Source organism: Xyrauchen texanus, chromosome 10 (genome assembly GCF_025860055.1).
Source record: "Xyrauchen texanus isolate HMW12.3.18 chromosome 10, RBS_HiC_50CHRs, whole genome shotgun sequence".
Taxonomy (NCBI): domain Eukaryota; kingdom Metazoa; phylum Chordata; class Actinopteri; order Cypriniformes; family Catostomidae; genus Xyrauchen; species Xyrauchen texanus.
Genome location: NC_068285.1, coordinates 16,403,438 through 16,467,107, shown reverse-complemented (window position 1 = coordinate 16,467,107; position 63,670 = coordinate 16,403,438). Strand labels below are relative to the sequence as shown.

Here is a 63,670-nt window from a genome sequence, read left to right as displayed (position 1 = left end):
TCCCACAGGAGTACATTTTTCCTCAACTTGTGTAAGGACATGTTTGTGTCATTATTGCTGCTTCAAAAAGCCATTTGACTGGTTCAAATGTCACTCATGATATGTGACACAGGATATTTGACAGTGCGTGTAATGCTGCCTCAGTGCAATGATTCGTATAAGATTTATATACAGATTTTACTTTGTCCTTGACTGGAGATATTGACAATGCATGTTATTTTTATCACACATGTCTTGGGTTTCCCCACCAGGGCTCTAAAAATAGATGAAAACAAAAAAGAGGAAGGGAGAAGCAGTTTAGTGGGGAGTGGGAGGGAGAAAGAGGAGAGAGAAGGATGAGCAAATGAAAGACTAGCCCAGTCCTCTCTCTGTAGCCTTTCTAGCACTTGAGTGGATCAATTCATGAAGACTCTTGGCATGGGAGAGGGTCTCAATCTTGGGACCACCATAAAGGGATCTCATTATTTCATACATTCACACTTAAATAAATAGTTATTCTTGACAAAAACCGTTGGGTCGCTGTTGTCTGGATTAATTTATCGCATTTGTCTTTGTTTTTTGCACCATGGCCAGTCAATTAGAGCGGATAGCAAAGCGTAAAATAAGAGCACTTCAGTTTACCTGATGAATTATTAACTTCGAAATCCATTTTTCACATATGTTATTGATTCTGACAGACCTGACAGGAAATGAAATGTCTTCAATTTAAACAGAGAAAAGACTGTGAGTGTGTGTGATTTGTTTGTGCATGTTGTGCATGTATCTCATTAATTTCCACTCTGCAGACTTTAAGTTTTTACCTTACGCAGCCTCTGTCAAACACTCTCAAGATTGCAAACAGACACACACATATAAACACTACACATCAGCAGTGTGCATGCAGGTTCGGAGTCAAGGGCCCCAGGCTGTGTGCATTGCAGCACCTTGAACTACACATACGCACACATATTATATACACATTTTCTATATTTTATAAAGGTTTTTCACATACAGACATATAAAGGTTGAGGCCACACTTTTATACAACACACACACATAGACATGCATACACACTGCGGTGTTATGAACATTAAGAGACCATTGCAAATGTATCAGTTTCTCTGGATTTAATATTTATAGGCATGTGTTTGAGTAAAATTAAAATTTTAGTTTTATTCTATAAAGTACTGATAACATTTCTGCCAAGATCCAAATAAAAATATTGTCATTTGGAGCATTTATTTGCAGAAAATTACAACTGGTCAAAATAACAAAAAAGATGCAGTATTTTCAGACCTCAAATAATACAAAGAAAACAAGTTCACATTAATTTCTAAAAAAAAACAATAGTAATGTTTTAACTAAGGAAGAGTTCAGAAATCAATATTTGGTGGATTAATCCTGTTTTTCAATCACAGCTTTCATGCACCCTGTCATGCTCTCTACCAGTCTTTCACATTGCTGTTGGGTGAATTTATGCCACTCCTGACACAAAAATTCAAGCAGCTCTGCTTTGCTTGATGACTTGTGGACATCCATCTTCCTCTTGATCATATTCCAGAGGATTTCTATGGGGTTCAGGTCTGGAGATATAGCCGGCCATGACAGGGTCATCACAGATCATCCACCTGGTCATCTAATGGTTAGACGGAGACCTGGATAGGCCTACAAGCCACAGTGTCTCGCACCCACTGTGAAATTTGGTGGAGGATCAGTGATGAGATCATCGGTGGTGCTTCGGCAATGCTGGAATCGGGCAGATTCATCTTTATGAAGGATGCATGAATCAAGCCACGTACAAGGTTTTCCTGGAAGAAAACTTACATCCTTCTGCTCTGACAATGTTCCTCAACTCTGAGGATTGGTTTTTCCAGCAGGACAATTCTCCATGCTACACAGCAGATCAATCAAGGTGTGGATGAGCACCAGATCAAGACCCTGTTATGGCCAGCCCAATCTTCAGACCTGAACCCCATTGAAAACCTCTGGAATGTGATCGAGAGGAAGACGGATGGCCACAAGACATCAAGCCGAGCTGCTTGAATGTTTGCTCCAGGAGTGGCATAAATTCACCCAACAGCAATGTGAAAGACTGGTAGAGAGCATGACAGGGTGCATGAAAGCTGTGATTGAAAAACAGGATTAATCCACCAAATATTGATTTCTGAACTCTTTCTAAGTTAAAATATTAGTTTTGTGTTGTCTAAAAATAAATGTGAACTTGTTTAATTGCATTATTTGAGGTCTGAAAACGCTGCATCTTATTTGTTATTTTGACCAGTTATAATGTTCTGCAAATAAATGCTCCAAATAATAATATTTTTATTTGGAATTTGGGAGAAATGTTGTCAGTATTTATATAATAAAACAAAAATGTCCATTTTACTCAAACACAGTAAATCAGTAAATACAGAGAAACTGATAATTTTGCAGTGGCCTTTTCTCTAGAGCTGTATATATACAGATATATGGATACACTGGATTTTGTTTTGTTTTTGGCACCATTCGAGAGTAAATTCTAGAGACTGTTGACGCAGTCAACGAAAATCCCAGGAGATCAGCAATTACAAAAATACTCAAACCAGCCCGTCTGGCACCAACAATCATCCATGCGATTAATCTAATCAGCCAATCGTGTGGCAGCAGTGCATAAAATCATGCAGATACGGGTCAAGAGCTTCAGGTAATGTTAATATCAACCATCAGAACAGTTCCGAAAATGCATCAGAATCTTTCCTAGATTTTATGCCTGATATTTTTCCTCATACTTTCTGTTTTCTTCACGTCTCTACAATCAGACTGCAAAGATAATTGTTCCCTCTAGACTACATGTGTAAAATAGATTTCTTTAGCACTAATTGTATTGTCAATGAAAATACATTTTAATGATAACTTGGAGAGAAAAAATGTGTGTTTGTGTACTTAACCTCAAGTTGCTCTGGGGGAATGTCACTGTAGTAGGCCAACTGTAAATCGCTTTAAATAAAACATCTTCTACATGACAGCTTGCTATTTTATTTCTTACTAAATATAAATCTGAAACTGATCTTAATATTTAACATTGCCTATATAGCCTAAAATTATATATATATATATATATATATATATATATATATATATATATATATATATATATATATATAACAGATGGAAAAATAATCATAGGTAAACTGTGGATGATAAGAAAATATGAAACTTAATATATAACGATGCAAACATGGAAAAAGTCACCTTCATTGAGGAATTCCTGGAATGTCAGATGCCGGGGTGGACTGGCCGTCGGGAGCACTGGGCATTATCCAACATGCCCGTGTAGACCCCATTACAGAGTGAATATTCTAATAACTCTGTAAGTTAAAGCCAATAAAACAAATTTATTTAGAAAAACTAAAATGACTTGAATTTTGAAATTACTATCATATTTCTCTGTATGCTCATTTACTCTGTACCTCACATGGACCTCAATATTTGACATGCAAATCACAATAATGGTGACAACCAAAGACAACATATTGAGGATAAGATGAGCGCTGAATAATCACAAAATGACAAATAATAGCAAGTTACAACAAATACAATAACAGCAGCATATATAAAAGCTGCAAACAGTAAAGCTATGAGCAGTACATTGACATGTGTTCAATGTGTTCATTCTGCAGGGAGCTGAAGCACAGCTTGCTGAATAATGCCTTTAAATAAAATCAGCACCTAAAATGTCACAGCACCTAAAATAATCACTTTCCATTGTACTTTCATATACATATTAACCTAACATCTGTAAGTTGGGAAATGTTATTTGTTTGGGCTATAAAGTGCTTATTTTAGTGCTTTTTTTCTAAAAAAGTCAACTCATCACATTTACAGTGGTTTTATATGCTTTAAAGTTATGACAATGTTTGCACTGTTGTTGTCACAACAGTCAATAAAATAGTTTTTCTGCAACACAAACATTTTAAATTGAGTGGGATAATGAAATCAATGAGCCGGTGTGGTGTGTTGCTTGCTGGAATTGGTGGGCCACTCTGGGCCACTCTAGGCCACTTTATAGTCCCAGTCCGCCCCTGGTCAGATGAAGAGATCACTTCGAAAATACGTAAGCATGTACGCATTTTAGAGTTGAAGGACACATGTTTGCTGTTCATGGTGCAGCAAACTCATTTCACGTATTTTAAATGTTAAATGTATGACTCATATGCCTTAAAGTACGCCGACATATGCAGAACTAAAACTAACTCTGACCTTATTGAGTCTCATCAACATCAAACTATCTGAGTGAAAGTCTCTCGTGTTTCTCAAACTGTCATCCCAGTACATCCCAGTACATCCCATTATTATGCCAATTCTCCGCATTGCTGAAAGAAGCAAAAGAGTGAGAGAGGGGAGTATTTTAGGGAGGGCGAAATACTAGAGAGAGAGAGGAGGAACACGCGTGTGTGTGTGTGTGTGTGTGTGTGTGTGTGTGTGTGTGTGTGTGTGTGTGTGTGTGTGTGTGTTAAAGAGCGAGAGAGAGAGAGAGAGAGAGAGAGAGAGAGAGAGAGAGAGAGAGAGAGAGGAGAGAGAGAGAGAGCAAAACTGCTAGATCTGTCCAGGTTTCCGGGCGGTCGCTTATTCCTCTCGTCGCTTGTGCACCGCTGACTTGGGTCGCGTGGTGGAGGGTGAGTGCTCGCGCCTTCGTTCTTATTGCACGTTAGCGTAGCTGTATGAGTGGCGCGTGATTAGACAACATAGTTTTAACATCGTTACGGTGTTTTCAAGTCACGTATCCGAGTATGTTTCGCTAAGACGAGGGATTTGGTAATTACATATCACATTATATTACTTGCGAGTTGTATTTCGGCGGCGGAACACATAACATAGTAAAACGGTTAATTGTATTTACATTTTATCGGAACATTTAGCGAAAAGAATGTACGTTGGGTGCTGTCAGTCACCGACTGTAGTTGCTGGACTTGTGTGTGTCATGTATGTTGGAGAAATATCTTTCTACATTTCTCTAGTGATCATTTAGTGGATCCCTAGTGGCTCGCTACGAGCCAAGAGTGTACTGCGGTCGAGGGGATTTGAGAAGAGGAAGACACGCGCTGTGTAACAGATAGCGAGAGTGTATGGGGATAAAGTGACGCGCAGAATGGCCCATTTATAATATGCATAATTCTGATTCTGCCTTGACTCACGTATGTATATTTTTCTCTTCCTCGTAGCCATTGCTAGAATGCAGATATCAGTGTGAGCTTTATAAATGGTGCTGTACGTCTAACTGTTAACTGAGCTGAAATCATGAATGTGCACATGTGAATGCAGGTGCGTGTGCGTGTGTCATTGAGAGCACGCTGGTGTGCGACTGTCCTTTGAGATATTTTGGGCCAAGGTCTTTCCCCAAACCCAATTTTCTCTCTCTCTCTCTCTCTCTCTCTCTCTCTCTCTCTCTCTCTCTCTCTCTCTCTCTCTCTCTCTCTCTCTCTCTCTCTCTCTCTCTCTCATTCTGTTCCTCGAAATACCATCCTTCGCTAAGCATACATATTCTCTTTTTTCCTCTTATCATTTCCACCTAAACTTTTTCCACTTGCCAGTTGGCCTAACCTATTGACAGGATAACAAATTGCTTTCCCAATTGAAAAGTACACCCCCCTGAGCTTTTGCTCCTCAGTTGAGTGGACAAGCCATCTGTGGAACCCCCAGTACACCTTGAGGGCTGTCTTTCTAAATGTGATCATTTTGACAGTCCTCCTTCTTTCACCTACTGTATACTGCCGAAATTCCCTTGAAAGAAATAAAGGAGGACTTGATATTGTTCTGTTGTGCTTTAAGGCTAATAGGTGCCGATGTGTTAGACTGGTTGAGTTATGTTTTAGTGTTTTTAATGATCACAGCAGTATAGATCTTCTTATTGCATTCTTAAAGTCTTTGCTAGGAAGGCCAGATTTTCAGCCTTGTGTACCTCAGCCATGATTTCAGCACCGGACAGCTCCTTGCAATTACTTTACATTATTTACTAAGCAGTGGGTATTCTAAGATGCCAATCTTTTTGGGTGGGAACAAAATATTTAGATGCCTTGTTTTCCTTGAATGCAAATTCCCTTTTTTCTGCTATATGTAAAAGAGGATTTCAGTAGGTGTCATCATATAAAATCACCAGAATCAACTTTTTTTCTAAATGATCCTGGTGTTGATAGGAATACAATTAAATATAATGTTATATTGAAATATACGTATTTTCACATGCTACAGAATCCCTTTAGATATTAACGATACAGAGATTTGGTGGAGAATCACAGGCATGTGCATTGCCTGATTTCAGCACCAAAGTGACAGACAGCTCCCAATTTCCTCTCTTTTTTTCACTCCTACCCTTTGTCATTGATTCATTCTCTTTTATCTTTCCCTTTCACTGTCTTTCTACTTGCTTCTCCCCTCAAAGCTTCAAAAATGGGTTACATTAGTACCTGTATATTTACATTACAATAGCTTTATCACTCATTGTGACCACAATGGTTTAACTATGTGTTTACTATACTTGGTATAACCATATGCAACTGGAAAACCGCACACACTTTTTGACGCATTTTGTTGATTACCAAAAACAATATATATATGTGTGTGTGTGTGTGTGTGTGTGTCTGTGTCTTGTCCCATCTTTTCTTTAAAAAAGGCAAAAATCTGTTACATTGAGGCACTTGCAATGGAAGTGAATGGGACCAGTCCGTAAACGTATAGCCACAAGATGTAAACTATGTGTGTTAACATGATTTATCGTAAAATTAAGATTTATTATTACGATTACGAACTTTACAGCTCAAACAATACATTGAATTAGCATAATTGTTTTATAAGATTATAAATGTAAAATTTCTGCCTTTAAACAATTCAAAAAGGCCTCATTCAATTTCATTGTAAGTGGAATTGTAACCTTACTGTAACCTTGATTTTTCCTTTTATTTTTAATGAAAAGGAGGGACGAGTCGAAATAACCTTTTGTGGTAATCAACGTTGCTGTCGATTAAGTTTAACTTGTATTGATCCTGAAATATTCCTTTAAAGAAAGGTGCAATGTTGTTAATATTAATATCATTATTGCAATGCTGTAGTGTCCCGAATGATAATGCACTCTTTAGTGGAACTACATTATTCACCATATTATCTTTTCCAAAGTCATTTTTCCCACCTTTAACTTCCTCTATACCCCTATTGTCTCTTATGCATTCATCTTTCAATGTTCTATTGATTATTTTAACCATCACAAACTAGCATTCATTATGAAGCATTAATTCACATCAAGCACACCCTGGGGCTCCTGACACCAACCAGTGGGGATTCAACCCATTATAACCCATTGTTTTTCTCACCCTGCCGAAATCAAGCCCAAGTCCAAAAGATGTTAAAATATCATTATTGTTTATTCACCCATGTGACATTTGGGTGGGAGACATGACATGCAATTCTACCCGTCCATGATGTCATAACCTACTAAAAATGGGTATTTGTTAAAAATATATATCTTCATGTTGTTCCTCTGACAAGATATTATTCCAGCATATCATAGCTGTAGTTGGTGTATAAAGACCTCTACTTCAAATTTTTATCTAAACATCAAAATTGTCATGTGGTGTGACTGTCCGGGATATGTGTGACCTTACTAATATGACAATATATATCAGCAAAGTATAAATAATTGATAGATTTACAGTTTAAGTAACAGAATTAGGATATTTCAACAGACACAGAAAGTGTTGATGTCTGTGTATGATTTTAAAGCAAGTTCTGTCCAAATACATTTTGTCCAGTAAAATGGACGTCATATGGTGTGACACTGCAATTTATATTTTGAACGGGAAATAATTTGGACATCATTATGATGAAGAGGTCCACACTCAACCAGGAAGTTGCAGTGTCATCTCTGGAGTGGTTTGCAAGGTCAAGAGGTGAGTTCTGGCTTTTTAATTTTTGATTAAAAAGCTCTGTATCTGATATGCTCACTAGTGGTCAATGTTTTGTGTCTTATGGTGTGACATTATTTACATAAAAATGAAACACTTTTATACAAATTTTACTTATTAATTCTTGAAAATCATTCCTGCCATGTGGTAATTTACATGCTAAGTATAAGCTAGCTGTTTTTAGTTAACCAAGAGATTAGCTTAACTGAACAAAGCGTCATATGGTGTGACACTGTATCATATGGTGTGACTGTTTTTCTAAGTCACACCATATGATATATTTATCACACAATATTACATACACCTTTTTAATGATAAATAAATAACTATTCAAAACATATTAAATGAATTTAATAGTGAACATTAAATTACCTATACAATTAATGTATTTCTTTTCAATTTTTTACTTAATTTAACCATGTTTCACCATATTTGCAATGCTTTGCCTATTAAAAGATGCAATGTTTTGTCTGTCAGGCAGAAATGTCAAGTAAAGAGAGGACACAAAAATACAGGGAAAGACTCAATGCTGACCATGAAAGGAGAGAGGAGGTCCTGAGGGAAAGGAGGAAAAAGTAAAGAGATCATGCCAGTTCACACAGAATAGACACCTACTATAGGGATGAAAGTCTAGGCCACAACGTAGTGTAACTTCAACACATGATACTATTATCAAGATGGTGAAACTGAAAGGAACGAAAATATCTTAATTACATATTTTTCATTACCAGGTATAAAGAGAAGAAACAAAAGGGAAAACTCAAGGCATTCAGTGTACAGTCTCTTCCTCCTTCAAGACAAGAAAAAATGAGAGAGATGCACAAAAGAAATACAGAAAAAAAAGAAGTGAATGCCATTATGAACCTAACCCCTCCATCTCTTGAAGCATCAGCTTTCAGCTTTTCAGCTTCAACTGATGTTTAAAGATCCCATGTGAAATACACATTTTTGTTTTTGTTTAAAGATTCATTGGATAATGCAAATGATACATTGTATGTTTTTACTGTATCTGGTTTTACTAATATCTATGAATTTTCAATCTAAAACATTCAACTAATTGTAAATTGATTTGTTTTTTACTGTTTAACAATTATAATTGTTGTTACAACACACTCTCCTTTAATTTTAAATTGTTCATGTTGAATGTTCTTGAAGTGAGATGGTGAGATGGTGTTTGATTTACTCATATTTCTGAGTTTCTTATAATTTTAAAAGTTTTAAAACAATGTTAGTATGTTTTTTGATTTTGATTAATGTTAACTGAATTGAATTAATTGAATGTTGAATGCAAATAAAATACAGTTTTTGCATTGACAAATTGTGGTGTGGTGCAGTTCATCATATAGTGTGACACTATATAATGTGGTGTGACATTCAGAATTGTGCCAGTAAAAATACTTTCTTAATTATAAATCATAAAAAGTCAACGGAACACAAGAGAAATAGTATCAGCAAGAGTCACAATCATTTTCATAGATTTATAACCGGGTTTAACATAATTAATCTAAAATATCTGGAAAGGCTGAGGAGAGATGACTTCCTTTGCATGATGATTTAGAAAAACAATACAAAATCTAATGAATCTGCACAAAAGAAATGTTAAATCTTAAGATAGTAATGATAACGATTTATGTTGAAGTTAGTTACTTAGGGAGAGTATATCCCATTTTCATTTTAAATAGAATAACTTTTGTCACACCATATGACAATTTTAGGCACGAATGCAACAAATTGGTGAATAAATCCAATTTCAAATACAAAATCTAAAAGACCACATATATTTTGGGAAATGCAAGAGTCAGTACAACACAACTAATTTTTTTTTTATGCCTAATATTTGAAGTAAAAAATAAAAACTTTTTTCAGGCTTATATGTCTCCCACCCATTTATTCTTCTGTGGTCCATGTTAGGTGGAATGTTTGGGACTTACATCCTCAGTCACCATTCACTTTAATTGTATGGAGGGAAGTGTGAATAAAGAATGTAAATAGTGACTGAGGCATTCAGTCCCAAACTTTCTGCTTAACATCTCCTTTTGTGTTTCATCAAATTAAAAAAGTCATACGAGCTTGGAACATTAAGGTGAGTAAATGTTTTTGTTGAACTATCTCCTTAAGTTTCCAGGTGTCCGATCCACTGGCTATATGGTACCCGTCAATGAATTCAGGGAATTGTGGTACTCCTGGATCCCTGCCAGTCAAATGCTTACTCTCGCGTTTCAGAGCATGAGAGCAGAATGTGTGATAACCCAAGAAGCAAAACACTGTCATTGTAAAACCTTTCCAAAACTGCAATTTTTATAGATTCTTTCCTTCTTTGAAATTTAACCTTCAAGCTTGCATGTGTAGATCTAATCAACAAATCTAATGCAATAGGCAACAGGACCAATGCAATATGCAGATGTGGCACTTCACTACAGAATATTGCCATAACCCTGGGTTCACCCTGGCCCTATACAACTAATTTAGCTAAAGACCTGTCTGTGCAACCAACTATTGTCATAGTGCAAACCTTTAAGGGGCTAGCTGATTAGTAACTACAATAATGCTTATTGGCGCCATGGCACAGTAGGTACAGTAGAGCATGAATCCAACCTGCATCATGTCCCGTTCCCATCCAGTTCTGCTCTCACCTACCACTTGCTTTTCTCTATATGTAACGTTCATTAAAGCCCATGAAAATAAAATAACTAATTATGTACAGTATAGCATCTTAAAACAGCATATGATTCTGAATATATGACTCACTGCATTTTTCCCCCTAATCATTTTATTCATACACTTTTTAAGGACACTATGTTTGTCCTTCATCTGTTTTGTTCTGTTGATGAGTCACACAATAGTTCAGAGTTCTTCATGGAGGGAATTTTTCATCAAGCCCTGCAGGCACAGCTTAAATCATTCTTGATGCATAATAGTTTTTACAGTATAGAATATTTGCCTTTAAAGCAAATAATTGGCAAGTGTTTGATATTGAAACAAAATGACATAGTGTTCTGCATGATTACTGATTTTGCACAAGAAACTTAAACAAAATGACCACACACACACACACACACACACACACACACACACACACACACACACACACACACACACACACACACACACACACACACACACACACACACACACACACACACACACACACACACACACACACACACACACACACACACCTGTAAATCTCTCTCTCTCTGTCCCACTGCAGTCACCAGTCGGCCTTTATCCCTCTCTGAGGCTTGATTAGCCTGATTAGGGGCCGGGTGTGAGGAATCACTACCCGGCCCCGCCCTCCGCCCTACCACATTCCTCCCTTGATCTCTCAGGCCGGGGAGGCCCTGACATGATGCACACCCCCCATTTCCCCGGGGAGGTGTGCCTTCCGCCCTGTCTGCTGGCAGGTCATGGTTGATACTGAAATAAAAAATAATTGTTGCATTTTACCGTTATGGTTATTTCTTTGTACAAACATACAGTTGTTAGATAGCACAAAGGTAGGCAGCAAATTTGCTCTGTTACGAAACCTAATGAGTTATCTACCTAGGCAGCATTTTAAGGCTTCTTTAGCATTCTACAAAAAGTAGTTATTAGAGACATTGTGGAAAATGTAACCTAATGGAGCAATTTTAACAAGCTCAGAAAAACTAAATCATCCAAGATAGCTGCAAGAAATGTTGATTATAATTATATTTCATTCAACACTGAAAACTATAGATAAAAATACATTCTAATTTAAAACTGTTTTTATGTGTGCAATGTATTATTATTTTTTTAAGCTCATAAGATCAGGAGTTTTCCACCTGATAAAGGGGGCACACGATTTGTGGAATTTTGATCCATCCCATCAACTCGAGTCTTTTGAATCAGTTTACCAAATAGGTTCAGTCAGATTCATTGTCTGAGAGTTTCTCACGACAATGGAAGTGAAACACTGATTCGTTCATTAACAAAACACTACTGATGTTTTTGGCATATTCAAGTGAAATAGGACTGGACAAAATGATGGAAGTAATATTAGTAAGATATTTATAACTACATTTAGTAAGAGCTTATATGATTCATTTGCTTCAGTCTGCCCAATGTCTCATTGTCCAGTTAATCTTAACCTTTTAGATCAATCAATTTTAATATATATTTGACAGAAAACAGAATTAAGTTTCACTGTGGTGGCAAATGGCATTCTTGGTCTCTTAGTGATGGGATAGGATTATATATTGCCTGATGACATACATTTTTTTCCACTACATATAATGTCCTTCTCTTTCACATTTCTTTTTAGATGAGTTCTTTTAGCACCAAGGCACTGACGTTCCTGTCATCTGTGTTTGGAGCATGCGGGCTGCTCCTGGTGGGTGTAGCTGTGTCTACAGACTACTGGTTGTTAATGGAAGAGGGCATTGTTCTGCAGCAAAACCAAACCACTGAAGTGAAGATGGCCCTGCATTCTGGACTCTGGAGGGTCTGTTTTGTGGCTGGTAGGTGCCATTACTGATGTAACTGCATATTTTATCACCTTCCCGGTGTGTTGCTGAGACAAATATCTTATTAACCAAACCTAATTAGTAATTGACTGTGGCGACACATTGCTGAAATAGCATCAGGTGATGCTTGTAGGTCTGCAGTTAAAACCACTGTGCATCAAATGGTTGTTTCTTCCAAATGTGTCCTTGGTTAAATCGCTGTGTATTTGTGGGTGTTCTGCTGTGTTATGCAGCTGACTAGGTCCACAGTGTCCCAATGCACTGGTATGGCATCCTATTGCATCATCTTCCAAAATCGTTCCACTCATTGAAACAGGAACTATAGGAAGGCTGTGTGGGCAAACTGTTGCAAGTTACCAAATCAGTGACTGTGAAATTTCTGCTGATAATAAAAATTTTTTGTTATGAAACATATTGTTTGGCTGTGTTCAAAGCTGAAGTGTTTAATTTTCTTTCTGCGTTAAAATAGTCATACATGAAATCAGCTTAAATTGTAGAGACAACTATTGTATACAGCCCTACAAAGCCAAAATGCAGTAACTGTGTCATCACTAAAACTGAGAAAAATGGATTCAAAGGTTTTTGAGCATGATCTCATGAAAATCAAGTGACTGTAGCAAAATTTTTACAAAAGAATACTACATGGGTCCTTACATGTATCATGGCAGTTCAGTGGTGAAATGCCTACTTCATCGCGCTAAATACAAGTAAAATCTTCGGTTAAATAGATGAGGTTTTGAAGGATAAAGGACTAATTCACTCAAAAATAAAAATCCACCCATCATTTACTCACCCTCATGCCATCCCAGATGTGTATGACTTGCATTATATGGACCTACAGAGCTGAAATATTCTTCTAAAAATCTTAATTTGGGTTCTGCAGAAGAAAGAAAGTCATACACATCTGGGATGGCATAAATGATGAGACAATTTTCATTTTGGGGTGAACTATCCCTTTAATGCTCAATGTCAACAAACCTTGCCTCCCTACCCTAAACCTTTAACCTAAACCTAACCAATAGTGTCATAAAAAGCTAACTGAGATGAAAAACAGATGAGATTTTGAAGGTTAATGCTCAGTTGAGTTTTGAACCAACAAAACCTACCTTCCTAACGTAAACCCAACTAATAGTGTCATATAAAACAAATATGAGAGGAAAAGTGCAAATGTTGAAGCAGCCACATCATTCTGCGATGCTTCTATTACACCTTTGACCCACATGTCGCCTTGTACCCTTGTCCTTTGCATCGCAAGTGCAACACTCTATCAGCTACTGTACAATTTAATTGTGGCTAAAATTGGCAAATATACATTTCCAAGAAGTACACACTCAACTCGACTGCACATCATAGCACAGAAACTGATTGTGTGGAGCAGTGCATGCTAATTCATTACAAGCAAACCATAACATCATTACACTAGGTGGGCATAATAAACATGGGAGCGGATTTACTGTACGGAGAATGGAGACTTCACTGGCAAGTGCTGAGCCAAGTGTGGGAGATATACTGGCAAGCTTCATCAGAACCAGTGTCAAAAGCGAAACCACGCGAGAGAAACTCAGCATGAGTGCCATTGAGACTGATAAGCTGTCAGAGAAAATAATAGTTTTCAGATTTTAAACATCAGCAAATTAAACTTCAGCCTTCAATATGTTTTATATCTACATGTATAGTGTCATATATCTACTTGTTTATCTTGTCAATAAACCTTGATATGAACTGAATCTTTCCATTTAATTTTTTAATTAAATACGTCCACTGGAAACTTTTTTTGCCCAACTTTTTATTTCTGCATGTCCACTGATTTTATGCCATGTATAAATATACTTGCATTAAAGATTTATACATTTAAAAATGTGTCTAATTAATTCTAACTGCCAAACATTTTACATTTAAATATTTAAATAATTAAAATTATTTCCACTACAGTTACAATTTAAATAAATGGTAATTAGAATATAGTTACATTCAAAAAGTATTTTGATTACTGAAGAGATTACTTTGCATTTTATTGTCATTTGATTCGTTTAATATTTAGACCTTTCAGATGGAAAACATTTATACATATAAATGATGAGATCCAAAGTGCGTTTGAACAGCGGTGAAACACTTTCTTATGATGTGTACATTCATACGAGCAGACAGAGAAGTACGATTGAAGTAAGTTTGGAGCAGAAGAAATAGAAATAATCCTTGTTTAAACTGTCAGCTTTATGTTAAGCTAAAATGCTATTTCTAGCAATTTTACATGCACATGTTACCAGACACGATGCATATTTTTTATCAAGAAAATTCACATTTATTTTTTCTTCTAGTAAGATCTTTGATATTACGGCAAAAATCTTATTCGTGATAATAATTTTTGTATTGTTTTCCTGTAAAAATATAAAAGAATCCTTAAAACAAGATCAATTTGATTGATTTTGTTTTAGAAACAACACTGCATAAGATATTTAGGTTTTTCAGAGAATGTATTTTTATCATGTGTATTGTATCTGACTGTACTGGCAGCTTTTATAGTCAAAACAAGTGAATAAAATCTACCAGTGCTGAAGAAGTAATCCAAAGTATTTAGAATACATTACTGATCTTGAGTAATCTAACATAATACATTACAAATTACATTTTACAGCATGTAATCTGTAATCTGTAGTGAAATACATTTCAAAAGTAACCCTCCTAACCCTGACTGTGATTAATCCTGATTAGCCATAGAAAACTGCAAATAAATAGTTAAAATGTTTCATTCGATTCACAGCCCCAGTTTAGATGTCATAAGGGAGCATTGTGCAAGGAACAGGGTGAAAAGTATGTGTTTATGAACTGAAATCTGGCATTTAACACGTAATTTCTCAGAATGTGAATAAATGTTGTTGATGTAACGTCTCTTGTGTATATTTTACCCGGAAACTGAATCGCGATGCATATAGCAAATTATTTAGCAAAGATTTAGGTATAGTAACGTGATTCAGTGGGACAAGATTGGAAACTACACAATTCAGTCAGTTTAAATGACGAATCCTCATTTAGAATGATTACATTTTTCTGTGTTGTACAAATGTGTTTTGCTTTACATTGCATGCTGGTTTGTTGTCACAACACTGATAGGAAGTGGGCTGAAGCCATGCCACACCAGTTGGCTGTGTGAATGTGTGTGAATGATGTCATCTTGTTTCCTAGCTTTACCAGTCCTGTTGTATGTTAAGTTAGTTAGATTGTGTATGTGGGTGTTTGACAAATCACTACAGGAAGACTTTTTGCCCATCAGGTGTGTGAATAATTGGGACACATTTTATGTGCTCATATGCGGTGTGTGTGTGTGCAGAGAGGGTGGTCTGATGTGCATGTGTGTGTGTATATATATATATGTTTTATTTATTTAATGTCCTGCATAATGTTTTATGCAGTATATATATGTGCAATGCATATGAGTTCAGTTCTGTCACCTCTCTTCTCAATGTGTGAACCAAAATCATGGTTTTGTCTCTTTCTGTTTGTCCCTGTCTCCCCTCTGTCATTGTCAATCTCTGTCCCTTTCTGTTTGTATTCCCTGTCTCTCTTTGTGTCCCTGTCTCTCCCTTTCTCTTTTTTGTGCCCCCCTCTCTCTCTCTCTCTCTCTCTCTCTCGCTCTCTGTCTCTCTTTCTCAGGGCCAGAGAAGGGGAGATGTGTGGCATCTGAATACTTCACAGAGCCTGAAATAGAGATCACCACTGAGAACACAGCCAATATACTGAGTGAGAACTTTTAATTGACTTTATTGTGTATGAATGCATATAAAAAAAAGAAGAAAAAAAAAAAACAGGTATCATATAGGTATGAGGTGTTAGAACATTCTCAAACATTACTTTAAATAAAAAATATAGTAAAAATGTAGTTGAAGAGAATTGGTGCTGTAAACGAGTTATTGTTGTTAGAAAAATCAATTATATATACGGTGGGGTTTAAAAGTCTGAATTCACATTGGAAATCATAATTTAAGTGAACTGGAAGTTGAAGGATTTTTAACATTTAAAACAAAGGAACATTATGATGTAAAATGAATGAGCAAAATTTAGGATTCTGCACTTTCTAGATCACTAATCAAATGTATGCAAATTTGTGACATTTCTTGCATCCAAGCACATAAGATGATATTTGAACAATCCTCAGATCATGTTGGATGACATGGATCATCAGGTTTGGCACAAACTTATGGATTCCATGCCAGCTTGAGTGCATAGTGTCAATAAAGCAAAAGGGGGACATTCTGGGGGACATTAAATTAAATGTAACTCTCCACTCTGTTTGTTACACTGACAATATATGCTGTAATTGAAAAGTAGTTTATATACTAAATATTTATATTAAAAAGTTTATATACAGTAAAATGTATAAATGTATTTACAAATATACAATTTGTAATAAAAATTATATCAAATTACACAATAATGAAAATAAATCATATATATATATATATATATATATATATATATGTATGTGTGTGTGTGTGTGTGTGTGTGTGTGTGTGTGTGTGTGTGTGTGTGAGCTTGTATTTATCACTTTGTAAGGATAGTAAAACCCGACATATTTGACATTGTGGGGACATTTTGTCTGTCCCCATGAGGAAAACAGCTTATAAACATCCTAAATTATGTTTTTTTTGAAAATGTAAAAATGCAGAAAGTTTTCTGTGAGGGTTAGGTTTAGGGGTAGGGGTAGGTTTAGGGGATAGAATATAATGTTTGTACAGTATAAAAACCATTATGTCTATGGAAAGTCCCCATAAAACATGGAAACACTACATGTGTGTGTGTGTGTATTATTAAAAAGTAATATTCTTTGTTCTGTCTCTTTGTTCTGTTAGAAATGGTAAGAACGGCCACACCCTTCCCCATGGTCTCACTTCTCTTTGTCTTTACGGCCTTTGTCATAAGTAACATCGGCCACATCCGTCCCCAGCACACCATTTTGGCCTTCATCTCTGGAATCTTCTTCATCTTATCAGGTAAGTTATGCAGTCATTACTTTGTACATGTAGTTGTTGTTGTTGCTTTGTTTGTTATTTATTAAATGAATGAACGTTAGACATTTCTCATACTTTTGTAGTAACATAATACTACAGTTTCAATAACATTTGTCGGCCCACTGTTGTGTAGGCTACATGCTCTAGATTCGATGCATGTGTCACAGCCCTGTTTGTTTGTTGATATTCAGTTTCAGTGGTGAGCGTAGAGCCTGATAATTCTCTTCAACTCAGTCTAAAATCAGGCTGAGAAACCAACTGAGACTTTTGCATATTTAATTAATGGTGTTCCCGATACCCATCTATGGTAATGTGCTACACACAATATCCATTAAGTGCTCAATTTTTCTCTCAAACAGTAACTAATAAGAGCACTCTATGGTCTGGTCTCTTCCTAACAGTTATCATCCACATTTTATTAATAGAAACATATAGTCAAGAATGTCCAAGTGTGTTTTGCTTTCACTAATTTACATGTAAAGTATGTTCTAAAATGGACTGTAAGGACTTCACTGGCTGACAAATCCAACAAAACCACAACACTTAGTAAATTTTTTTCAACCACTGTTAAATATACCAAATATCCTGTAGCATATACACTGCTATCCATACATTCTTAAGATCCAAATAATAACAAGGTGTGCCTGACTGCCGTTACATTTAGACTGTTATAGAGAGCTACACATTTTCACAATACTTAGTTGTGGCCTGGAGATGGCAATGTACCAGAACTATATCAGTTGATTGTATCAGTTGCCTGGTGATAGCTGTATGATTCCGCCTGCAGGGAAGGAATTCTTATGAAGGTTTAGAATGCTTTTCTGTTTGAACTGTTGTAGAATTCTGGGACAGATAAATCCTACTGCTCTCTGGAATACTTGAGGCTGATTTGTCAATTGCGGCATTCTAAATATGCAAGGGTTAATGCCCGACGAGGTGTCCATTGTCAGGTTTTAATGGACGACAGCGAGGTGTGAACCGGCCGACGCGCAGCGGAGGACGGTTGCCTCCGCCGAAGGCCATTAAAACCTGACAATGGACACCTCGGAGGGCATTAACCCGCTTATACCATGGTCACTTGCCAAATAAAACATTTTTAAAACATTAGTTTATATTTTAATTAGGCTAAATCTAGTTTTTACAAATAATAACTTGCCTGACGGTTTATTTAGCAACCGGAGATATTTATAGTCCACTCAGCTTGTAGAACCCTTCAGGTTCAAAATTATTTTTTTTTTTCATGAAACACAAAGGTAGGCATAGTTATTTTTTTATTACACATAATATTGAATTCCCTTATATGGTGGTTGATACCGGCTCTCAGGCTCCTTAGGCTTGAAACGCTGTACTCTCCTCCTGCCTTGGTTGTCTGGACAGCTGCGTAAAACTCCCGCAGGGTCTCATTCAGAGCAGCAGCGGTGTAATTTTCAAAGCTGGAGTCCATTTCTTTTTGAACAATAAAGTCTCTGAGTGTATTTACTGCCCATTTCGTATTTCTTTTCGTGTTGCTCTCATCTTTTTCGTCTTCTATTTGATTCAATTCTCCCGGTGTTATCTCTTTGTGTCGTTTCTCCGTTTTATTTACATTTTTTCTTTCTTCAGCAGCATCCCAGTCGTCAAAGTTGTCATATTCTCCATAAATGTTAAAAGAAATAACGAAGTCGCTCATTGTTGTATTAGTAGGCTATGTAATATCTAACTAACGTTAGATGTTTGTTTTGATAGAGCAAATTGTTAACGGATACTTTGACTGCCTGTTGCTATGGTTACTCACAGCTGTTGTAGGCAGCGCATTTATTTATTAATTTCGAATGGTAAACAGGCAGTTTCACCAGAACTACTTTACTAGGTGTCCTCTATCACTTTTTAACGGACACCCTGCAGCCAATCAGAATCGAGTATTCACCCAGACCATAGTATAAATTTGTATAATGGTATAATGACCACTAAACTGTGCAATTTACCATTGTCCCAGGGAACCGATTTCCTTAAAGCTGTGCTAGTTTAATATCACTCATCTCATTCTACAGCCTCTATCCTCTCATATAAAAAAATAATAGCAATTTTCATAATAATATTAATATTATACTCCATTTATTGATTTATTTGGTAAGTTATTGGTGAGAAGAAATAGTGATCCGAGAGATATTGAGCCAGGAAAGCTCTGTCAGTTATAAGTGGGTTGACTGGACAATTACACTGTTTAACAGTTGTTCTCATTCTAATGCATGATGCACAATTTTCTGAAGTTTGTGACTGGTGGAATGTTCTGCCTGAAGTATTGCTCTGCAATGATTGACACTTTTCTATCAGGCATTAGATAAAACATGATAAAGGTTAAGCATAATTATAAATTATTTTATCATCTCTACTTTCCTGGTAATTTGTTATACATCAGGATTAGGTTTTATTAAAAAACTAACAATATATTTACAAAATATCACTGTTTTATTCTATTACATTAATACTTTTAAAGCTAGACAGTGTTCAATTCGGTCTTCAAGTCCAACATTTTGATACAAATACACTTTTTGTCCCACTTTTTATGCTCACTTTAGACCAAACTTACACTGTTTACATTAATGTCTCTGGCGTTGACGGAATTATAAATTGTATTTGATCATGTAGGTGCAAACCCGCAATAGCGCCCAAATATTAGCCGCCTGTTAATCAAACAGCACGCAGCTACAGACGTCAGGAAATAAAAAGTAAATCTTTTATATTCTATCTATCTATCTTTTTTTTTTTATCTAGATAAGCCAACCATTATTATCGCTATTGCGATGTATGTAATGAACACCACTGGTCTAGATGTAGAACATAGGCTAAGTGTAGAAAATTACTCAAAGGTTTATCATCGATATTGATACCTCTATTTTTTCTCTCTCAAGATTGTTTTATCGTCCAGGCCTATTGATAACATTGCATTAATCTCTCACATCAACCCAATAATATCAGTGATAGAAAGCTCATTTACAGGCTACATTATAGACACACAGACTCTAGTGTATTCAATTTACCTAGATATGTTTCTTCATATTAGAGACAGTATAAATGATGATATCTGGCTTGAGCAAGTTAAACTCACATGACATATCATGCAACTGGCCTTTTTCACTGCGAAAATCCTTTTCAGGTGTTGAACTGTGCTTGAGGCATCCTTCACAGTTGGTGCCAGATCTACAGCTGCCGTTCAAGTGTGTGATTTGATTTGACAGGAGTCATGAGACTCTCCCTAGTCAATCATGTTGATAGATGAAAATAAAATCAGGACAGGGAAGTAGCGAACACAGACGTTGGGAATATAGCACAGTAAAAGTACAGTTACAGCACTTAAAATGAACTCAAGTAAAAGTATAACAATTTTAAACTACTTAAAAAAAGAACAATTCCTGGGAAAAACTACTTAATTACAGTAACGTGAGTATAATTTGCTACTTTACACCCCTGCTGGTCGGTCCTCGATCACTCCTCCACCCTCTAGCAGACAACGGCTGCTCCTCCCCTGGTGGACTGGAGCCAGTCCCCTGGCAAACGGAACGCCCCTCCACGTTTCAGTGGCCTGTAGGGAACTCTTCCGCCCCTGCTGCGCCCCTGCTGCCCCTGCTGCGGCCCCTGCTGCCCTCGTGGATGGCGGCCGTTCCTCCGCGTCCAGACTGCTGGTAGAAATTCATCCGTCCCCTGGCGGATGGCTGCAGCTGCTCCTTTGGGGTGGATGGTAGTGCCGAGGACTCTACGAAGGCTCATCCCTCCTCCTTCCCATGTTTCGGCACCAATGTAACAGGGTTCAGTGGAAAGGAGGAGACGGGAACTGGAAGCAGCATCAAAGTAATGTTTTAATAAACTTAAACACAAAAAACACACAAACATAAATGTATACAGGGCAGCTGCCTGTAGCTCTCTCTCTCTCCTGAACTACCGCATCTCGTTGCACTTATCCCTCTCCTCGGCTGATTAGCCCAATTGGGGGCCGGGCAGGCATAGTCATGGCATGACAGTATCATGCACATTTATTTATACATTTGGCAAGTAGTCTTGTAATAGGCTGAATATTGAGGAGTCAGATGGTCATTTTCACAAAATAAACACCAACAGAACTCGGTTGATTCCAGCTGTTCAGCGATTGACTCTCTTATCACTCTTTTTTTCTCACAATAGAAAATAATTTAAACTCAGATCAGCTCCATCGTGCCTAACAATGCCCTATAGCCATTATAATATTCACAATATAGCATGGCCTGTCATACTGTTTTGCTTAATTGCAGTACTTGATTTGCGCTTATAAGTGATTCCACTTATGCTATAATCAAACCAATCAACATTTGCAAATTAGAATAATTTCAGTGAGTTGCTTTTAAAATTCTAATTTGCCTCACTGTCTTCATTAGATGTCAGTAAATTAACAAAGAGGCAAAAGCAAGGCGTCAGCAGCTGTGGGAGAATTAGCGAGCCCACCGATCATTTGCATAGGAGGCGGGGCAGAGCGAGGTCATCATATCCCAAGCTGCTGCAATTGTACTGTAAGCACCGTTGCAGTTTAATAATGATGAATTCTGTAATGCAGGAGAAAGTACGATTGGTCCATTCCAGAGATTCCTGTGGTAGTGCGAGCTGTAGCGCCGGCAGGAGTCCAACTCTGTGCTGTACAGCACTGCATCAGATGCTAATGTTACATATAGCTCAGCATTCTGTACCACAGAAATATTAATAAAGCACAATACACCACAACAGTGGCTTTGCAAACTGCTGAACACAGACACGCATAGCACTGCAAAGACAATTTAGAAAGCCTGTGTGATGTTCTACTCTGTGGTATAGTTTGTAGTTAAAACTGATGTGTCATGTGTGTCATTTTCTTTCTTATCACTTTGTCATATACCAGCTTAATATGCAGAAAAAACTTTAAGTAAGCAATTTGTAGGTTGATTTCAAATAAAGGTATTTGGCTCAGTGGTACTATCAAATAGTATGTGGCTCAGTGGTACTATCAAATAGTATGTGGCTCAGTGGTACTATCAAATAGTATGTGGCTCAGTGGTACTATCAAGTTTGTTTGAATGGCCTGACAAACCAAACACAGTAGCATTGGCTCAACCAATGGCATGGGTTTGGGGCAGGACTATCTGTTTGCAAGATCAATGGAAGACCTGGGAATTTTCTGGCATCTATTTGAAAACAGTGATTATTTTTGCAATTATGTTGTGATTATTTTTGCAATTCTACACGTTTCAGCTTGAACCTGCATGTTCTGTTTGGATTGACTTTTTTATGTTTGTGGTGAAGGCTACTTCTAAAAAGAACAAGATACAAAATTGGTATAATATTTTACCCTTCAAATAATTTTAGTAAGTTTATTTGACCAAATCAAAGTCAGATATTACTGATTTATAAGATTTATACCTTTTTTTTTTTTTTTGCCACACAGGCATGCACTTTTCTGAAAATGTGATTAGTATTGTTGTTTCTGTTTGGGGTCAATTTAACCCCAAGAAACATAATAATGAATAAAAAAATAAGAATAAGTGTGTACAATGAGTTCACCAGTCAATCTTAGAATGTGAAAATTCATTGCTTTTATAAAGACAGCTTTGTGAACCCAGGAGAAATTTAAAGGGATAATTCACTCAAAAAATACAAATTCTCTAATCATTAGGTCCTTTCCCACTGGTGGTATTAAACTCCTTTTAGGTACTTTTCCCCGGGACTTGTGCTTTTCGTTGCTTTTGCACCTAAGGAACTATAGTTCCTCAAAATCATTTAGGGGGACATTTTAGCTCAACTCGGAGTAGATATTTTTGAGGTGTGAAGGGACTGTGGGAGGTGCTGCAGCCTGTGATTGGTCAAAACCTGCATTTATAAAACAGAGGAGCTCTATAGCCACCCAATAGTAAACAACTAGCTGCTGGCCTGCTACTTAGAGGATTGCACTAATTTTACAATTCCCTTAACAGAAAAAAACATATAACAAACAAAGTATTGAAAGAGAATCACTAATTTCACGTGTGTATACAATGTGTGTGTGTGTGTGTGACTTCATGGGGAGACACGCATTGAGTTTTCATCGGATATGCATTGTGTGACTAAAGAAAATAAAGTGATTTCTGGATTACTACATCAACTTTTTCCTGGGATGAAGGATATGAATAATCAGATGTTTATTGAGAGTGAGTAATTTAACTTTATTATTCACTAAACCATCATTAAATCTAGTTTACATGAGGGAAGTATTGCATGCCTGTTACTGCGATGTTAACTAGCATCAAGACTATTATAAGAGTATTTCAGTACAGTCATTTTTGTTCAGTCTTAAAAGCTTTACTGTAAATGATTGTGGTGATAAATAGGTTTATTGTGAATTTTCAACATGTTGTCTGCTGAGTTCAGCACTTTTAAAGAGTGCTTTTTGTCGCCTCATCTCATCTCATAAGCCCCCTACACACATGCAGCGACTTCCAGTGACAAAGCAAACTCATCTCATATATTATAAAAGAGAGCTGGAGACTTCTGACAATTTATGGCGACATGAGCGACAGTGACCTCTGGTGACTAGATGTGGGCATGGAGAACAACAGGACAGAGTTGAGGAGTTTAACTTTATGCAAATGAGGAGCAAATTTCAGGAGCCACCGCCAAAAGAAGTGAAGACAGTGTCAGTAGAGCTCACGTCATCTGTCTCCTTTGAGATAATGGAGTCAAGTGCAAGCAAGACAGAGGAGGAGGTCTGGAGATAGATCTGTATATCTTAAACAGATTTCACTTGAGATGACAAGATCTCGAGGGAATCGAACTGGGGCTGGATCAGAGACTAACAGACAGGTGAAGATGAGGATGAGCTGGAGGTAGGATGAGCACAAGCAGAGGGAAGGAGAGAGAAGAAAGGAACAAAAATTGGAAAAAGGAAAAACAGGATGGATCGGAATGTAGTACTATAGGTAGTGAGGGAGAGAGTGTTAAAGAGGGTAAGAGTGGGAATGAATATAGATTTACATTTACATTTATGCATTTGGCAGATGCTTTTTTATCCAAAGTGATTTACAGTGCACTTATTACAGGGACAATCCCCCCGGAGCAACCTGGAGATAAGTGCCTTGCTCAAGGACACAATGGTGGTGGCTGTGGGGATCGAACCAGCAACCTTCTGATTAACAGTTATGCCCTTTAGCCCACTACGCCACCACCACTCCAATATAGGATAATATTCAAGTTTAGGATGGTGCATTGATGGTGTCATGTAGAAATGAAGAACTGAAAAACTAAGTAAATTAAATTAAAGATGGTGTGTAAACAGTGAACTTTAGGACAGTAGGTCAGAGGTCTTGGGTGAATGGAGTGATTACTGGAGTCCCATTTGGAGTAACAATTGAAGAGTTCAAAAGGAATTTAGAGGGAGGAAAAGTTGTGGAAGCTAGTCATTTGCAAATGAACAGAGAAGGGAGCAGAGTTTACAGCCTATTGGTATGTTTAAGGTTAGAAGGGGGAAATCTGCCAGATCGTCTTAAGTTGGGTTTCATCTGCTACCCGGTAAGATCATTTGTAGCTCCCCCTGTGAGATGTTACAGTTGTCAGACGTATGGGGATATTGCAACAGCATGCAAGTCTAAGATGTGTGTACGTTGTGGAGGGGAACATGATTATTGGAAGTGTGGAAAGGGAGTGGGAGTGAAAGGCTGTAATAGTGATGGAGATCATAATGTGGCATATGGGGGCTGTGAAGTCAGAAAGACATCAGTGGAGGTATAACAGGAAAAAGCTAAGTATAATTTAGCGTATGCGGAAGCAGTTGATATAAGGATTAAGCAGAGAGTAAAGTAGAGAGTGGTGTATTCTAAAGGGAGTAAAGAGACAAGGAGAATAGCTGATGGTGGAAGAATAACAGATTGGAAGAAAAAACTTCTTGCTCTTTATAGCAGAAGTAATTAATTGCACAGCACAGACACAAAGGAGGACAGAGTAGATTCAGATTATAGTTAAAGTGGCAGAGAGATTTTTGGATGTGAGAGGGCTGACATGGGAAGCAGTAAGAGAATGATTAACAGAGGATACTCAGCCTAGCAAGGAGTTATGGTTTGGTTAATGTTGATTATGTTTCTAATCCTACAGTGGAATGCTAGGAGTCTTTTTGCCAATGGTCAAGAGTTCAAAGGATATATAAATCACATGGAAGTAAAACCCATATGATGATATGTATTCAAAAACATGGATTAATCCCTGAGTAGATTTTGTCTTGAAAGGTTATACAATTGTGAGAATAGGTCAAGAATATGATCAAGAATAGGGGTAAAGGTAGAAGGTGCATTGCATTTATAAAAACTGGGTTGCTTTATAGAGTGGTGGGGAAAGGGGTATTAATGTTATATGTAGTAGTTGAGTTTTGGGTAGAAGAGAAGAACAATGTGATAATACATTTTTATAATCCATGTCGAAGATTAATGATGAAGGATATAGAAGTTATAGAGGGTCAAATTGGTGATAGGGTTATCTGGTGTGGGGATTTGAATGCACATAGCACTTTATGGGAAGGGGCAGTGACAGATAAAACTGGGCAGGTGAATGAAGATTTGATGGACATAAAGATCCCGGTATGCCTTAATGATGGGAGTTATACACGGGTAGATGTGACTTCAGGTTTGAAATCAGTACTTGATTTAACACTTGTATCAGGTTCTTTAGGAGTGTTAAGGAAATTTATGATTGGTAGTGATCATTTCCCAATAGTAAGTTCAATTATAACTACCAGTGAGTAAGGAGGACGAGTCAAGGTGCTTCAGGAAAATAGATATGAGACAGCTAACTGGGGAAAATTTAAGGAAATGAGTGAGGATGGATTGAAGCAGATCAGGATCAGTGAAGGCAGTCATATTGAAATGATAAACACAGGAATAGTTTCTGTCATACAGAATGCTGCAATACAGTGTATTCCAAGGAGCAAAGGAAGGAGGCAAGAGAGGATAGAACCCTGGTGGAGTGTGCAATAGCTGTCAAAAAGAAAAGGAAAGCTTTTATATTAGTGAAGAAAACTCATAATTGGCAATATCTAATAATATATAAGAAAGCTTAAGCGGAGGTGAGGGGAACAATAAGGGAGGCAAAAAGAGAATATTGGAGGTGAGTAATCCAGTACAGGAGGTTTGGAGTATGGTCAAAAAGATGTGTGGAATTCGGAGAGAATATGAAAATCCTGTGTTAAGTATGTGAGAGGAAATTGAAGTGAGTGATAAAGAGAAAGCTGGGAAGGGCTTTTACTAAAGTAAACAGTTCAGATAACTCAACAAAGAAGAGTATGGAAATAAGAGAGATGTTAAAAGAATATCCAAACTTAATGGGAAGAAGGGCAACAGTGGATAATCTGTTGGATGTTCCATTGTCCTATCCTGAATTAAAGAGAGCATTAAAGAGAATAAAGGCATCAGCTCCAGGGCATGATGGAGTAAGTTACAGTATGTTAAAACAATTAAACGAGGACTCATTGGGAGTCATATTAAAGTTTTTTTTAATGGAATTTTAGTTGGAAGGAGCAATAATACTTCCTATAAGGAAACCAGAGAAAGATTCAAGTATACCCTTAAACTACAGGCCAATAGCTCTAACTGCTCACTAATGTAAATTAATGGAAAGAACGATTACTGACCGATTGATGTAGAATCTTTTTTCTATCCTTATCAGAGTGAATTTAGGTGGGGAAGGGAACAATTGATCCTATTATACATGTTATGGAAGGAAGGATTGCTGATACAATTAGACCAGATGGGAATAGGTGGGAAGACTATACAATTGAATTAAAGATTTTCTCATTGAAAGAACTATAAAAGTGAATATAGGAGAATCTAGATCTACTAATGGTTTGGTAAAGAATAGAACCCCCCAAGGAAGTATCATAAGCCCTTTACTGTTTATTATCATTATTAATTATGTATTTGCATCAGCCTACATTAATATAGGTAAGTCATTGTTTGCAGATGACAGAGCCCTATGGTTTTGAGGATGGAATGTGGAGTATACTGTTTATTTATTTTGATTGCCATGTCATCATCACTGGCTATTTTCATGGCAAGATCAAGGTTGTTTTAAAAGGCAATATACACAATATATAATACAGTAATATACACAATGAACATTAAATAAGATGTTTCATTTCAAAATTTGATAAAGATTTCCCTGGTGAAACATTTTTGAAAACATACACTAAAAAACTTTGAGTGGAAACATTCCTAGTGGCATTAAAAGTAAGACATTCCAGTAAAATGTGTTTTATAGAGAATGGTGTCTGACAGAAATCACATGTTGGGGGCACTTCCCCTTTTAAGTAAGTCTGGAATGACCAATACGGCATCTAGTGTAAACAGTCTGGTCATGTCTACACTCAAAAGGTAAACTTGTGAAAGAACTTTCATTGGTCAATGGGTAGCTTGGTACCAAGTGATTCTCGTGAAGACAAGAGGCAATGGGATTAACAACAGCAGATAAATGCTGCAGTTCAGCAAAATTTACTTTAATCCCTCGGCAGTTCCACTGAATAATGTGATTATTAATTCTCAAGTAGGCAAAACCAGTACATGCCCTTTACTTTTGCATTTAGGAGATAAGCTATGGCTACGAGAAGTTATGTTCTCTTTCATTTCCAAATCCTTTGTCATTTCAGTCTTTTGACATCTTTTTCATTTATTAACTTTTGGTGATTGTGTTCTTATACTATTTTGTGTCTTTTTCCCTCTTGAAGATTGGTGGTGTTCAGCTGACAGACTTTGTTCTTCAGTGACTTGTGTCTGACTTAATGTAATTTGACTTTTGGGTGCTTTGAGTCTTCTTTTTAGCTGAGATATATTTTTTGTTTATGTATTGTGGTTTGCCATTATTCACCTAGGTCAAGTCTGTCTGGCATTTAGCAGTGCTTGTATATTAAAGACTCCTCAACCACTCTGCGTGTTTCAGTGTAGCTCACTCTATCCATACCTCAAGCTCAAGCTCAATCTCACTCACACTTTACTCTCTGGATTTCCTTCTCTTTGATCCAAACTGGACAAAGTTTTGATGAGGCTGAGTGATCAGCTGCACAGTTGCTGCATTTTGCCGGTCTCCTACAGCCTGATTCATGTCCTTCCTCTCCACAATTACAGCATGCTGACTTGTTTTTACATCCTGCAGAGCCATGGCCAAATTTTTGACAATTAAAACATCTTAAGGGGTTTAGAATGACGTTGACAGGAAACTCAGATATCCTAATTGGATCCTTTCTCGTGGTTTGTGAATGTCACTATGTAAGTTCCTGTTTTAATCATCTGGTCTTCTTTTTTTATAGTAATTCTTTTAACATTTGTTACACCTTGTTGAGTCAATTCCAATGCTATGTCAGCCTTATCCATATCTTGTAGCTCTCTGGTATGGATGACTCCTTTACTGCTGTTTAGAGATGGATGATACAAGGCTTTTATAGGAACATTGGTCAGTGTATTAGCATGCATTAGATTATCTGTGTGAATTTATTTAGAACATTCCACCATTATTTGTCCAGACCATAGTTTTTCACTGTCCCTGCTATACCCGAGATAACTTTTTGTATAGTAAAAGGGGACAGCTTAGTCAGAGGCATATCAGGATGTACAGATTCTAAAAGAATGAATCTCATGCAACAAGTATCAGAGTCATCATCCACATTCTGTTCCAACATTAGTTGTTTTTGGTTAGCCATGTTTGTGTTATTTCGTTTCATTACTCCCACTCCCCACCCACCTCAGAGTCCAACAAAGGGATGCGCAGAGCTGTGGGTATCCTACAGATATCCTCCGGATATGCACCAAGGATACAGGGGTATATTCCTCGATTGAACCTCAGCCAACACCCTTTAGGGCAAGTCTTGACTAACCGCTTGATTGTACTGGGCCTCCAGTCTATGTGAAGTCAGAGCCAAAGCACTGTGTTGGACCTGAAGGAGCGCGCAGCAACCCACATTCATCAAGTGCCAGGCCTCTTTCTGCACAGTCACGGGTTGCATCTTACGGCAAAGAAGTCCCCCCATTTGTCACCCCTTATGATCAGCAAGGGGATGCTCGGAACCTAGTCTACCCCAGGTCACCACTGTTCAGTAAATGCAAACAGCCTAAAGTCGTGTTGAGGAATGGTCCTATAAGTGGGGTTTTAAAATTTCTGTGGAGAAGACTCAAACCATCTTCTTCACAAATAAAAAAAATAAGAGAGGATATAAATGTGAAATTTTATAATAAAGTATAAGATCGAGTCTCAGTAGTGAGATTCCTCGGTATGTGGTTTAACAGTAGAGTCACAAGGTGGATGCGCATAGATAAAATTGTAGAGAAATATAAGAGGATTTTAAATGTAATGAGGTGTGTGTCAGGACGAGAGTGGGGGCTGATAAAATGGCTCTGAAGACCATTTACACAACAATGATAAGAACAGTGTTTGATTATGGATGCATTGCATTTGGATCTGCATCCAAATCCCAGTTAAATAAATTGGAAAGAATTCAGTTACAGGCATTAAGAATTTGTTGTGGAGCCTATCCATCTTCTCCAGTATCGGCTTTGCAGGTGGAGTTGGGGGAGATGCCACTCCATACAAGAAGACAGCAACTGCTGTCATATTGGATTAATTACAGCTTTGGTTGGATTGTTGATGACTCAGACCATGAAATGCAAGTATACATGCACACTAATAGTAATATTACCACCAATACCTCGATTTTGCCTCAACCTAGTGTTGACTTATCTCTGTTGGATGCAATGCAAGAAATGAGTCAGAATGAACTGGTCAAAATATGGTCAGTACACACATATTTTTACAGATGCATCAAAAGATCCAGAGAAGGGGCTGGTGGGGATTGCTTATACTATCCAAATATGAGAGTGTCAAAGGGGAAAAATATATCTGATCATGTTTCAGTGTTCACAGGAGAACTTTTAGCCATTTTAGGATAGCAATACAAAGGATATGTGATTTGGGATCAATTCATGCTCTCATTTGTTCAGATTGTAGCTCGTCTCTATTAAGACTAGATGCTCAATAGTCTGACACAAGACATGATATTGCATTGGAGATCCTCCAGATCTTATATATAATGCAGCAGTCAAACATAAAAGTTCAGTTTTTGTGGCTTATGTTAGAGTGGAAGGGAAAAGGAAAGCTCAATGGCATTAAGATCCATAACACTTTTTTCCAATTATCTGTTGTCCAATGTCTGTGTTTCTTTGCCCACTCTAACCTTTTCATTTTGTTTTTCTGTTTCAAAAGTGGCTTTTTCTTTGCAATTCTTCCCATAAGGCCTGCACCCCTTAGTCTTCTCTTTGCTGTTGTACATGAAACTGGTGTTGAGCAGGTAGAATTCAATGAAGCTGTCAGCTGAGGACATGTGAGGCATCTATTTCTCAAACTAGAGACTCTGATGTACTTATCCTCTTGTTTAGTTGCACATCTGGACTTCCACATCTCTTTCTGTCCTTGTTAGAGCCAGTTGTGCTTTGTCTTTGAAGACTGTAGTGTACACTTTTATATGAAATCTTCATTTATTTATTTTTTGGCAATTTCAAGCATTGTATAGCAAAACAACGACTGACTGACGAGTTTCTAGAGAGCTGATTCTTTTTTGCCATTTTTGACCTAATATTGACCTTAAGACATGCCAGTCTATTGCATACTGTGGCAACTCTAAAACGAACACAAAGACAATGTTAAGCTTTATTTAATGAACCAAATAGCTTTCAACTGTGTTTGATATAATGGCAAGTGATTTTCTTGTACCAAATTAGCAATTTAGCATGATTACTCAAGGATAAGGTGTTGGAGTGATGGGGCATGTCTAGATTTGATCAAAAATAACTTTTTCAGTATTGTGTCGGCATTCTGATTGAGTTTGATTCATACAATGATAGTTCATTCGTATTACTAATGTTATGATGTAGTGAGCACTGCTGCAGTTCATATAAATCATTCTCCCTTGCAGAATGTGCATTTTTTAATGAAAATGGATTCCTAGTTAAGTTAGAATGAAATCATAGTTTTACTAGCAAAATGCCTCATCTTTGATCATATTTTCAAAAGACATGGCCAGACGTGCAGTCCACCAATAACGTTAGAATGACAGCAGTAGGAACGCCCACTAGCAACTTCATTGAACAGATACTCGTAACATCGAGCAATAAAGTTGCTGCATGTGTGTACGGGGCTTTACTCAGGCTGGCAGTTGCTGCACAGAGCACAGCATGCCAGCTCACAAGCCTAATTAAACTGTAACCTGAAGACACAGGCTGCATCTTTGGAGGATGTATAAGGATGGATGAAGTTAGGATGAAATAAGGTGGCTGTTCAGAGAATTCAATTCAAACAAAATCGCTGTTGTTTAACACCCTCATGACATCCCATATATGTATGGCTTTCTTTCTTCTGCTGAACACAAACAGAGATTTTTAGAAGAATATTTCAGCTCTTTAGGTCCAAACATTAACAAAGTGAATGGTGACCAAAACTTTGAAGCTCAAAGTAGCTTACACAGGCAGCATAAAAGTAGCATTAAAGACTCCAGTGGTTTAATCCATGCCTTCTTACATATCTAATCAGTTTTGGGTGAGAACAGACCCAATATAACTCACTGTAAACCTTGACATCTGCAGTCTCTTTGGCGATCATGATTTCAAGCTTGATTACACTTCCCAGCACCATGCGTCAAGCACAAAGAAATGTAATCGAGCTGGAATTCATGATCATGCCTAGAGACTGCAAAGGCTGGATGTACAGTGAAAAAGTAATTCTATTTGGTCCGGTCTCACCAAAAACTGACTAGAAAAGACGAAGACATGGATTAAACCACTGGGGTTGTATGGATTATATTTATGCTGCCTTTATGTTCTTATTGGAGCTTCAACGTTTTAGACACCATTCACTTGCATTGTTTAAACCTACAGAGTTGAGATTCTTCAAAAAAATTTTATTTGTGTTCTGCAGAAGAAAGAAAGTCATAAACATCTGGGAGTACATAATAAGAGAATTTTCATTTTTGGATGAACTATTACTAAAGGGAAAGTTAACCCAAAAATCTCATAGTTTACTCTCCCTAATGTTGTTCCAAACCTGTATGACTATCTTTTTACCATATGGAACATAAAAGGTGATGTTACGCAGAATAACAGCCAGTATGTAAAAGATGCAATGAAAATAAATGGTGACAGCAAGACTAATGCTGTCCATTCGTGTTCCAGGGAAGAAAGTAAGTCTTAAGGTTTAAAGGGTCATAAGGATTTGGAACAAAAAACAATTTTTATTTTTGGGTGAACTCTCCCTTTAAGTATATTTTTCAAAGGAATTAAAATCAAAATCTTTCAGACCTTAAACATAGATACCATTGTATAGTTGACCACATTATGTACCAATACTTGAGAAGAAGGCAGGTAATGCTCTCTATTATATTTGTTATTTGGTCACTCCCTGCAGAGCAAATCTTTATCTCTTGAGTTCATTCAGTGCCGCATTATTGAATACTCCCTTTGTATCTTGCTTTATTGCTTTTGACTGGAGAACAAAAGGTATTGTTGTTTCCCGTCCATGCTTGTTTATCTGGAAATATTTGCCCTAATGTGGCACAGCAGTTGAAGACCCAGCGTTTTGCATTTCTCATGTGAAATGGAAATAAGAACATTCCTTGTTGGTATTCTCAGTGTAGACAGCTGGCAGAGACAGACTGTGATAATATGTTTGATTACGCCAGAGGCTTTTCCTTTCTCCTCTTTCTCTCTCTATCTCTCTCTCTCTCTCTCTTTCGCCTGCTATTTTGTGTATATAGTAGTTTTTTCCTTGATTGATTTCCTTTTTTAACTGGTGTTTGCTTAGGCATGCATCACTATTACTATCACTCTTACTTATGATTAGTGCTTTTTAAAAATATTAAATATTAAACTTAGCTGGGCCAAAAAAAAAATCTTTAATCAGTTTAATCATGTTTTGGCTATCGAGTGGTTGAGCAGATTTTATGATTATTTTCCTAGTTTGATCTGGGTCAACTCAGACAGCCGTTAAGTTATTATTGAAGCACTGTGGATGAAATGGCTACTTTTGAAGGAAACTCCCAGCAGACTGCTATACTACACGTATAGAGTTACTGGGATGTATTTTAGCCATGAAAATGTGGTATTACAGGGAGGTTACTTTACTTCAGACCATAAGAACCCACTAAATATGTCCAAAATCACCACGTGTAATCATGTACTATACCAAGAGCATGCATCACTGACTGTGAAAACATTAAACAAATGATTCAATACTCAGATGGAGCCGTTGACTAGCCGTTGCACTCTGACACGTAAACTGATAATCAGAAGCATTATTTTGGACATTCAATGGAAGGAGAAAAAAAAGAAAAAATATTAAACTTAAAGGGATAGTTCACCCTAAAAATTGCATTATGATTTACTCATATTGTTTCAAACACGTATGACTTCAGTTCTTCCATGGAACCCAATAGGAGACAATCTGTTAATCTCAGTCACCATTCAGGTTCATTGCATCTTTTTTTCCCATACAATGAAAGTCAATGTTGACATTCTGCCAAACATCTTCATTTTAGTGGTCCATGAATGAAAGAAAAAAGTCATACATGTTTTGAAAGACACGAGGGTAAGCAAATGATGACAACATTTTTGGGTAAACTGTCCCTTAAAGCATGTAACTTGTAACTTGTTTGTGATTGGCCTAGTGGACGATAAAATATAAAATATCCCTTAGACTTAAATTGAAGGAGTGACTAGAGCCAAATCTAGGGACATGAATATTTAGGCATAGCAATGCTATAGTAATGCAACTACTGAGAATTCCTGAGCAGCTGCATAGCTGTACGTTAACAGCCACTCAAAAGACTTTAGAAGCCACATAGCTATGCCCTGGTTACTACCCTCAACATCATGGCAGCAAGTTTCACACAAATTTAAATACTTCAAATTCCTCTTCTACTGTACATTTCCTCTTGCATATATCATTTTGCATGATTTACCATTTTTTCCCACTTTCTCTTTCTCAGGTCTAAGTTTAGTGGTTGGTCTGGTGCTGTATATCTCAAGTATAAATGATGAAGTGATGAACAGGCCCCGGGAACCAGAGCAATTCTTTCACTACTATTACGGCTGGTCGTTTGCCTTTGCTGCCAGCTCCTTTCTGCTCAAAGAGGTCAGCCAGAAATTGCCAACGTTTACACTCAAACTGACTGTGTGTGTAAGCACTTTTATCACAGAGCAGTTCATTAAAATGCATCTGTGTTAACAACTTTCACTGCTGTTATCTGCTAAACCAATAGGTCTACCCTCATCAGTATGCATTCATTTTAGCCCAGCTTTCACCAGGTGAAGGCTAAGCACTTTCATTTTTGCTGTATATATGCTAATTCACTAAGTTCAGCTCTGTAATCTGTACATGTCATCGTCTAGTGTCAGCTGTAACCTCAACCTGTGTTCATGTCATATATGTGCATATATTACTACAGTAACGTTAGCCACTAGCTCAAACCATTTATGTAGAACCTGTATACAATCTTGACTGTAGTGTTGGATTCATGTTCTCAAGTATCAGTTGCTATCCACCTGCTATTGGGTACACTCCTGTGATCTTGCCAATTTTAATGCAAATATGTGTGTTATTTGCACCCCATGCATTGTGGTTACACTAGGTTTTGAGCATGCTAAATTACTTAGGAAAACTGCAGGATGTGATGTCATGCTCGAGGGCTTATGTTATAATAAACAGTCTACTTACTTTCCTGAAAATCAAACATAAAGCTTTGATATTCTTTATGTTTCTTCGCATGTGCTTGTGTTTCTGGCTTCCCGCATTAGCGTTAAGGCTGTTGATTTAATGGGTTAATTTAGTGTAATTAATTATATTAAAAAAACACAATGAAAAAAAATTATGCAATTAATAAAGCAATGTTACCTAAATTCCTTAATAATCAGTTTCCCTTCCAATGGAGCAATTCAAGCTTGACCTTCATGTTTTGTCAGAAGGGCGCAGTAAGTGCATCTCCAGCTGTAGAGGCAACACACAGCTTTATGGGCAACAAACCGAGCAGAGTGCAGGTGTCATGATTCACTGTTGTTTGCCCTGTCATCTGTTCCCCGGACTACACTTCCCATAATTCCCTGACCTGATCACTTCCAGCTGTTCCCTATTGTTTTCGCCTGTCTTTCATTAACTCATTACCCATTGTGTATTTAATGCCCTGTTGTTTGCTTAGTCTTTGTCAGTTGTTATGTGTTTTGACCTCCTGTTTATTTACCTGTTGTTTCCTTTGTTCCTCTGTTGTCCTATAGTAGATGTTTCATTTGTTCCTGTGTTTATGCCATTACATTGTACTTTGTTTATCTTATTAAATACAGTTTCGCTGCACAAAGATCCAGCTCTTGTACTTCCTTCCAATAAGTTACAGAACAACTGACCACACAAAAAGATCTAGCAGCAATGTTCGTCCAGTTGAGCCAGGAGGATTTGCTCAAAAAAATACTCCCTTCGTTTCAATGCCATTGCCAGCTTCTGGGTATTTGTGGACTCCCATCTTAAGTCAATCTACCGGATTGGACTATTAGCTCATCAGTGAAGGGATTTTCTGGAGACGGGAGACCACACTTGGAGGGAGTACATGAGGTTAACCCAGGAAACACTCGCTGCAGAGGATCCTCCTCTCTCAATCCCAGTTGCGGGTTCCTCCTCTTCCACGCCTGAGTCCGCTCCATGCCATGTCACAGCCACGCCTCCGTCTGCTCCGTGCCCTGTCACAGCCACGTCTGAGTCTGCTCCACGCCATGTCACAGACATATCTGAGTCTGCTCCATGCCATGTCACAGCCACGTCTGAGTATGCTCCACGCCATGTCACAGCCACGTCTGAGTCTGCTCCACGCCATGTCACAGACATATCTGAGTCTGCTCCATGCCATGTCACAGCCACGTCTGAGTATGCTCCACGCCATGTCACAGTCACGTCTGAGTCTGTTTCACGCCATGTCACATCTACATGTGAGTCGGCTCCACGCCATGTCACATCCAGGTGAGCGTCGGCTCCACGCCATGTCACATCCACGTGTGAGTCCGCTCCACGCCATGTCACAGCAACGTGTGAGTCGGCTCCAAGCCATGTCACATCCACGTGTTAGTCGGCTCCAAGCCATGTCACATCCACGTTAGAGTCCGCTCCACGCCATGTCACATCCACGTGTGAGTCCGCTCCACGCCATGTCACATCCACGTGTGAGTCGTCTCCACGCCATGTCACATCCACGTGTGAGTCGTCTCCACGCCATGTCACATCCACGTGTGAGTCGTCTCCACGCCATGTCACATCCACGATTTGAGTCGTCTCCACGCCATGTCACATCCACGTGTGAGTCGTCTCCACGCCATGTCACATCCACGTGTGAGTCGTCTCCACACCATGTCACATCCACGTCTGAGTCGGCTCCACGCCATGTCACATCCACGTCTGAGTCGGCTCCACGCCATGTCACATCCACGTCTGAGTCGGCTCCACGCCATGTCACATCCACGTCTGAGTCGGCTCCACGCCATGTCACATCCACGTCTGAGTCGGCTCCACACCATGTCACAGTCCAGCCTTCCATGACTCATTGCTCCAAGCATTCCACAGCCCTTGTATCCAAGTTGAATTATCCACCACCGATAACGGTGCGTAGGGCCACGAAGACCATTCCCCAAAAATTATCAGTACCCTTGCCTACCACGGCCAACGAGTCAACACCCATGCCTGCCACGGCCAACAAGCTGGAAGCTTTGTCCGTCCCAGAGCCAGCGTTGCCTGCCTTGTCCGTCCCAGAGCCTGCATTGCCAGGCTCGTCCGTCCCAGAGCCTGCATTGCCAGGCTCGTCCATCCCAGAGCCTGCATTGCCAGGCTCGTCCATCCCAGAGCCTGCATTGCCAGCCTCGTCGGACCCAGAGCCTGCGTTGCCAGCCTCGTCCAACCCAGAGCCTGCATTGCCAGCCTCGTCCGTACCAGAGACTGCGTTGCCAGCCTCGTCTGTCCCAGAGCCTGCGTTGCCAGCCTCGTCCGTCCCAGAGGGTGCATTGCCAACTTCAGCCTCCTGGACGAGGAGGAGAATGGGTTCCGTTTCGAATTCTCAGCCCATGTTCACGACCACGGAGGTCGTTTCCAAGTCTCTGCCCATGTGCATGACCACTGAGGTCGTTTCCAAGTCTCTGCTCATGTGCACGACTACAGAAGTCATCTCCGTTTCTCTGCCCTTGTACATGACCACAGAAGTTGACCACTGAGGTAATTTCCCTGTCATCCAGCACTCTTTGTCTTGAGCCTTCCACGCCTCTGCCTTCTACGGCTTCGCCCCTCGAGCCTCCTATGGCTCTGCCTTCCACAGCTCCGTCCCTTGATCCTCTTGTGGCTCCGCCTTCCACTGCCTTGCCCATCGAGCCTACCACGGCTCTGCCATCCACGGTTCTGTCCCTCGAGCCTCCTACAGCTGCGCCTTCCACGGCTCCATCCCTTGAGCCTCCTAAGACTTCACCTTCCATGGCTCCATCCCTCGAGCCTCCCACGACACCCCCTGCCATGGCTCTGCCTTCCATGGCTTCACCTCTAAAGCCTGCCGCCGCTCCACCTTCCATGGCTCCACCCCTCGAGCCTCCCAAGTGTCCGCCTTCCATGGCCTCACCCTTCAAGCCTGCCACGGCTCCACCTTCTGCAACTTTGCCCCTCGAGCCTGCCATGGCTCCACCTTCTACGGCTTCACCCCTCGAGCCTCCCATGGTTCAGCCTTCCATGGCTTTGACCCTCAAGCCTGCTATTGCTTCACCCCCAGAGCCTACTACAGCTCCACCTTCCACAGCTCTGCCCTCAGAGTCTTCCACGGCTCCAGTCTCTAATCTGTGGCTGCCACCCAGGCCTCCTGACCCAATCTCTACCCTGTAGTTGCCACCCAGGCCTCCTGACCCTGTTTCTGCCCTGTGGCCACCAACCAGGCTGCCTGATCCACTCCCTACCCTGAAGTGGTCTTCTGGGTTTCCACCTGATCAGCTCTGGTATCCTTGGTCTCCTGGCCATCTGCCTGATATACTCTGGTCTCCTGGCTGTCTGCCTGATATACTCTAGTCTTCTGAGTCCTGTTTATTTACCTGTTGCCATCATGGTTGTTTCCTTTGTTCCTGTGTTTTCCCATCATGGATGTTTCTTTTGTTCCTTTGTTTACACCCGTTACATTGTACTTTGTTTATCTTATTAAATGCAGTTTCACCTCACCTAGATCCAGCTCTTGTACGTCCTTCCAATATGTTACATCAGGGGTCTCAAGTACATTCTACAAACTACATTCAGCATGACAAAGCATTATAAAAATCCTGCAGTTATGGATAGAGATGTTGAAAACCAGTGAAACGTGATGTAACCACAGTGAGACGCCCCAAAATAATTATCTGAAGCAAGTATTATGTGCAATTAATTGGAATTAATTTGATTAATTTGCATATGTTATTAATACAATAAACATTTTAATCGATTGACAGCTCTAGTATGAATGAAAGTGAAGGGAACAAAAAGTGTAGTGATTTGATTCGAATGATTGGATAATGGTGCTAAAAGCGATTTCATCCATTTTGCTAACTTCTGTCACAGTAAATGTTAACAGCACGCCCTCTCTCTCCAACCCCGCTTTCCAATAACATGTTAGCAAACCTAAAGAAACTGAGGGGGAGTTTGGAATGGCATAATACCATACTACTAACATATTAATATAAACTATAAAAAGTAATATCTGTTAGTAATAGTAGTCTGGTAGTATGCCATTCCAAAAGTATTCCCATGCAAAATGTTTCTGATTGGCTAAGAAATGACATGACACTTTTTTGCTATTTACAGAGCCTAGGGCTTTTATTGAGACTAGTGTGATTTATTAAGACTGATATCTATCTTGTAGTTGTGACACTTTATGTGTGGTTTTCAAAATAAACAAGCTCTGCAGCACCTTAACACCAGCACCAATTTAAAATATACTGTAAATTATTGAAATGATTCACATGTTTTTTTCTATTTAGGGTGCTGGAGTTATGTCCGTCTATCTCTTCATGAAACGCTATGCCAAGGAGGAGATGTACCGGCCCCACCCTGCACTCTATCGCCCTCGTCTGTCTGAATGCAGTGACTACAGTGGCCAATATCTGCACCCTGACTCCTGGCCTCCTCCTCAGCGTGGACGCAGTGCCTCCGAGGTGTCCAGTGACATCTCCATTCAACTCAACCAGACCCCGTTGCCTCCTCCGGCCAAAAGCGGCAGGCCCTCCAATCCACCCTCTTCATCTGGGCCATCCTCCGGGACCAGCTATCACCTCCCTCCTGCTTCCTCCTCCTCTTCCTCCTCCTATCCTCACACTATCTACTCCTCCCATTCCAGTGGCCCCGCACCTCAGTCCCTACCAATGGCCACACCACCAGCTGCTGTGCCGCCCCCTCGTTACCATGACCACATGCGCATGAGTGCCTCCCCATGTTAGAAGAGTACTTCAGAATGTAGTATAACATGCGCAAACAGAAAAATATGTGTAACTTTAAGTAAGAGGAAGGCTTAAAGGGGCTTTTAAAACTCCAGTGACTATGGGAGCAAAAAGGAGAAAGGGGTGCTAACAGTTGAAAAGATGTAGACAAGAAAGCACTTCACTATCAATCCTGTGCCTAAGCCTGACCGATGTTTTACCAGTAGATTTTCAGAGTGAGATTTTTAAGTGAGGGAATAGTGACATTAACATTTATACATATAGAAAGAGTGTATGGTGGAGACAGAAAATAAAATAGCTGAGAACAACTGTATACATATTAACATTTTTATGTAAAGTGTATAAATCTTAATGAAGTTCTTATTGCACATCATAACAACATTTTCTGTCCCTTATCTGAAATCATAGAAACATTTTCTTTTTCTAACTCTATCATTATTTTGTGAAAAAAGACTATTTATACCATTTTTGTCTTGTTTGTACTGACAAGCAAAATTACACAAATGTGGTAGATTTCTTTAAATGGTGTTGCAGATTTAAGTGGACAAGAAACATACATAATGTACATAGTGTATCAAGAGCAAAAACTCTCCAAATGGTTGTTTAGTCACCTAGTATAGTCGAAAACCTAATTTGTATGATCTATACATCCAAACATTTGGCGCAAAGGTCCATGACCTAGGCACCACACTCTGTTTTTTCTTTTGCTATCAATTTGTAATGTTTTTAGATTTGTACATGAACGTAGATGTTCTAAAAAGCTGGCTGATATTTCCTTACTGGGATGTTGTACGCTTGGCCCCATTGCCCTTAATATGCCTTGTGTTTCTTGTGCTTTCATATTTAAAATACATTTTCAAATAAGAAGTTTAGCAGAAGTATAGCATGACAGAAATTCCTACCTTAAAGGAATATTCAGACTTCAATACAAATTGAGCTTAATCAACAGCATTTGTGGCATAATACAGATTACCACAGTGACTTTTATTCTTTAAAAAAAACAAAAATCTGGGTTACAGTGAGACACCTAAATCGGAAGTGAATGTAGTTAATCAGTAAATGTTAAAATACTCACTGTTTCATAAGTATAGACACAATATGCATTTTAATGAATTAGTGTGACAAATTTGCTGACTAACCTTTTCTGTGTAAAGTTATATCCAATTTAACACCTTCGTTGGTGTGACAATGTAACATATTAAGCCCTAAAACCCTAATACGACTGTCTCTTTATAGCTCAAATTATACACAAATTGTAACAGAAAAATGAATGTAAGTGCTTTAATGAAAATATAAGCTTCACAAGTCTGCCTTTAAAGGGATAGCTCACACAAAGTTCTCTCATCATTTACTCAACCTCATGTCATCCCAGCTCTTCTGCTGAACAAAAATGATGATTTTTAGGAGAATATTTCAGCTGTGTAGGTCCATAAAATGCAAGTGAATGAGTGTCATAATATTGTCACTCCAAAAAGCATATAAAGACATCATAAAAGTAATCCACATATTTTCAGAAGTGATATGAGAGGTGTGGGTGAGAAACAGATCAATATTTTAGTCCATTTTAGACCTTTCTCCTCCCTGCCCAGTATTGGGTGATATGCATGAAGAATTTGAATCACCAAAAACACAAGAAGAAGAATATGAAAGTTAAAGCGGAAATTGACTGAGTAGGAAGGAGAATTTATAGTATCAAAAATTGTTTGTTTTTTTCTCACCCACACCTATTATATTGCTTCTGAAGACATTAATTTAACTACTGGAGTCATATGAATTACTTTTACACTGACTTATGTGATTTTTTGGAGCTTCAAAATTTTGGCACCCATTCACTTGCATTGTGAGGACCAAAAGAGCTGCGAAATTCTTCTAAAATCTTAATTTGAGTTCAGAGAATCTTAATTTGAGTTCAGTAGATGGAAGAAAGTCATAAGAGTGAGGATATTTAAACATTTCTTTAAATCCTCCCAAAATGGGCCCCATTCACTTCAATTGTAAGTACTGTAAATTGCATTTTTGTTATTTTTTTAAAGAAAAGGAGGGACGTGTCAAAAACTGTTTTGTGCTAATCAACGTTACACTACAAATGCAGTCGAATAAGCTTAACTTGTTTTGAAGCCAGAACAGAAAAATATTAGCTTTAACCTAAAGGAGGTTGTCTCCTGATCTGCTATACAAATGCAGTCAAATGCTGTGCAAGGGCAAAACACAGCAACTACTGAACACATTTTGTCTTCATAAATTTATGACCGAAATCACATCTCTTTTATCTATGCAGATGACTTTGGCTCAACTATGCTCAGATTCAAAGAACATGGAGTGTGAAAATTGCAGTAAAAATCCCCACTAAAAACCAATGCAATCAACAACCAAGAAAAAACTCAAACAAAAAAAAACATTGCAGGTACTTGTTCTCATTTTTGTTTGCATAGTTACTGAGATTTGCCTTTGGAGTGCAATATTCCTTGACAGAATGCTCTCATTCACTGTTCTATCATCATCTTAAAAATGCAGCATTTATTTATATTTTATTACTACAACTAATAAGCTATTATTATAAATGTATTATTTGTAAAACTACTTATATTCGTAAAATTATAATGGAAACTTTTGTACATCAGTGCTGTGAGTAATACAGCAGTGTTACAGAGATCTGGTAGTAGAATAATATAGGTTAGTGAACAGATAATGCACTGAACAAAATTTTTTGATGAAAACTGTCATTCCAGCCGAACGTGTTCCCAAACTTATCCATATGGCTATTCTCTGATGTGCCCATAATGCTCCTTAAATTGCAAGATAATGATTTTGAAATCAGCACATTGGGAACATAAGGTACAGAACTAAAAATGCAATATGGAGGACTTTAAAAGCACAATGCAATATACCATGCCATTCTTTGCCATGTAATATAATTATATCATTCTCTTGTTCTGGCCTACTAGTAAATCAAAGTATATTTTACGCTTTCTTGCAACCCTTACTGGTATATCCTGCCATCTTGTGGCTAGTGATTATTATTATTACATCAAAGAATTCTGGCTGCACTGTACCTTGTCTGAAGCTGTACCTCAAGCTGCAGTAAATCTGTATTCAATTCATTGACTCAAATTAGGCAGATGAGTAAATCCTGAATCACCACTTCTTTACATAGTGCCTCCAGATGTTGCAAAGAGCAATGCAGTACAGAGAATCTATACAATTTTCACACTATTATATCCTTCTCATTTCCTAAAGCATTTAAAAATTAGATTATTGTAGGAAAATGTACCCAACTGTAAATATAGTATATTTGCTACTATTATCATAATTAATTACCCTCTAACAAACTCAAATTCTCTTACTTTAAATACTAAAAAAAGAAATATTCTCATGCACTAAAGCATGAAACATCTTTTTCTTGATCGTTATAAATGTAAATTGTCGTGTGTAGAAACTATAAACATAAATAGTTATGAAATATGAAAAGTTATGAAAACCAGGAATTTTTCCTGCTGTATAAGTGAAGAAATATAAAGAATGACCATTTATATTATAGCCATATCACAGGTGAAATATGCAGAAGTGTAATTATTATATGATATATTGAAAATGTAAAGGATGAAGAAGGTACAAATGAAGTCTGCATTTACTGTAAGTCTGAGAAAAACATTTTTAATATATGTTTTGGTTTCTCATCTTAAATTAATAATCGCTTTAGAAGAAGCTTTCCGCTCTCATGGTTTCTGATGAAATTTGTTGTCTTACATTCTACACTGAGGGGTCTGGCTTATAAATAAGTATGTACCATTTTGCATTTCATTTCTTCATCTTCATACTTTTTACCTCTGTATCTTTTTTATTTGTATTTTTTTTATTTTATCCCCGTGGGTTGCTCTTTGTCTTGATTTGTCTCTCTCAAAGTCCCATTATGCTAAAGCTGCCTCGCTCATTCGATTGGTCTTTTCTCCATGTACACCTCATCTCTCTCTCTCTCTCTCTCTCTCTCTCTCTCTCTCTCTCTCTCTCTCTCTCTCTCTCTCTCTCAGTCCTCCCTGTCTTTAGTTTTACATATTTGAATATAATTCTATCATAGATTTTCATGCTTTCCATTCCATAATGCCAAAGCAATTGTGCCTGATATTTAAGATGATGATGACAATTATTATTATTATTAATATTATTATTATTATTATTACAACTGTGGCATTTCTTCTTTGTAATCTGGAATTTGCTTAATAAAAAGTAAAACATTTAAAAAGTCTTATTTTTAGAAGACGGCATATGCATAGCATTTCTTGTTTTAATTTAGGACACACTATGGAGAATTAAGATTTGCATATAATTACAGTTTTTCTGAATTGCTAAAACACTCAACCCCATTCTCTGAACCAAATGCTCAGTGGCCTAAACCGTTTGTTGAATCAATCACTTTTTTTTATTAACACATTCTCTCGCACTAAAACACATTTCACACTGTGAGCATTTGTGTTGCAAAAGAGTAAACAGAGGCAGCAAAAGTTAAACATCTGCAACACAGTTGTCATCATTTACACAAAATTTCTCAAAATTGTTCACGCTTGTTTCTAATGATGTGAAAACGTGACGCTGAGGCAGAATTAATCTCTAATTGACTTTGCAGTTGCACAACATTTTTGAGTGAGTGTACTTTAAAGATTTTCTCAATTGCTAACACACAAAATTGGTAGTGTAAGCCATCCTGACGAAACCAGACTATGTACCCCATTCTATAAACACTATTTACCATTTTTGCCACATTTCTCTGGTCTATTCACACTTCTTTGCAAAAGTTTATACACAGCTCTCACTTTAAGACACAATTGTCACCATGTTGAAGTTTATAAAACACTGCCGTTCAATAAGTAAACTCAAACCAGCGCAATTCAAACACCCTTAACAAACAGTAGTCCATGTGTAAGCACTAACAACCAAAATTACTCAACAAGCAATCAGGAGGTTGGAATGAATAAAAAGGGCAACAGGCAAGCTCACCTATGTGTCGGAATCATGGATGCAAACATCAGAGAATGAGGCAGAGGAATGGTAAGAATGAGAGGAGGTGGACAAGGGAGATGCAGAGAAAGAGGAAGAATAACAACAATTTCAAATAAGATCTGTGCTACTGTAGTGGAACATGTTGTTGTACACGGTATGATAATGAGTGAAGCTGGGTTGAGAGTACAGCCAAATCTGAGACGTTTCAGTGTTGCATTGATTGTCCGGACTTTCAGGGATGAAAGCTGGTACCATACTATGAAGTTGTACTTCTATGTACTATAGGCATTACAGTAGCAGAAGCAAGAAAATGACATGAAGATGAGAATTCATATTGTCAATGTGTGACAATGTCAAACACTGTTGTTTGTTTGCAGAATTGAAAGATAACTAATCCTTTCCTCAATCCGATAGAGGAGTTCTTCTGAGCATGGCGGTGGAAGGTCTATGACAGAAATCCCTATGGACAGAACAACCTTCTCCAAGCCATGGAGGAAGCTTGTGGGGACATTGCTGTGGAGTCCTGTCAGGGATGGCTCAGGCATTCCAGGGCATTTTTCCCCCAGCTCTTTGGCTAGGGAAAACATAGCCTTTTATGGTGATGAAACTCTCTGGCCAGACCTGGTCAGAGACAGGATGCTGACCCAGAATAAACTATTATTGCTGTTACAGTAAGGTAACTCTAACCCTCTTACCTAGGTGAAAATACTCTGTTTCTTTCCTTGTTTTCATAGCCTTTGTTTTCCACAAATTCTGTTTTGTCAAATTTGTGTTGGTGACTTGCAGTACATTACTGTGACCACTACAGTGACCAGCATGATTGTTCAACAAGCAATTGCTGTATTTTACAGTAGAATGTTGTAATAAACATCCTGTAAGAAGGACAATTGTAGTATTTATGATTCACATTGTGTCAAACTCATGGAGTGGAACATATCTGAAATTCAGGGACACGCTAAAGTTATTGGTTCATGAAACACTTTTTATAATAGTTTTCAGTTCCTCCGAGCAGTATGTAAAAGGTATTCAGAAGGTTGATTGTATTTGATGCTTTTGTGTTAATTTGAATGCTTTTTTTGGTTTCCTCGATAGATATTATGGTTTTGTCTACAATGTTTACTTTGGGGTCAAAAGTCAAGAGTTTGGACAAAATGGTGTATCAAAACATATGTATCAAAAAATATGTTTAGGGTTTTGAGAAAACGTAGTACACATTCAACAAATGTGTGTTAGCAATCGAAAAACTAATGTGTTTTTAATTTAGTCTTTGGGGTTTTGCAGTTGAACTACTGTATTTTTTACTGTATTTAAACAGACATTCAATACTGTAGTACTTGCAGTATACAATATATTCACTATACTACTGTAAGTTGTGATTACTTTTTTCTTCTTTTTTTTTTACCATAATTGCAAAATGCGCTTACCATATACAATAAATGTCTCTGTTACTGTTGTAACCTCCGTTCACTGATGGAGGGAACAAGAAGTTGTGTCGATGTAGTGGCATTAGGTGTCTCTCTTGAGAGCCTCTTATCTTTGAGAAAAGGCCAATGAGAATTGGTGAACAGAATTTGCATGCCCCTCCCCCGGACATACGGGTATAAAAGGAGGGCAGCGTGTGTCTGTTGAAACAGGTTGAAACAGAGGAGCCGAGAGTAAGGTCCCGGCCATTTCAGTGGCTAGTACAGAGTTGTGGCAAGAGGGACACAACATCTCGTTCCCTCCATCAGGGAACGGAGGTTACGACAGTAACCGAGACGTTCCCCTTCTGTCACTCACTCGATGTTGTGTCGCTGTAGTGACAATGGGGTCCCTATCTAAAAACGGCACAATACTGAACCGTGTTACGTGGATTGCTGATGCAGGTGCAAGCAAGCTGCTGAGTGCAAAAATAGCAGGTGCATCAGACTGCTCGTAACCTACCCCAACGCCCCAAAAGTCATCATGTAGTTCCCAACATCCCTGAGAGGGGAAGCGAGGTAACTAGCATGGGAGCAGGCCATGCCAACCATGGCCTTTACGTCACATGGGCTTACCAGTCACATATGGAGGTGGTGTGGTGGTAGGTCCTGCCTTGATGGGGAGGAGCTGTACAAACAGAGCGACCAGGGGGCAGAGGGAACTCTGCCCAAGGGAGACACGGGTCTGCCGACAGGGGGACCGTACCGCGGAAAATATATTACAGGAGATTATCGGAATAATCAGTACCTGTGGAGCACGTGTTCCAGTACAGGCAAGTCGGTGCCTGCAGTGGATCTAGCTGCAAACTCCTCCACTGAATTTGGAGCCAGAAGGCTAGGGAGGAAGGACATCCAGCTTCCGTGACTTGTGGAATTGACTGGGGGAGTAGAGCATATGTCTTCGCCTCAGGAGAGGGGAAAGGCTCTATGCGCAAGCGATACACCCGGCCAGCTGTTCCGTATTACCGAATTCTACGTGTTCGGACCTGACAAAACACGGAAAGAGTCCGGCTCAACCCGGAGATAGAAAAATCTCGCAATGGTATTTAGTGTTGCCCAGCCAGGATGCCACACTCCTCGTAGAGTGTGCTCGAACCCACAAGGGGGCGGGCATGGCCTGGGTCTGGTAGGCCAACAAAATGGCATCCATGATCCAGTGGGCAAGCCTCTGTTTGGAGACAGCTTTCCCTTTCCTCTGTCCACCAAAGCAGACAAAGAGCTGCTCATAGTGTCTAAAGCTCCTTGTGCGATCCAAATAGGTGTGCAAAGCATGCACCGGACACAGCAATGCTAAGGCTGGGTCTGCCTCCTCCCGGGGCAGCGCTTTCAGGTTTACTATCTGATCCCTGAAAGGGGCCATAGGAACCTTGGGCACGTAGCCTGGCTACGTCAGGATGATGTTAGAATCTGCCGGAACGAACTCCAGGCAAGTGCCACTGACAGAGAACGCAGGTCCCCAACCCTCTTGATGGAAGTGAGCACGATCAGTAGGGCCGTCTTTAAGGACAGGGCCTTTAGCTCGACTGAATCTAGCGGCTCAAATGGGGCTCCCCGAAGACCAGAGAGAACCACAGAGAGATTCCATGAGGGGGACAGGCATGTCCTGGGAGGGTTCAGCCTCCGGGCGCCTCTAAGTAACCTGATGATCAGGTCGTGCTTCCCAAACAACTTACTGTCCACTGCGTCGTGATGAGCAACTATGACTTCAAACCTTCAAGGTGAGGGGGACAGCTGCCCCTCCAGCCTCTCCTGCAGGAATGAGATGGGGGTGTTGAGAAAGGGAGCCTTGTCAAAGTCCCGCATTTCGACCAGATTCAGCTGACCATGAGGGTGGTCATCGCCTTTCCGAGTGCGTACGTTGTGGCCCGGAGGGCGAGGCTAGAGTGGCTTTCCACCGGAAAAAGGAAAGCCGCGACCACAAACGCTGCCTCAGTGTGATCTCTGCCCAGACATGTGAGGCTGCGCCAGTGGCCGTCAGAAGCGGAGAGGTAACGACCACATCCAGGAATGACACAAAGACGGAAGGGCATCTTGAGAAAGATGTGTCTTTAAAAAGACGTTCAATGTCAATGTGCTTACTCTTTTAGAGAAATATATACTCTTTTTAGAGGGCTGTCGAAGTGCCCAGGGGCGTAGTCTGCACTGGCGTGTAGAAGAAAATAAAAGCTGCTGAAATGCGGCGTATCTCCAACAGCGTTTGCTCTTTAGAGGTGAGTGGAACAGCAGTGGGTTTTACTCAGCTCGCTGAAACACAACCGCTAAGCTCCGAAGAAAAAATCTGTCTGAACAGACGCACACTGCCCTTCTTTTATTCCCATATGTCCGGGGGAGGGGCATGCAAATTCTGTTCGCCAATTCTCATTTGCCTTTTCTCAAAGACAAGAGGTAACCGAGGCTCTCAAGAGCGACCCCTAGTGTCACTACATCGACACAATTTTTATGTAGTGTCTAATGAATGCTCTTTATTGTTTATATATTGACTTGCTGTATGTATGATCTGAAAGCATTGTTTGATTTTGAGCACTGATTCCATGGTTGAGGTGATTGTTTGATTTTGCCAGAAGAGTCCAGGTGTTTGTGAATGTAGTTTGACAATTTGGTTTTGTGTTTAAAGTTGTGAGAAAATGGGTGAAAGTTTCAAGGAATGTATTATAGCAATTCAGAAAAGTCATTTCAAGGGTAAACTATGTCAAAGTCATTTGTGTCAGCAGTGAATGCAGGATTTTGAGAAATGAAGTGCTTCTAATTCATAAGGATTTTCTTATTTCAGAAAGAGGAAACGTGAAAAAAGTATGGTAGCCTTTGAACATTTTAGTGTCATTTTAATTGTTTGGTGTCAAAAGTCAATTTAAAATGTCTGATTATAAGTTCAAAAGACTATGGTGTTTATACCTTATTCTTGCAAGGTTCATTTCAACATTTCCCTTTATTGTTACTTAATATTGACAATCTAATATTATAATAAAATATAATTTATAATAAAATATAATATAGCCTACTAGTTAAAAACAATGGTCAAACATATCATTTTTTATCCTATTATATATTCTGTTATCTGCTGGCGGGTGGTGTGTTTGAGAGGGTGTGTTTAGTGATAAGAGACTTGCCCAGCATTCTAAATGGCATAAATGATGCCTTCAGAGGGCACTTCTAAGGGGATGTTGTAAGATCATTCCAAACTGAATTTTCAATCAAAATGACTTAAAGGTGAGTTACGATTGACTGCAATTTTTTGGCCCCACACTTTTCATCCCTTCAAAACTCTCACAGTTGATGATACAGTCTTTAATGGGAATAGGGCCCATAGATGATCACTTCCGAATAGAATGCAACCTTGATCACTCTCTGATCACTTGATTGCTCTAGTCTTCTCCCATTCCTTATATTCCAATGAGAATCCCTGAGTACTCATTGCTTGCCGCTGCATTGGTGTAGATGAGATGTTTTAAAAGCTCATATTGTAGAAGGCCAAGACGGCCAGAACATAGTAGTGTCTGGCAATGTCTGCTCTCGATCATATTTACGCCTTTCAAATCTCTTCCATCTCATGTTTCTCTCCCTATAGTACTGTGATTTAAGTTTACCTCCCTTTTGAGCACCCACTTCTTCTGTGGGTTTTAGTTGTTCTCTTTATTACTTTGGGCCACTTTGGAGCTCTTTAGTGGTTGTTGTGTGCCTACAACACCTTTAAAGAAAATTTGCTTTTGATTTGTGGTTTGTTACTTGTTTATTTTGGAGATTTCCTCCCTTTTCTTTTCTCCTTGTTCAATCTGCCAATGCAGGTTGCAACAACTGGTATTTCTGCCTAGTTAGTTCTACCAAACATTAGTGTGGGTAACCAGTATGACTGTGTGTGGGGTTGGTAGTTGTTTGCTACCTAGAATATGTGGCAGTTAAATACTCATTGGTACAAAGCACATTCAAAATCAGAATGAGCTTTATTGCAAGTGTTCTCACGTACAATCTTTTTTTTTTTTTTTTTTTTTGGTGACAGGAGAAACAAGTGCACACAGAACATTACAGCAAGACCTAGAATATAAAACAAGGTAAGAGTTTAAATAGACACAAATAATAGGACATATCACAGAATGCCAATAAAACAAAGACTTTTGTCATTTTTAATATGGCTCAGAGATTTATAAATACTCCAGAGAGAGCACAATGACTGCCAATGTTATTGCTGAAATATTGCCAATCTCTGGTAGATACTGAAAGCATCTCTCTGAAGCATTTGAATAAAACCACAATCAGTTTATCGGTTTTCTGTATAATCAGATGTCTGAATAAGTGTCTGGGGGGGGGGCATAAATTGTGTTGGAGTGACTGAAGTTGTGAAGAAATTAGTAAATAACGGAGGAGTGAGTGAGTGAATGGAGGTATTAGAAATGAGGGATTCTGAACACTCCCTGATGTACTTCCATTTTAGTATTGATTACGTGCATGAAAATCCAATACCTACTATCTCGCTCCTACTGTAACTTGGATAGAATGGCCTTGAAAGACCTTGAAGTAATCTTCCGGCATAATTTAAGTGCAGCACTCCAATGCACCGACCTTGTAAGGGAATGTCTTCTGTTGTATCACATTATTGCTGCGACAGCATCACTTGAACTGGAGAAGTTGCTTTCATGGCAAAAAATAATATATACCATGATGACAGGATAAACACCCACATGAAAAAGAAGCCACAGTCCCTAATACATGCATCGCTCAGCGTTCTGGCCATGGGGATGTTTGAAGCACTACATAGCTGAGTGGTGATAATCACTGGTTCTTCTCTACCTGAAGATGTGTGGGCGAACACTGGCCGATTCGTCTCTCTTTTCCTCTCTCACAAAGGAAAAAATATATAATGCACATGCGAGCACAGGAAAACATGAAACTACTCAGTTGTGTACAAGAATACATAGACACACTAACCTGCTGAAGTCCTTACAATCTATCAAATCATTGAACTGACACTAATTAATAAACACGCAAACACACACACACAATTATATCTAGCATTTTAGCTTGAAATCTGGACCCTGTGCCCATGTTTGGCTGTAGTTAACAATTATTAAAAATTGTCATGTCTAGGGTGCCTTGACATGCTGATAAATTGGTTAGACTGATTAATTTGCCAATATTTGGCTTTTTTGAGAATCTTGTATTAGCTGAAGTGTCAGATACAAAATCTGCTGACACCCTGTCAATAGATTTAGCAGATTATTTTTATTTTCAAGTGTTTTTAGTAGAATTTTCAGTAACAAAATTGTGTAAAAATAATTGTTTGTTTAATTGAGCACCGTTGTGTACATTTCAAATGCTATTATACATCATATATCAGATTTATATTGACTATTGGCCACCACTCTAGATATTGGCATCTGCATAGGTCATTGAAAGGCCCACATGTCTACATTTACAAAACCCTGTAATGGACCCATTTGCTCCAACAGCAAAAGAAAAATGCCACTATTATAAAAATAGAGAGTGATGGATTACGGTGGTCAGAGGAGAAAAGATGGCAAATTTATTTTCAGGTGTGTTTAGAAACCTCATCGCATTTCTGGTAACTAATTTTTAAAAATGAATTCAAGGGTAATATCATACAAAGTATAATGTTATACATTTAAAATTAATAAAAAATTGCAAATATAAAAACATTTGCTAGATTTACGCTGCATAATCACAGTTGTGAAAAGTGTCCATTCGAAACCCAGATTAGCACATGTACAGTGCATCTCCGAAATGTCTGTTTAGGAGTGTTTCATCAGGAAAGCATTGCATTCTAATTAACATCTGCTAAACATCTTTAAAAAAGACCAGACTTACACACATACTACATCATAAATGTCCCAAAGACATCTGCTGATGACCAAACAACCTAAAAATACATCCTCCAGATATATAAACACTTGCCTACATCAAATAGACGTCTGGGTGATGCACACTATGAGGGAAACACTAATTTCTCTAACCAAGCTCACCTTAAGCCTATAGTGTCAAATAGTCATTGCCCTCATCCCAGAAACGCACACATCTCTGAGATGTCTGTTTAAGAGTGTTTCATCTGGAAAGCCATCTGCATTGATTTACTGCATCTGCGTAAACGTCTCAAATACATCTGCGGTATGTCTTATTTACATCCAAGAGGAAACGCACATGCACATCTATACGTTAGACGTCTATTTAAAGTGTATGTTTACATCTGGGAGACCTATTTTTATGTTGTTTGCTTATCTGCAATACATCTTAAGACATATGCCAATAAGTACATCTCGGATGCAAAGAAGACATTCAGCTGTCTTTGAAATGTTCATGATTTAGATTGTTTGTAAATCTGATCTTTTTAAGATGTTTAGCAGATGTTAATTAGATTATGATGCCTTCCAGATGAAAAGATCTAAAACAGACATCTCTAAGATGTACATGTGCTATCTGGGGCAGGGCAAAAGTTTTGCCATTGGTGGAATGAAATAAAAAAGATGAAAGTAAGAGGTTGAAAAATGACATGAAAATGGTTGGAATATACTGTGTTGTGGGACAGAAAACATTAGTTAATAAATCAATGCAATAATTCAGAAAGACTAAGTTTATGTGTCTTTTTAAACTCTAAAGTCTAAAATGGTCCAGTGCAATTATATTGTCTATTATTCAGTCTCTGGCAATGTCCTTTGCTCCATAAGTTAGAGTTGGTCATCATGTTGAGCTGTTTCTAGAGAACACTGATTTGTCTTTTGGTCAATATTAAGCAATTCCTGTTTCCTAATTCCTGCATCAGCATCGTTTATTCATATGAACACAACTGTCTCTTGCCGCCCCCTCATTCACCGCCTCTCCAGAACCGCCTCAAAGAATTGCGAGCAAAAAGCAACAGAATATGTCTAGAGGTAAGCCGGGGGAAAAAAAAAACACGAAATATATCAGCGTTTGCATTTTTCTGAGTACATTTTCAACAGGCTCATTTATCCATAGAATATACGAAATCAAGCGAAAAATTTGGCGGTTGCTGTGGTGTGGGTTTACTTGGCGCGTGCAGCTTCGCTCGATTTACAAACGATTTATTCGAATCTGTTTATTTGACGTTTAATGCGAACGTGTTTCTATTGTTGTTTATATACAAATATAAGTTTTATTTCGAATGTTGGGTAATTTAAATAACATCTCAAGCGTCTCTAAAGGCATGATGCGCGAGCTCAGTGGAGACGCGCGCGCGGACGTCTGTCAATCATGTTGATGGCTGAGGGGAATCAGTCATTTGTTTTTATGTTGTATCATCCCCTTTAAGACCAAAACAACAAATCATCGATCGTCTGAAGGACCGTTGGCACCCCATATCGCTACGTGTAGTGGCACTTATCTATGCAACAACCAAGACATATTATACACAGTAAAAGTTGACACTTTACACCTGGAAATTATCACCCATATTGCATGTGTTTATGTACGTCTGTTATGACCTTATTGTAAATGCAAATTATTTGGATGCTTCATTCATTCATTCATTCATTCATTCATTCATTTATCCATTCATTCACACCAGATACGCGAATGTATTTTGATGTTTTACAACCTTAAGTGCCAATTTGTTTTTAATAGAAATACGTCCACTTTTATACGTGACAACATCATCTGCTTAAGAACTTTGACTTAAATGACTGTTTGTGAATGGTTTCTGTTGTATGAGATGAGGCAAGATTGAACCATTCCTGGAAGGTGCTTGAACTGGTTCTACCAGACATCACAATGTTGCCATGCATTGTGCAGTAAGGCCATTAGTGCCTTACAGAAGTTCATTCATATGTCATTAAACCACTAGCTTGCCTACTTGTATTCTTTATAAACATGGGAAATATATGACCAGGGTATGGCCTATTGTTTAGTGCCTAAAGTGTTAATTAAAGGGGTCATGACATGAGAAACCAAATTTGCCTTGATCTTTTGGTATATAAGAGGTCTTTGTATCATTAAAACGTCCTGCAAGTTTAATATTTTAAGACGTCCTCCCCATTCTAAACGAATCATTTATTTAATCAAGCTCAAAATACAGCTCGTTCTGGATTCATGGTTAGAAGTGACGTGTCGGTTAGAAGTGACGTAACAGCGTTTGCATATGACCGCCTCCAGCCGTGCGCCTCACAAGTGTTCAGTCGATGGACAGCGAGCTCTGACAGAGACTACTTGTGCACAGGAAAATTACGATGCCACACAGATGTGCTGTTCCTGGCTGTGGTCAAACAAAACCTCTGAATAAGCTGCCGAAAGATCCAGACGTCAGGGAAAAATGGATGCAGTTTATTTTTTGCGGACGACCCAGTCACGGCAGTGTTAACTTAAGCGTTTGTTCTGTACATTTTAAGGATGACTGTTTTGAGAACAAATCTCAATATGATGCTGGCTTTGCCAGAAAACTGTTGCTCAAAGATAAGTCCGTGCCGACTATTCTGGGAACAACGACGACGCAAACTGTAAGTAATCTATTTTAAACTTTAAACTACTTTTTAAAGCGCAATTTCATTCATTATGAATAATCACAGTGTTTTTACTTAGTTTACTTGCATATTGTTCTGGCTGGGGGCGTCAATAATTGATACATAGGCACTGACGTTAGCCAATCATAACAGTGGGCGTTAACACTGAAGTCTTAAATGGAAAACGCCCCCAAAACAGACTGTTTGAATCAGAGGATGAGAAACAGGGTGGGAAAAGGTCATAAATCACTAGATTTTAAAAGTTTTTCTTAAAAAAAAATATATTAATACTATAATTGCACCTAAGGGAACATAATAATACAATAAAAAAAACCATGTCATGACCCCTTTAAAAAAAACTGCATGCACTTTTACTATATTATCAATATTTTATAACAATAATAATACGAATAAATACTATTATTAGTTGTATTAATACAGTAATCATAATAATTATAATAATAAATATTAATATTTGTTATTAATAATACGTATTATAATAACAATAATTATTATTAGTTGTAGTAGTAGTAGTGGTAGTACTAATAATAATGTTAATAATACATTTTATTACTTTTGTTATTAATCAAAATACTACTATTATTATTAGTAGTATTATTAATAATGCTTATAATAAATATAGTTTCTATTAATAATGCTAATGATGGTGATTATTATTATTTCTTTTTTTACAAATAGTAGTGTTAATAATTATGTTAATAAGACATTTTATTATTTGTATTATCAATAAAAATAATCATGATGATGATAATAATAATAATTAATATTAATATAAAAGTTTTTAGTAGTAGTTAATGATAATGATAAATATAATTTATATTAATAATGATAATGGTGATGATGATTATTATTATATCTTTTTTTACAAATAGTAGTGTTAATAATAATGCTAATAATAAATATTATTTTCATTGTTAATAATAATTATAATGATTATTATTATTATTTAATGATTTATTTATTTTGTTGTTAATTTCATTTTTGTACAATGTCAGTGTGATTTTCATTAGGATCTTTGTGGAGGATCTTTAAAAAAGGGAATCTTGTATGACTTTCTTTCATGGAACATGTTAAGCAGAATGTTGGCGTCAGCCACCGTTTACTTTCATTGCATGGAAGAAAAGATGTAAGGAAAGTGAATGGTGACTAAGGCTGTCAGCCCCTAATAATCTACCAAACATCATCTTTTGTGTTTATACAAGTTTGGTGTCCTAACGTACAGTATAACTTCCTGTGTTTGTGACCTCACCATTTGTGTTCCTGTTTCTGAGAATGAGCAAGTGTGACAAGACTCTGAACAGATAGAACAGACCTCTAAGTAACCACGTATTAGAGTCTGAGCTTGTCATGGGGGTGTGGGGGACAGATCAGCTGTCCTGCTGTGCGTGACATTGCCATAACACAATATAGTCAGAAAAGAAACACTGATCAAAACCACCTTCCAGGTGCATTTTGAACGTTTATGACAGTCGATGGTAAATCAAAATCCGTAGTTATGTTATGATGAATACCACCATCAACCCCCCCCCCCCTTCGACTACCACCACCTCACTCACCATCAACCCCCCCACCCAACTCACACACCATCATGTTCTGTTCTCGACTTCAGAATGCGCTGTTGCCATGGTGACGGAACGGCGCACGCTCTGTCTTGCTTTCTATTCTCTTTTTCTTTATATATCCCTAGCTCTTCCTTAATCTTCGCTGATGTATGTGTTCACCACTAGTCTGGACAAGATACATGTAAACCATACTGCTTAAATGACAAAGATAATGTAATGACAATAATACACTATTCAAGCTGCTTTTTATCACCTCAAACCTTAAACATATCTCTTTCTTTCTTTTTTTTTATTATTGTTTGTTTCTTCGCAGAAGAAGTGTTAGGATTTCTGCCATGAAATCTCTCTAAAAGGAGAAAAGAAGCGACACCTAGAAAATCTACACCCACCCACAGGCAGGAGAGACAGGGGGAGAGAGAAAGAAAGAGAGAGAGTGAGCAGGGGGTGCGTGGAAGAGGGGTGAAAGAAAGGGAGAGGGGTAACAGTCGATGGATGCTGCTTGGACGTTCTGGTTGGTACAATCTTCTGTGACAAGGACTGGAGAGCTGCAGGGATGGACGGGAAGGGAAGACACGTTCCCCCAGGTAATCGGATCTCATTAATGGCTGCCGGTGTTGTGCAGGGACCACCGAGTCTTATGCTTGTCATCAGACATTTACTGAAATGCTCTTGAGTGAAAGTCTGTACGTATTTCACTGTATGTCAACATCGTTTTCGGCTTTGCCAGTCAATGTTTTACATATCTTACTGTTGTCTGATCAGTGAACTTTCTTGCAAACATCTTCATATGTACCAAAAGTGTCCTTCATTGTCTTCAAGTCTTGGACAATGGAATTTGATTTGCTTTCTTTATGGTTCAGTTCGTTTTTTTGTTTTTGTAAAGGACTTATGACTTATATTGTCTTGACAGATCTGTCTCTTAATATCTACAGTAAGATCTGTAAAATCTGCCCAATGAATACCCTTACCTTTTTGTCAATGGGCAGTTATGGTTTTTGGTATTTAATTTTGGCACTTAAATGTACTCATGTTCTTTTATGTTATATTGTCTGGTATCAGTTTAAAACTCATTGAAGACACTGATCTTGGTTCAGCTGTGTCTTTTTGCATTAGACATGCAGTCAGACGACATATGGTATTTACCATAATAAATTACTAGCAAATCTAGACTTCGAAGAGAAAACAATGGACCACGGCCCAAAATATCTTTGTCCAGATCAACATTCTCGAATTACTCCATATTAAAGCTCTATCCATGCAAAGAAATGCTCGATTACAGCTGTCTCATAACTGTTTGTAATAACTGCTTTGCAACTACGTTTTCAATGGGACTAAGTTTTGTCTAAAAATATGACCTTTTGAACTCTGCACCTAGAGTGATTTTTTTCCTTTTCTTTTTATCCGACCCCCCCAGCTTTGTTCTTGCTCTTAGTTCATGCTTGTTTTATTTTCTGTTGGTGGTGATATAATGGCATTGGTGTAGTTGTGCCTGTAGGCAACATTTTCATTCAATTTTACAAAGAGATAATGAATAGATGGCACTTAAATAGTACCGTACCTGGCACTTGTAATGGCTTGGTTGGTTCCCAATAAAAGCATCTTACTCTTAGGGTTTGCATTAGTACAGTTTTGTAGTTCACAAGATCTCAGTTACAAAGTGTACCTTGAGATCTGTTCATGATCTTAGCAACCTACATTTGAGCATGCTGATTATGCATCACAGTTCAGCATATCCTTACAAAACACATTGTGAACTGATCACTCAATATATGATATGCCTAACACTCACTTTTCGCCATGCCATGTAACCATAGGCTCCCATTACAATCTGTCTTTTTGCCATTTTTCTTTTTACATTAACACTCTTTTTAACTTTGTCCTCTTTGCTCATAGTGCCTTATTTCTGTACATTTCCTGTTCAACACCCTGTAAGCCTCTATTTACTCTCAGATTTAGACACCGTGCCCACAGTCCATTTGCCTTTAAAATTGTGTTTAAAATTTACCGGCTAGATAAAATTAGTGCTTCTGAAGATCTTATCTCTAGATGTGATAAAGTTTGCAAAGTTATTTTCATAAAATCTTTGAAAGCTATTTAGAGATTTGTTTGAAGTAATTTAACTAGATATCCAAAGCAGAAATTATATATATATCAGAGTCTTTATTATTGCCATTTTCAGTAAAAATGTTTTTAGAGGTTGTCCAGCGCATTTACAGCTTTTACCACCAGGGGTGCATTAACACACAGGCTTACACGAGCTGAAGCCCAGGGGCCCACAACTCCCATGGGTTCCAGCACGTAGCAGCATCCGCCACCACATTTTCCCCGGGAGGAGCACGTCTAAGCGGTTTCAGCGGGAAACACATTTGTTTTCACAGAGATGGTGTGCAACCGTTAAAGGTATCTGTGTAGCGCATGTTCAACGCACAGCAGTTGCAATCCCCCACCCACTCAATGACTTGAAGGGGGCCTCCGTAGACCTGCAAACCTGGGCTCAGAGGTACTGTAGCTTAAAGCGCTCCTGTCCGCCACACAATCTTACAACAATTTTGCTTAAGCCAACAACGTGTAAGGTCATATAAATGCCATAAACATCTTTTCTTTATCTGGGCAAGGTCTTAAATAGTTTTTAAGCACATTACCTGTCCCTGATAGTCGATAAAATGTTTTAATCAAATGAATTACATGATGTGTCGATTAATTAACCAAATATCATAATATAATATAATAATCGCATAAAAACAATATAAATAGCAGTTGGTTGCTTTAGTCAGTCAGGTGGTCTCTCCATGTCTAAGTGAGTGGTTCTTTGCGAGAATAAGCTACTGTTTAATACAGCTATGCGAGACTAGCCTGTTTAAACTTTGCAGGGATTTTTCCATACATTTGTGTTTCCCTGTTCATGTCTTCAGCCATGGTGTGGTGCGAGAGAGGAATTCAGGTGCTTCTCACTACTGTGGGAGCTTTCGCAGCCTTCGCCTTGATGACTGTGGCCATTGGCACGGATTACTGGCTGTATGCTCGGGCCTTTATCTGCAACAGCACTGCCAACTCCTCTCAGGATGACCCCCACAACAAGGACAAGAAGGATCCTGGAGCCCTCACCCACTCCGGCCTCTGGAGGATTTGTTGCCTTGAAGGTAAGTGAACGGCAGTGTTTAAGTGTGGGGGTGGAGGAATAGGCCTTGTAGGTATGTACTGTATGTGGGGGGCAATGATGCATTAAGGAGGTCCCCATCTGAGCAGCTTTTGCAAGTGGTTCATGGAAGTTATTTTCCAAACGAATATGTTTTGATTATTTCATTGAATCTTCAGTTAAAAAATAAATAAAAAGAATTCAGGTCTGTTTCTCTTGAAACAGCACACGAGTCAAATTTTTTGAACTTCTTGGATTTTGAGAGTCATTTGTCGTCAAATTTTGTTGTACAGACAAGAGAAGCTTGGGTATTTTCTTTGGAACTACTTTAATGTTTTGCACAAATTATACCGGGTTCAAACATCACAAGAGAGTTATGGTGTTATGTTATGCGATGCTATGTCATGATATGGTGCAATTTTCATTTCTTGTTGAGCTGTCCCTTCAAGGATCTGATTAATAAGATGATCACATTAAGCTTATTGTATTAGTATCGAAATATATTTTCAAAAGCAGGGTTTGAAAGAGTGCAAATATTTGACTGTCTTTTCTACAAGCATGGAGACATCTCACATGTGCTACAACAAAACCCATAAGCTGTCTGATGATATACAGTATGCTTCAAAGGGGCATGAAGTCAGAACCATAGAAAAGCTGATTTTATTTGGCTAGCTTAAGGGTTACATATAAAGTTAACTAAAAACATTGTGGGAAGAACTGCCTCCAGATCTTTTTAGCCATTGTGCTTTGCAATGTGGGATTTTCATTGTTTCACAAATTGTTTTTTCTAACCTAGCAGCATTCAACACGATACCTCTCTTACTCTAGCCAAGTCTCAAGAGACATGTTTTAAACAAACATGGGCTGTATTTTTTCCATTTGCATTAGAAACCTAGAGGAGTGTGTCAATAGCTGTGATTATGTGATGAGTCACTGCAGGTCAAAGGTGATATGCAGTGCTTTCGATTTATTTGCGGCATAATCAAACTAGACAAAAACAAAGTCATTCTGACCTGTAATATTGCTCACTTAGGTCCTCTGCTTTAAATATCACAAATGGAAAGCCTTTTTAAGGGAAATTTATGCCTTCAAAGTCATCCTCAGTCACTGCTAAAAGCAAAAACAACAACTGCAAAATATTGCAAACCTTCTCAAATTATTGTTTAAAATAAAATTCTCTTAAGTCCACAATTATAGATGAGAAAGATCTGCTAAACTGCACACAGATGCGATAACATGCACAAGGGATCACGTTTGCCATCCTCTAGCATGAAACTAAGCTAGCGAGCACTAGAAGACCAGACTGATCTTACACTAAATTCAGAAACAGTAGGTTGACTTTTCTTTGGCTAAAATCATCTACCGAATCTGTGCTTAACGAAATGCGTAACACTGTCCCAAGTGGCCAAAGTGGTAAGTGTTGTTGGGTATATGGGCATGTGTGAGCTCCATTTTCTGGGTTTTGTGTCCACAGTGGGGCACCAAAGGTGAGTTATGAAGTGAATTCTTGTCAGCTGTACATGCTGTAATAAATTGAAGAGGAATGTATATTTTATAAACTGCACCCCCCAAACCTAAATCTAAACAGCAGTGGAGTAAAAATGTTGAGTAAAAAAATGCAACACCCAAATTCCACTTGTCTGATTATGTGAATGTGATTACTTCCAAGTTTCAATGAGGCAACTGAACAATTTGAACCCAGGTCTCCCACACCACAGATGCAACATGCTTCATGTCGCACCACAGGATAATGTAAACAACCTGGTTTCGATGCAAAAAGGAGATGTCACTTGCTGGTGAGATGGCACAGTGTAGCCAATCCTTGGGTACCAGAACTCTCGGAAACAACATGCCGACTTCCCGTGTGATTATGTTGCGATGACACTAGTCATAGGCAGTGGACTAATATGTCATCTAAAGTGGTTAGAGAAGTGGATGGTTTATATCATACAAGAGACCAATGTATGACACCTAGAATGACTCATAACCATTGACATTTTCTGAATCCATATATCCAATACTTAGACCAGCACCAAACCAGTATAAAATAGTATTCATGAATAGAACAATTCATGCTGTTTTAAGCTTTTAGCAAGTTGAGATTCACAGATCCATATAGAAATTTTTATATACAGTATACTGCGGAAGAGGTGGAAACAAGATGGGGAAAAGTTGTGAGCCAGATATGATCTATTGGGATGTTTTGATAGTGTGTTTGGATACCAGAAACGACTGTGATGCTTTAAAGTATCTCTCAATCTCTTTCTCTCACACACTCTCTCTCTCATAGGATTAAAGAGAGGAGCGTGTTCCCAGATTAATCATTTTCCTGATGATGCTGATTATGACCAGGATGCGGCAGAGTATCTTTTACGTGAGTCACTGGTCTTTTTGTGCATGTTTCTGGTCTGTAAGATGCATTATAAATAAAGGGGTATGGGAAAACAATTAATTTAAACATATGTGTTTTTGACCATGTTTGCCTCTCTTTTCTTCTCCCAGGTGTAGTCAGGGCCTCCAGTATATTTCCTATCCTCAGTGCCATATTATTGCTGCTAGGTGGAGTGTGTGTGGCGTCTAGTCGATTTTATAAGACAAAAAGACACATCATTTTGGGAGCTGGAATTTTGTTTGTAGTGGCAGGTATGGAACAACATTTTCTTTTAATATATTTTGTTATATGTTTCTATGGGCAAAATGTTTTTTTTCTTCTGCTTACCTGGTTAGTCCAGTAGTTTCTCTGTTTCCTTGGCCCCACCACCATGATTTGTAAATATGAATTTAAGCAATAGACTTGTGTGTGTGTATATATATATATATATATATATATATATATATATATATATATATATATATATATATATATACACACACACAGGGTTGGTAGGGTTACTTTTAAAATGTATTCCACTACAGATTACAGAATATATGCATTAAAATGTCCAAAAATGAAGTCAAGCACTGCAGTACCAAAATCCATGATAAAATGCCCCATTAGAGTGGCTAACCAATGAAATACCACGCTAAAAGAGCTTACTGACTAACTATCGGTCCAAGAAAAAATCTTATCCAGGTAAGTATATATGAATATATAAGTACATTAAAAGTATTATATAAATGTATATGTATTATTTACTTAAAATAGTTGTAGTATTTTAAAGAATGAAGCATTGCAAAATTTAGCAAATGTAGTCAAGTCAAGTCAAGTGGTTTTTATTGTCGTTTCAACCATATACAGTTAGTACAGTACACAGCAAAACGAGACAACGTTCCTCCAGGACCATGGTGCTACATAAAAACAACAAAGGACCAACACAGGACCACATGAGACAACACAACGAAATAAAATACCTATATAAAAAACCTATATATACCTATATAAAGTGCACGTGCAAACATGTGCAAAAAGTACGGGACAGTACAACAAATTACTGACAATGAACAGGACAATAGACAGTGCAGCGCCGACCAGTACTCAGTAGTGCAAAAAGATGACAGTTTCTAAAATGTAAACATAACATACTATGAGATAGTGTTCTATGCACATAGCAGTTATTGAGGTAGCAGACAGTTATAAAGTGACAGTAATTAAAGTGCAACTCAGGACACGTGTGTGTCAAACCAGTCTCTGAGTATTGAGGAGTCTGATGGCTTGGGGAAGAAGCTGTTACACAGTCTGGCCGTGAGGGCCCGAATGCTTCGGTACCTCTTGCCAGACGGGAGGAGGGTAAAGAGTTTGTGTGAGGGGTGTGTGGGGTCGTCCACAATGCTGGTTGCTTTGTGGATACAGTGTTTTTTGTAAATGTCTTTGATGGAGGGAAGAGAGACCCCAATGATCTTCTCAGCTGTCCCCACTATCCTCTGCAGGGCTTTGCGGTCCGAAACGGTGCAAGTCCCAAACCAGGCAGTGATGCAGCTGCTCAGGATGCTCTCAATAGTCCCTCTATAGAATGTAGTGAGGATGGGGGTTGGGAGATGTGCTTTCCTCAGCCTTCGAAGAAAGTAGAGACGCTGCTGGGCTTTCTTGGTGATAGAGCTGGTGTTGAGGGACCAGGTGAGGTTCTCCGCCAAGTGAACACCAAGGAATTTGGTGCTTTTGACGATCTCCACAGAGGAGCCATCGATGTTCAGCGGAGTGTGTTCA

General features: G+C 38.4%; 2 protein-coding genes across 4 annotated transcripts in view; both read left to right on the top strand.

The window, feature by feature from the left end:
- The first annotated feature begins 4,573 nt into the window (after positions 1 to 4,573).
- On the top strand, positions 4,574 to 40,293 carry LOC127650965 (voltage-dependent calcium channel gamma-7 subunit-like). The gene is made up of 6 exons (XM_052136647.1): positions 4,574 to 4,634; positions 12,196 to 12,391; positions 16,049 to 16,135; positions 17,245 to 17,385; positions 34,418 to 34,563; positions 39,441 to 40,293. Exons 2-6 carry the CDS (start codon positions 12,196 to 12,198, stop codon positions 39,894 to 39,896), a joined length of 1,026 nt encoding a protein of 341 aa, XP_051992607.1. The 5' UTR covers positions 4,574 to 4,634; the 3' UTR covers positions 39,897 to 40,293.
- A 12,874-nt stretch (positions 40,294 to 53,167) lies between these two features.
- LOC127650750 (voltage-dependent calcium channel gamma-4 subunit-like) overlaps positions 53,168 to 63,670 on the top strand; it is a 16,208-nt gene continuing 5,705 nt past the window's right edge. Inside the window, exons 1-5 of one of the 3 annotated variants that reach the window (XM_052136363.1) lie at positions 53,168 to 53,226; positions 56,704 to 56,974; positions 59,303 to 59,530; positions 61,817 to 61,900; positions 62,029 to 62,169. In XM_052136363.1, the coding sequence (XP_051992323.1) occupies positions 56,944 to 56,974; positions 59,303 to 59,530; positions 61,817 to 61,900; positions 62,029 to 62,169 (484 nt within the window). In that variant the 5' untranslated portion in view covers positions 53,168 to 53,226; positions 56,704 to 56,943. Of the gene's footprint in view, positions 53,227 to 56,458; positions 56,975 to 59,302; positions 59,531 to 61,816; positions 61,901 to 62,028; positions 62,170 to 63,670 lie in introns of those variants that run through there. The other 2 variants (XM_052136364.1, XM_052136366.1) reach the window with 2 other exon arrangements.

Bases quoted from the DNA above. Each gene is read 5' to 3' on its own strand.
- LOC127650965 (XM_052136647.1), top strand. From the start codon at position 12,196: ATGAGTTCTTTTAGCACCAAGGCACTGACGTTCCTGTCATCTGTGTTT. The intron at 12,392-16,048 runs GTAGGTGCCATT...TCTCTTTCTCAG, and splicing joins GAGGGTCTGTTTTGTGGCTG to GGCCAGAGAAGGGGAGATGT. The intron at 17,386-34,417 runs GTAAGTTATGCA...TCTCTTTCTCAG, and splicing joins AATCTTCTTCATCTTATCAG to GTCTAAGTTTAGTGGTTGGT.